Raw genomic sequence first — 72,089 nt, forward strand, 5'->3', positions numbered from 1 at the left:
TATTGTGAGAACACATAATATGGGATTAACCAATTTTTAAGTGTACAGTCAGTATTGCCAACTATATGCACATAATTGTAAAGCAGATCTCTAGAACTTACGCATCCTGCATGACTAAAATTTATATCCATTGCACGGCAACTCCCCACTTCCTCCTTTCCTCAGCCCCCTGGCAACCACCATTTGATTTTCTCATTCTTTTGAGTTTGACTACTTTAGATACATCACAAAAGTGGAATCAGGCAGTATTTGTATTTAAGTACCATTTGATCCAGTAATTCCACTTCTGGGCATTGATCCAAAAGAATTAAAAACAGGATTTCAAAAAGATATTTGCATTACCATATTTATTAATTACAGCATTATTCGCAATAGCCAAGAGGTGGAAAGAACTTAAATGCCCATTGAAGGATGAATGTATAAATGAAACGTTGTATAGACATACAATGGAGTATTATTTAGCCTCAAAGGAGAAGAAAATCCTGTCAAATGGTACAATATGGTTAACCTTGAGGATATTATGCTACCTGTGTTTTTTTTTTTTGAAAACAGCAGCAATGACAAAGATCTAGTTTTTTATTTTTCTTTTCCCCCAAAGAATGTCATTGACCTAGGTTTGAAATGACTGGTTCCAGTCCCACTTATACCCTTTTCTCCTCTGGGTAAATTACTTAAACTCTCTAAGCCTTGGTTTCTCTCTTCTTTTTTTTTTTCTTTTCAATGTTAATTTTAATTTAAATCTGTTTAACACCAATATTGTGCTACCTAATTTTTTTTTAAATAATACTTTAAGTTCTGGGGTACATGTGCAGAATATGCAGGTTTGTTACATAGGTATACACGTGCCGTGGTGGTTTGCTGCATCCATCAACCCGTCATCTACATTAGGTATTTCTTCTAATGCTACCACTCCCCTAGCCCCCAACCCCCTGAAACGCCCCGGTGTGTGATGTTCCCCTCCTGTGTCCATGTGTTCTTATTTTTCAACTCCCGCTTATGAGTGAGAAAATTCATTGTTTGGTTTTCTGTTCTTGTGTTAGTTGCTGAGAATGATGATTTCCAGCTTCATCCATGTTCCTGAAAAGGACATGAACTCATCATTTTTTTGGCTGCATAGTATTCCATGATGTATTTGTGCCACATTTTCTTTATCTGGTGGATATTTGGGTTGGTTCCAAGTCTTTGCTATTGTCAACAGTGCTGAAATAAGCATACGTGTGCATGTGTCTTTATAGTAGAATGATTTATAATCCTTTGGGTATATACCCAGTAATGAGATTGCAGAGCCAAATGGTATTTCTGATTCTAGATCCTTGAGGAATTGCCACACTGTCTTCCACAATGGTTGTACTTTTAACCTCTTTTTTCCAACACTCTTTAGGCAGGGAGCCAGAAACCTAAGCTTGTTAGAACTGTGTCTAAAGTAAGAGTAATTAGGTACATGGATCTGATCTAACAGATTCTGTGATACACATATTTGTATCTATGTTTGTGTGCTTAGAGAACTTTCTTGATTATTCCTGTTTTCAGTTTTCATTCTTTATAAGGTACATTATTACAGTCAATATAAATAATGTAACTAGAAAACAGAAAGAAACAAGAAGTGTTTGCATAAGCTGCATGGAATTCAACAGTTTGTAAGAAAGTTTATATAAAATGTGTAAATGAAATATATTGCTCAGACATCATTATGTAGTAGTTCATGATGCCCACAGCTACTAGCTGACTAACTGTCATATTTATGCCCTCAATTGGCAAGAGAGAGGTTGGGAAAATTCTGCTCACTGTTAAATTTTAAGGGTTGATAGATTTAGAAAATTCTGTCATTGTGTCATTATAGTATTATTTCATTGCATGGAAGTGTCACCCGAGGGGTTTGCAAATTATATCTGAATGGAAATTTCATTTGGTACTAAAATAACCATGTCTTAAAATATCATTTACTTCACCTTGCTCACTTTCTTCCTGATTGCAACTCTTTGCTGAAGGGAAGTATTCCTGACTTTGCTCCCTGTAAATCTTCAGAGAGCCAATTTGATAAGAACTTTTAGAAATTTCCTTCAAAATACACACCCACACAGTTCTTTTTCAAGTTTTTTAACTGACATGCTTTGTATGTCATTTAATCACCACATTCAGCATTTACACATTTTCCAGGGAATTGCACTAGAACTCAAGAATGGGCCTATCACACATCAGCTAGTTTTGATTCACTGTCTTCCTCACTGCTTCATTCTGGCAGGAATCTTAGAGGGTGAAGGTGGGTGGATGACATGTCAAAAACACTTATTTTCCCATCTGCAAGTGGTTTAGAAGCTCCTATTTAGGATTGTTGGAGGGAACACATGCGCAGCCTTCTTCCTGCCCACCCTCTCCCCACCATTGGGTCTTCAACTGATAAGCCAGGGTATTTCATGGAATTTTATGGGGTCTAAGCAAGAAATAATTACTTTTAATAAACTAAAATATGGTTGTGATTGGCATGTTGATCTAGCATTAAAAAGCCTTGTGAATTTAGCTTTTGAGACCCAAGCTGTTTCCTTACTCATACTTACAAGGTAAACATCACTATTAGGCAAATACAGTCTCCCCCACCTCTTTCTCTCTGTCTATATATACATGTAATCTAAATTTATAATATATAATATATAAAATTTATATATATTTATATTAGAGATATAAATATATATGTCTATACACACATAAGTATGGGTTTGTCATATAGTAGCCACTTAAGAAACAGTAAGAGTTATTATTACTATCATCACCATTACTTTAAAGTTTATCATCTTAGTCATTGGGTGAAAAACATTTCCTTGAGGTGATAATGATAAATCTCTCCATGAGGTGCTACTTAATCTTTGTTTCTTTTGATGAGAAATTTGTCTATTCTGACTATTTAAAAACCTAGTGACTCTTTCTGGTATTTTATAACATGTAACTAACTATGTTTTGCTGTGTTTCATATTCCATCATGCTTGTAGCAATTACCAGAAAGACACCGGACTGTCATGCTGGGTTGTCATGGATGGCCTCTTACACTGTAGTTGGAGGCATGTTGTAATGTGGAAGAGTTGCATGTGCTAATGATTTCTCACTATTCTTATGTTTTGTCACTGCTCACACATGTCCATTTCTGAAGCATTATTGATTTTATTGGAACTCTGTCTCATTATATCTTCACATTGATATGAAAATAAATCAAGGACAAATATAGTTTTATTTGACGTAAGTCAATAGTTCTTAATTGTGGATGTGTTTTCATCAGAGTTAGCAGAGGTGTTTTAAATATGCATAACTGGACTTGAATTAAAAAATCCTCAGTGGGGCCCAGGAATATTCCCGTGGTTCAATCATTTACTGAGGAGAATTCCATTGAATACATGGTTCCATAGACTTTTTTTTTCAAGAAATATTTTAATGACCATTAATGGTGTCTTTTTTTCTCTATTGTTTTTCTGTTTTCTATTTCATTGATTCTTATTTTTAGCTTTATTTTTTTCTTCTGTTTATATTTGCCTTTTAAAAAATTCTAGTTTCTTAAGGTGGCACGTTAGGCCATTGATATGTAAACTTTTTCTTTCTATATTATGTTACGCATTTATGTCCTTTCGAAGAGTTAATCCCTGTATTATTACAAAATGACCTTCCTTATCCCTTGCAAATTTCTTTGCTCTGAAATCTACTTTTTCTGATTGTAATATAGTCACTCTAGCTTTCTTTTGATCAGTGTTAGCATGATATACCTCTTTTTTAGCCTTTATTTTTAATACTTTTTATGTCTTTATATTTAAAGTGCAATTCTTGTAGGCAGCATGTAGTTAGCTCTTTTTTTTTTCACAATATACTCTGAGCATTTATTACCTATTTATTATTATTGGAGTCACAGGAATATCTCCAAAGGGTAAGAACTTTTTTTAAAAATTATTATACTTTAAGTTCTAGGGTACATGTGCACAACGTGCAGGTATGTTACATATGTATACATGTGCCATGTTGGTGTGCTGCACCCATTAACTCGTCATTTACATTAGGTATTTTTTAATCTAATCTGTCAGTATCTGCCTTTTAGTTTTGGTGTTTGGACCATTTACATTTAATGTAATTATTTGTATGGTTAAATTTAAGTATCTCATCTTGCTATTTGTTTTCTACTTATCCCATCCATGGCGGTTAATTTTATGTGTCAAATTCACTGGGCTATAGTATATCCAGATATTTGGCCAAACATTATTCTGGGTGTATGAAGGTGTTTCTGGATGAAATTAACATTTGTACCAGTAGACCGAGTAAAGCAAATTGCTCTCCTTAATGTGAATGGATTCCATCCAATCAAGTGAATGTCTGAATAGAACAAAAAAGCCCTCCTGTGGGTAGAGGAAGACTCTCTGTCTGATTGTCTTTGAGCTTGGACATCAGTCTTCTCCTGCCTTTAGATTTGCTCTTGGACTGCAACTTAAACCATTGGCTTTTCTGGGTGTCCAGCTTGCTGACTACAGATTTTGGAACTACTAAGTCTTTGTAAATGCATTAGCCATTTCCTTGTAATAAACTGATCTCTCTGTCTTTCTTGCTCACTGTATAAGTAACACACACATTATAACAATTATATAAGAATATATATATATATAAAATATATATATCAGGGTTCTCCAGAGAACCCTGACCAATACAGCATTTATTCTTTGTTCTTCATTTCTTCTTTTATGATGTCATCTTATTTCCTTTGTTGGCTTATTAGCTACAACTCTTTGTTTTGTTAATTTGGTTGTTGCTTTAGGGATTAATATATATCTTTAACTGATCACAGTCTACATAGATACTACACATATGTCATAAGAACCTTACAATATTACACTTGCATTTCTTCATTTGACTCCTTTGTGTTCTTTATGTTCACTTTAGTGAACACATATATATATGCACACACACACACTATTAATCTCATACTATATTTTTATTATTTTTGCCTGAACAATTATACTTCTGGGAGATTTAAATAATAGTTACCTATATAATTACATTTCTGTTGCTCTTTATTGCTTTGTGATTTATGTTTCCAGGTTTCTTTCCCTTTATGTTTATTTTCTTAAAAATAAATTTATTAAAAGTTTTTTAATTGACAAAACTTTTGTATATTTATTGTGTACATGACGTCATTTTGAAATATGCACACATTATGGACTGGCTAAATCTAGCTAATCAACATATGTACTACCCTCATTTTTTTTTTTGTCGTGAGAACACTTAAAATCTATTCATTAGCAATTTTCAAGAACACAAAGCATTGTTATTAAATATAGTTTCCATGATATTCAATATATATCTTGAACTTATTCCTCCTGTCTAATTGAAAGTTTAAATTTTTTGACTAACATCTGCCCAACTCCCCTGCTCCTAACCTCTGAAAACCAACATTCTACCCTCTACTTCTATGAGATCAACTGTTTTAGATTCCACATATAAGTGAGATCATTCTGTATTTTTCTTTCTACATTTGTCTTATTTCACTTAATATAATGTCCTCTAGGTTTATCCATGTTGTCTCAAATGACAGAATTTTCCTCTTTTTTAAGGCTGAAGAGTATTCCCTTGTGTATATGGACTACATTTTCTTTTTCCATTTATTCACTGATATATGTTCCCCTTTCTATGTTCCCACATAATCTTGAATTCTTCTTTGTAAAACTTGCAACTGCTTTTTTAAAATGTGTCTCTTCTGCCTGACAGAAAAATTAATTAGGATGTAGGCCATATCTTTTGCTCAACAATTGTGTTCTCAGGGCCAAGCATAGTATTGGAAGCATACTCAGAAGGTACTCAGTAAATATTTGTTGAATGAAGGAAGGAGAAGAGTTCCATGCTAGCATTGTAACCAGTAGGCAAAGTCTTGATGAAGGCTGACATTGCTGAGGTACTGTACAGTGAGACTTGATAGTGTGTCATTCCCTCATGGAAAAAAGAAAAGAGTAGGAATTGGTTACTTTTATCTCTTTTCTCTTGCTTCTAAATTCTTCAGATCGTTAGTCATGGTACTTTTTGTCTGATCTTTCAATACAACTTTTTGATATAAGATCTTTCTTAATCCTTGGGCTCCCGATTTGATAAAGAAAGATTTTCTTGTCCATTCATTTTTTCTTAATCTTCTCTGTTACTTTGATTTACCACCAGGGACACCTGGGCAGATGATTGCAAGTCAACGCTACTTCCCTGGGCCTTCGCATATAAACGTGAGTATCAGAAAAGATAAAGAATTGCCCCTTCTTTTAGATAAGGAAAGAATCATTGCAAAAAGCCATTTCAATGAATTTTTTTCCACACAGGAAGCAAAAATACTGTGCATCAACTAAACTGAAATATTGGACATGTCACTTGAGCTGCAACTAATAATATATCTAGTTGTTTTTTAACCCCCAGGATGTTAGCCTGTATCTATACTCCCTCAGTCCACAGTTTCAAAGGACTGCTCTGTGTTAGCTAGGCACAAACTTGAACTTATCTAAATCATTTTAAGCTCTACATAAGAATTACTCTGAACCTTACTGCCCCATAACAAATTATTTGATAAATAAATTAGTGCAATCTTTAAGTTTTATTATAGCTAACTATTTTGAAATTTTTACTATTTTTGCTCCTTTCTCTGCCTGGAAATTTCATATCCCAAATGTCTTTCAGGCTTGCCCTCTCACTTTCTTCATATTCTGCTCCAATGTCACTTTTATAGTGAGTCCTCCCTGGCCACTTTTAATAAAACAATGACTCTCTACCATCACCCCAGCCCCTGGCATTTTCTATTCTCTTCTTTGTGCTCTATTTTTCTCCATTATACTATGACCATTTGACTTTCTATATATTTATTTGTCCATTTGTTCATTTTCTGAGTGCCAGGTACATTGCAGGTGCTACTATGGTTTGAATGCTGAACTCCATCCTCATGTTGAAATGGAATTGCCATTGTGACAGTATTAAGAGGTGGGGCCTTAAAGAGGTGATTAGGCCATGAGAGCTCCACTCTCATGAATGGATTAATGCTATCATCGTGGAAGTGGGTTAGTTATCATGAAAGTTCGGTTCTCTCTTTTTCTCTGTCTTGCATGCTCTTGCCCTCTTTTGCCCTTCCTTACTGTGTGATACCTTCTGCCATGTAATGACACAAGAAGGTCCTTTCCAGATGTGACTCTTTGATCTTTGACTTACTCACTTCCAGAACTGTGAGCCAAATATACTTCTATTGTTCAAAAATTACTCAGTCTGTGGTATTCTGTCATAGCAACAGAAAGGGACTAAGAAAAGTGCTTGATAAGTATTGTTGAATGAATGCGTGCATTAATAAATGGTTAACTTGATATACATTTACTAACATGACTCAGTAATCATTAACATCTTGCATTGTATTTGGACATAAATGATAAGTAGTTGCAAAAAAGTACAACAATTAGTATTACTTCTAAGTAGATGAACAAAACATCATGGGAGAGAGGTTAATGGAGGAGAGGGAGGCTGAATTTAGTGAAGCAATAACTGGCTTTGAAGCCTTTATAAAGATACTTGATCCTTAACAAAGAGGTTTCCTCATTCCCTGGGTTTGGGCAGTCAGAGTAAGCACCCAGGTCTAGAGTCTGGGGCTGGTGTGACTCAGTGCAGGCAGTTTTGCACAGTTGGGTAAGATGTATTTCTCTTTTACTAACGATGAAAAATGGAGCACCTAGCTCAGCCTCTGCAAGGAAAGCTGATGTGCAAAATCAATTAGGAGAATGATAAATCCTTTCCTCTTGCAGAAGAAATAACTGAGGGCCTTGGCCTGTTTGTCCATCTTTAAAATAGGGATTTGCTGACACTACATTTGGAGACAGTTTTATTTTCTGTGAGTGGCTTATTGGTAGGTACTTTCCTTAATTGTAGTTAAATAAATTTTATGTTTGTCTTTTTACTGTTGTATCTTCAGCACCCAGCAGATTTTTTGGCTCATAGTGGATACACTGATTTCTTTCCTTTTTTTCGTTTTTTTTTTTGAGACAGAATCTTGATCTGTCACCCAGGCTGGAGTACAGTGGCAGGTGAACAGGGCTCACTGCAGACTTGACCTCCCAGGCTCAAGCAATCCTCCCCTCAGCTTCCCAAGTAACCAAGATTATAGGTGTGTGCCACCACACCAAGCTAATTTATATATATATATAATTTGGTAGAGATGAGGTTCTGCCATGTTGCCCAGGCTGGTCTTGAATTCCTGGGCTCAAGCCATCCACCTGTCTTGGCCTTCCAAAGTGCTAGGAGTACAGGCATGAGCCACCATGCCCGGCCTACTGATTTCTTTTAGGTAGATAATATAACTCTCTCAGTCATATGGCCACTACTAAATTGCATTGAAGATGCCATATCTTCCAAACTGTTAGTCTCCCTTCTCAGAATCCCAGTGCTTGGGCCCCTGCTTGGATGCAACCCTGACTTTCTATGGTCATTAGTTTTCTTTTCATATAGATTGCAAGTGCCATGAAAGCAAAAAATTTCCAGCACTTAAGATAATGTCCAGTTCAAGCTGAGGGCTCAAAAAGTTTGTTGAGAAAGGGCCATATTAATTTGAATTGACAATTGGTAACATCTATAAACTCTCTTTTCCCTTCCCACATCAAAGCTACCTTAGAGATCTCATTTCAGAACTGGATATTTCAGAAAAATATGTTTGGGATAGCCTGACAGTATTGTTGTCTAAATTTATGACAAACCTATTTTGTAGAGACTCTGCTCCATAGAGTGTACTCTGAAATGTTGTAGGAGAGAAATTGAATGTCTGAATTCTTGATATGGCTTGGATTTGTGTCCCCGCCCAAATCTTATGTTGAATTGTAATCCCCAGTGTTTTAAGAGGGTCCTGGTGGGAAGTGATTGAATCATGCGGCAGACTTCCCCCTTGCTGTTCTCATGATAGTGAGTGAGTTCTCATGAGATCTGGTTGTTTAAAAGTGTGTAGCACTTCCGCCTTTGCTCTCTCTCTCATGCTCTGCCATATGAAGATGTGCCTACTTCCCCTTTGCCTTCTGCCATGTGTGTAAATTTCCTGAGGCCTTCCCAGCCATGCTTCCTGCACAACTTTCAGAACTGTGAGTCAATTAAACTTCTTTTCTTTATAAATTACTCAGTCTCAAGTAGTTCTTTATAGCAATGTGAGAACAGACTAATACAATTCTCAAGCTGGGTTTTGTAGGGCAGATCTAGCAAGAAATTAAGGATATCAGAAATTTGTGAAGCTTGTTGAGTGACTAATGCAATAGACCTTGAGGTTCTAAGATATTAATATGTAAAGAGGGAAAGCAAATTGAAGACAAAAGGAGGTGATCAATTAAGGTACAACAGAGATTCAGGCATGAGAGCACTTGGGTGTCATGGAAGAATAGGACATTGTGGCCAGTGGGTGTGATAATTAGAATTTATTGTTTCATAGGTGGAGCAGTACAAGGTTATGCACAAGACTAGGGCATGACCATAGAAGTGAATTGTTGAAATAAAGTTCACTGGAGTTGAAAAGGTCAATGACCTCGGGGTAAAATTATTTACTTAGTAAGCAGTATAATTAATCCTGGCGCTTGGGTCTGCTAAATCCACAGTCAGAGACAAAATTTTATGGCAAGCACACATTCATACCCAGGCCTGGCTGGACGTTCGTAGAGAATCCACATGCAAATTAAGGAAGGCAATGTTCTTTGCTCTATTTCCTCCTGACTCCATTCGCTACCCCAATTATTTAAGCATCTTTTACTTTTCTTATTTAAGCATCTTTTTTTGGAGAACAATAATTTTTGACCTTTTTTAAAAAAAGAAATCACATAACTTTCAAGAAAGATAAATCTGCTCTCCAGATTGAGGCTTTTGAAAGCACATTATCTTATTTCTATTATAGTTGGAGGGTAAGTGAATGGATGGGAGAAGAGCTGAGGTATGACTTATAGTGAGACTTTAAAAAACTGTGGGATCACGTGATTTGAAAACCACAATTCTACTGTTGGTGGGATAAGATATTTAAAACTGAGATTATAATGGAAAAGATAGGAATGTTTCTTGTGAGGGCTGTTCTGAAATAAACTTATGTTTTAGGAGGCTTTCCTAAAGTGATTGTGTTTATTGACACATTACATTTTTTCTCTAACATAAATATAACGTCTCCTCTTTTCTCCATGAAAAACATTATTTGAAGAAATGCTATGTGTTGGTTAAAGTCTTGTTCATTGATATAGTCAACAAATATATAATGAAATAGTACTAGGAGCTAAGTAGCATGACCTTGTGCAAGCTAACTTAACCTCTCTAAATCTAATAAAAGTGTGTATTCATTTCTGCTTGACAGTCAACTTCACCTGATCACTAGTTTTCTTTATGGCTGCAAACATTCATAACACAAAGAAATAATACATGTTTGAGATGATGGATATGCTAATTACCCTGATCTGATCTCTCCACATTATATGTATTGAAACATCACTATACCCCATGAAATGTACAATTATTAGGCGTCAGTTAAAAAACTGGCAATAATAACAGTAACTTTCTTCACAGTATTATTTTTGTGAAGCTAAAATGAAACAATGCATGTAAAACGCTAAGCACAGTGCCAGTGACAAGGATTCAGGGTCATTCACTGCTAGAAATGACAGCGTGTGGCTTTGACTTAATGCCAAAGAACAAAAACTGCATTTTCAATCCTGACAAACCTTTAGGGTCGTAAACCAGGCTAGGACAAGTGTTAACTTTTATGTTTAAAAAATGATGTGTGAGTTTTCCTTTTTCTATTTTAGTTGTATTTCTTAAGCAGTTATATATTAAGGTAAGTAAAGATAGTATGTCTTGATTAAAAAATAGCCTAAGACCAGAAATAAATAATAAAGGCTTTAGGATTTAATTATAAATTATTTAATGATTAACCTGAGACTTTTAAATCTGAAAAGAAAAAAAATCAAGCATATGGTATCTTAAAGTACAGTCAGCAGACAACATTATTCTTGTTTCTGATCAATATAAGGGCCAAATAGCTGCTGGTGGTTTTTTAATCACCGATAAGTGAAGCTTCCAAAAATTGCATCTCTCCTCATAATTCAATAAGATGAGATTGCTTTTTCCAAACATATGATTGGTCCTTTTGCCAAAGGGGTGGAGAGAGCAGGGAAGTCTAGAAAATGAATACCTTTCACTTATAATGTTCAAAATCAGCTGAAGCACAAAGTAACTAGAGTATTGCTCTGGAAGGAACCAATAGGAAGAAGTCGCAAGACCTGAGCAAACCCAGCCAGAAGCCCAGGGAAAGAAACTTCCCCTGGCAGGCTCTTAAATCGGTGAGTTTTAACAAGGGGCTAAACCAACTAAGAAACAAGAATTTCTAAGATTTCCTGTCTGGAAAATAGGACTTTGAATTGAATGGTCAATTACAAGGAATTATGAGGATAGCCTATGCATGATACACGAGGCAAAGAAACAATAACTCTTAATTCATTTTCAGGGATTTTTTTTCCTTTCTTTTTCTTTGCGGCTGTGAGAACTAGGAGCATGTTAAAGCTGTTCTGTCTGAGCCTTTATTCTGAAAACCACTGTAATTAATGAAGTTAATTGGATTTTTTTTCCTACTGTTGGGTTTAGGCCCAATCTGTCAACTAACGCATATAAAAGACATCTCAGAAGCAGAGTTTCACATCAGGAATAAAATAAAGAATGCACCCAGCAGTAAAATAGTGAGAATCTGTAAAATTGCAATTTCTGATCTTTTCTGAAGCAATCTGAGTTTCTTTGCCCACTTTGTTTAGCCACTTTGCTCCTCACAGTTTTTTTTGTAAACTTGTATATTTCCTTTTGATGAGGAATAAACAGATCCTATTGTTGAAAATTCTGCATGTTTCATGTTGATTATTATTATTACTGAGGGCAACTTAATAATTATAAATCATCGCTAACATGATCTGTATGGATATAGGAGCTCAGAGCTGGAGTATTTGAATTTGAGATGTAAATTAGGGGATTTATTGCCCTTTTCTCAAACATTACTATTATTATTGTCCAAGTTTCTTTTTATACTCTTGAGGGCTGAGGAGGAAATAAATTGCCTACAATAAATACAATGTCCAAAGATGCTTCCAACTTGAGAAGGATTTGCAGATCTGTTATTCCTTGGTGATGCTGTGGGGAATTCTGTGGTTCCGGTTTCATTTCTGGGGTTTATGGTTTCCCGCATGTTCCTAGGCCAGTGTTTAGATCAGGTGGCCCCTTTCATTATCAGCAGAGGGTTGGGTTACTTGATTGCTTTGCTAAGAAGGACTTTTGGATGTAGGCAATGTCCCCTGGGAGATAAATAGAAGAATGGACACCATGCCAGGAGGTGGGCAACCTTGTCTAGTACTTGAGTAGGAAGCGCCTCTTATTCTGAGAAAGAGAAATACTGAGGCCCGGAAATTACAATAGTAATTGTTATATAAAAATTTACACCTCATCCCTTTTGCTTGAGAGACTTGGGTTGGAGAGAGTGTGGGCATAAACTAATTTGAAACTTACTATTCAGAAGCTGGATAAAATAGTAGTCATTACATGACAGTTGACACTTTAAATATTATCAATCTAAGAAAATATTAGAGCAGGTCTGTCTATTTCTCATAATTCTCCTATTACCTTAGATTTGTCGATTGGTTTCAAGCTGAACCGGTTAGGAATAAATTGGCATGGAGGTTGTTATTTTCAACAGACAACTCTGCCCGCTCTTTACAAGGCTTACAAAATATTGAATTGAATTGATTGCTCTTTTGCTGGCTTGGTTCTGTAGAGAAAAAATTCTTGCCTTCCTACTTCCCTTCCTTTCTCCTGCCCTTCTTTTCCATCTTTTCTGCCATATTTTTAGTTAAGTGTGTTGAAAAAAATACTACTCTTTTATTTTCTTCTCTAGCATCATATTGAACCATGGCAGAAAAAGCCCGAAAAGTGTATGTGCATTTCTGTTTGACAGAAAACCTCAGCTAATTACTAGTTTTCTTTGTGGCTGTGAACATTTCCCCCTGTAGAGAAGGCAAGGATCTCATTAGCACTAGCTAATAGGTAAAGGTTGCCCCTCTGGAGACCTGGATTGGGGTATTTGAGACCCCAATCTATTGATTTTATTTCTTGATTGCTACTTTGCATGTCAAGGTGCTTTCAGGTTTTTCTTTTCATGTATAAAAGAAAAACACTATATTCTTATATAATAGATGTAAAAATAATCCAAATCTTTTCACTGGAATACAGAATTGATCTATGACATATCACTATTGGTATCATTATGGCTTATTGCATGTTAAGCACATATAGATGCTGACACAGAAAAAAATAATTATGAAGAGCACAGCTTAAATTTATTGAATTTATAGAACACTTCATGAGCAAGAAGAGACACAATTACTAGGAAGAAAATCCTTAAGGTGTGACCTCTGGCTGACACACATCCAAGGCAGTTCTGGCACATGCTTAGAGCACAGATGTGAGCTGCTTACCTATGTGGGGAGACTTCAGGGCTGTGAGTAGGTCTTTCGCAGAAAAACCTTCAATTTCAGCTTCTGTAAGGCATCTCATTAATGGCAAATTTCCAAGGGAAGTAATTTATAGACTGAGTAGGCGCCTGCACATAATCCGTGGTAAATAAATATATGAATGAATAAATGGATGGGTGTAGCAATTTCACTAATGTTATAATTTATAACAAATTCTTTATTAAAAATATAGACAATATTGCAAAATTAGTATGCCATTTTTAAACAATTAAAAAAGTGCCTATATTACCAAGTATCCTCACTCTCCAAATAAAAAGTAAAGAAAGAATTACCCCTAACATCATTATACATCATAACCATGCTAACACTATACATAATAAAAATATATTTTAACACTTTGGCATATATATTTGTAGGTATCTTTCTCTATAGTTTTCTCTCGCTTAAAAATGCTTCATAACTCTTTGATAATTAGTGTTTTTCCATAAAATGTATTATAAATGTCATACCATGTCAACAAGATTTATCAATTCCATTTTTTTAGAGAAGATTTTGATAGGAAAGGAAAGGGGAGATGCTTGAAACCACTGTGGTGCTCAAATGGGGAGGTCAAATCCGAAGGTCGATAGAGACAGGAGAGAGGCTAGCATGCAGAAGGAGTAACAGAGGAAAACTGACTGGTCTCCAGTGTGGTCGTCCCTGGACGACTGGGAAAACTTGCTGGTCTTCATTGTGGTTGTCCCTGCACACAATCATGGCCCATGCCAGCTGGCTCGCTGGGGTTGAGTGAAAGAAGCTTAGTCCTGAATTGTTGGTCCCTTATCATAAGACACCAGCCTAGGGGCTGGCACAAATTTCTGAAGTTGGTATAAAAATGAATCTGACCACAAATCCTTTTTCCTGTAGGCTTATTGTGGGTAATCCTTTTGAACAGTAGTGGAAATGGGCAATCACCCACTTGTTAAAGACCTGTGTAAACCAGCTAAAGGATTTCTGAATTTTTAATAAACTGTGTTTCCTTACTTACATTTTATCAGGCTTAACACTGAGCACATTTTACCTCGAGATATTGAATATTATCTGCTTACCTTTCTTGGACATCTTCTCTCTAGTTCGTGGGTGTTTCTTTGTTAACTTCCTGGATATTTCCTGGCCTTCGATGTTTGTTTCCAACTTACTCCTCTGCACCATCTTACACCTATTTTGAAGTCTGCTGGCTTCTACTAGGTTTCAAGTAACTAATTTCAGAAACTACTTTATGTTGAAGTTTTCATGGATTCCGGTAGATTCAAATTTCATGTTCTCAGATAGTATATCCCTGGAAAGAAATTTCGTGGTGATGATGCTTCAGGCAAAAAATGGCAAAAGTTTCAGAAGCCAGAGCAGGCCAGTGGAGAAGACCATTTTGGGCAGGTCACTTTCACTTTGCATAAGTGGCTCTCCACACTGCCCATGCTTTTTGGTATTTCCTGCATTAAACCAGGGAAAATTTAGCAGGTCAAGGGGAAATTTATTGCCAAATATTTTTTGAAGATAATTTTAATACTAGATAGAGTCTAACAGAGTTGGACTCTGTTTCTTGATACGAACTTGTGTTTATTTCCTGTTAGGAGGGGAACCTGTGCTATTCTCTTTTCCGTATTTGCTTATACCTATTTGTAAGTCCATTCAATTTGGACATGAGGACTTCTGGCTACATCTAAAGATGTTCTTTAATTTTTCATTGTGGAATAATACAGGATTTTAAAAGGTTAATTCTAGTAACTCAAAAGATATTTAAAACTTTTATGGGTGATGAAGAGTGGAGATGTTTTCAGCTTTTTCTGTAATAAGCTGTTATGAGAACAGTCTTAGGAAGCTTTATTCATGGTCCAAAAGACCGTTGATTAGCAGATGTTAGAGCAGTGGAGTATATTTTATGGCTTAAAGGATTATGCTAACATGAATAATCACATACAACTTACTCCAAGAAGTTTCATTTATATCTTTCACAGAATCATAAATTCAGCAGAAATTTTGACAAGTCATTTAGTTTCTCCTCCACTTTTAAACAGGATACTTTCCTCCAACCCCCATATGTTGTTTCCCAAGCAATAGTGCCATGAAATATTGTGCAAGAAAGGCAAGCTTCCATGGTTACAAAATTCGACAAACTGATCCTCTTGGAAATAATATCATAGACCCTGGAAGTTGTACCCAGACTACAGTACCTAAAGAATAGCTACAATACAAAATACAACAATAACAATATACAAAAAATAAAAAATAAGTACATAAGAGATTCAGATATGCAGCTGATTGGGAACCATTGGTTTGATCATAGGATGCCATCCCAGGGAACTGGGGGATGTGGTGTTGAGGGCCCTGACCACCTGGGAAGGTAGATAGGACAGCATCTATCTACTATGGGTGGTAGGCAATCTTCAAATACAGGAGGTAAAAGAGGGAAGGAATGGACAAATGACTATTTTATTTACACAATGAGGTAATTCAGGCACATTCAATACTGAAAAAGAAACTCTCTAAAACATATCTCTGAACAAATACAGTCATGACTATGTGTTGCATTTATTATTTCAAGTAGTACAGTTAGTGTTCTGCAAAAATATTTATGATGGTTGCATTGCTATAGTGTGTTTTTAGCAAAAAGTATAATTCTGTATCAATGATGAAATAGCGCCTCAACAAAATAATGATAATGATCCCATACTATGCACTGGTACCTCTAATTTCTTTATGAACTGAAAGTTATTTTACTCATGTGTAGGTAAACCAGAGGGAGAATTAAGTAAATTAAGTGGATTAATTTCTCCTAGGAGTATTTTAGTAGTGATTGAAGGAGCCAGTTTTATATTCTGAAGGATGTAGGCTTTGGATAAAAGCTTGAAGGTCAAGTGGAATTTGGATAGACTGAGAAGAAATGGAACACAAATTACATATGGGGAAAATATGTGTAAAGTGTGAAGTTGAAAAATGAGTTTGTAATGTATAAAGAAGAGTGGAAAAAAAAAGAATTCCCAAATAACCATGTATTTAGGATTCTCTGCCTCTTTCTCGCAGTGTTCCTTAGGAAGAGTTGTGTCTAAGTTGTGTCTTTGAAAAGAACTAGAAACTCTCAAACACTGTATTTCCAAACTTAAACAATAGCATTAATTTTGATCAGTGTCAGAAAAAAAATAAGTCCACATATGATATGTCAAAAGCAACTCTTCTGCCAGGCAGGCAAGGCTCTACAGGACAAGATCCCATTTTACCAAGCCAAGATGGCTACCACTTCTCTCCATGATGAACTCTGTTCCCATGGAACCACTCTTTTTCCATCCCTTATACACTTTATGTTCATTTTTTCCTCCAAATCTTGGCTCATGTCATTTTCTTACTGAAAATATTCTCTACTGTTTTCGTTGTTTATTAAAGCCCCTTGGGGGCTCAAGTGAAGTTTTATGTTATCATTTTCATTATTAACATATCGAGTCTTAGGCTGTGCAAGGCCTGGGTACTTCTCGATATAGAAGGACAATTCTTGATATTACACACACAATCTAGTTAATTCCTCAGAAAATAGTATTATTTCCTTGCTTTAAAAATTATTGTCTAGGCCAGGTTCAGTGGCTCACACTTGTAATCCCAGGACTTTGGGAGGCTAAAGTGGGAGGAGCCCTTGAGCCCAGGACAGGAGTTTGAGATCAGCCTGGGCACCATAGAGAGATACTGTCTCTACAAATAATAATAATAATAATAATAATAAAATTAGCTAGGTGTTGTGGCGTGCGCTATGATCCCAGCTAGTCGGGAGGCTAAGTTGGGAGGATCACCTGAGCCTAGGAGGTCGAGGATGTAGTGAGCACTGATCACATCGCTGCACTCCAGCCTGGGCAACAGAGTGAGACCCTATCTCAAAAAAAATTGTCTAAAACCGAGTAAAGCAGCATTTTATTGTTTTATATTCTTGTATTATTATTATATTTTCTGACCATTAGTTGCATCTTTTCTCTGTCCAGAAAATGATAGATACCCTCCCTAAGTCTAGATAACATGGTAAAACCTCTGTTGTCCTATCTCATAATGCTGGGTTTATAGTAGATGTTCAGTGAATACTTGAGTTAACACACAAGCATCCATTGATTCAGCATGGGACCCTGAGGAAATCTCTTATACAATAGCTATATCTTGATGGATAGGCAAGTTTGGGAAAAGTAAGCATCTCAGCATATAATAAATAAACAGGACCCCCCATTCATAATATGCTTTCGAGTCCAATATCCTATTGCTCCTACAACAAGCATGAGTGACGGGTAAGAAGGAGACGGCCCATTTTACAGATGAAGTGGTTGCAGTTCAGAAAGTTTAAATGATTTGCTCAAGATCAGAGGGTGGGTATCACAGCTGGACTCCAACCCTCATCTTATGATGCTGAAGCTAAGGTGGAGGACAGGACTGGACAGCCAGTTGGGCGGGGGCAATCTTTGGGGAGGAGAGAGTTTACCAGAACAAGAGGCAGTCAAAGGGGAATCAGGAGTTTGAAAGGTAAAGATAAACTTTCACTTGGGGTAGGTCTTGGGATGTGGTGCATCTGGCAGCCAAAGATTTCTCCTACAGCTTTCTAACCATCTCAGGGAGAAGGATTTGGAATGAACATTAGCACCTGACTGTCCTCAAACTGTGTGTAGGAGACTGTAGTTTCAGCCAACTGGCCACTGAAAGGGTCACTAGCCTTCCTCTGTAAGCTGTAAGTTGGCAGTTAGAAAGGGGTTAAATTCATGTCTTTTGCGAAGGTGAATTACACGGTTAGATATGTGCCGATCACCCTGTCACCGCCTGTGGGGCACACAGCTCTGTGTTCCACTTGCTGTCTCATATAATGCCCGAAATTGTTGCCTAGAGAGCTGAACAGTGACATCTGTTGGTTCGATTTGAAATAGGCAAGTTCAAAAGAGAAACAGCCACATTAGTATTTCTTCCCCTTTCAAAACAAATAGGAACAATCATGCCAAAGGAATGACCCTTCCAAAGGAAGTTTTAACATCAGCAGCATACTTTATCTGAAGAACAACACACGACTCCAAGTTTCAGGATGAGGGATATCATGTGACTTTTATTTTTGCAGAAAGCCCATCAAAGACTCTGTGTAAACCTTTTAAAACTCCAATTCAAAAGAAACAGTACTAAGACCTGTGTATCTGAGAAATTCCTCAATGCTCAAGATTTCATCCAGAAGCATAAATGAGCAAATAGAAAGTATGGATTTGGGGCAGTGGTGAGAAATAATGAAATTGCTTTCTGCTCTAGGAAACTTGAGAAACAAATCTTCCTGTGGATGTGCCTGTGAGTTACAACCCAGCTTGAATCCTTTCTAAATAGCTCCAAATTTCAAGATCACTTTGACAATCACCTAGGTCTTAGCTTCAATTAATTAAGTGTCCATGTTCCTTTGTACTGAATGCTCTATTTCTTTCCTTACAAAACTCTAAACCTCATTGAATGTACAATGGAAATGATTTTCTGGGAAATCTGGATAATCAAAAAATACTATATTCTGACAAGTTATATATATACATATGTAAATTTTTTATATATTATATATAATTTATATATATAAATTATATATATAGTGTGTGTGTGTGTGTATGTGTGCACACTCCATACAATATCATTTCCTGCTCAGACCTTTACAAAAATTGCTAAGAAACAGTAAATTGCACAGTTTGGCCTTCAACCTTTTAATCACCCCAAGGAGAAAAGAAGTGGCTCAAAGAGTAGCATGAGAAAACAGAGGAGAAAATGAAGGCTTGGATAATCTGCCAACCGAATAACTGAGTAATGACATAATTGGATCATTGGAAAAAATGTTAAAATTTTTACCAGTTATTAATTAGAGAATCATGCATGACCCTGGGAACTTGCTTTTTGTTTTAAAACAGGAGCCACGATTATGAAATGGTTCAAGCTGGCTTATTCAGGTCTGCTGAGATCTCTACTGGTTTGCTTTTCAGATCCCTCGTGGTTCGAGAACAGAATGGCGTTAAATCACACTGCCCTGCCTCAGGACGAGCGCCTGCCCCATTACCTTCGAGATGGGGATCCTTTTGCTTCCAAACTTTCTTGGGAAGCGGATTTAGTGGCTGGCTTTTACCTAACAATAATTGGTAAGCTTCCTTAATTCTTCTGTGCAAAGGCTGCATTTAGAAAATTCATGGGCTGATATGTTAATTTTGTGAAAGGATTCTGATACTTAAGTGGATAGTTTAGTGGAGGCGAAGAGTGGGGAAAGGCAGAAGATGGAATGGCATTATGGCATTCAATAAATGTTTCTTAGAAATGACTCTTTATTATCATTATTATTAGGAATAAAATTCCATTGATAATCCAAGAACTCTTACAGCAAAATTATTTATCCATTTCATTTTGGTTACTTTGGGAGTAGATTTACTTTCTGAATACCAAAATTAATGATAATGATATTTTATTTAAACAGAGTGCTTTTTAAATAATGTTTTTGACATAATCATAAGATTTTAGGTTGAGAATGGGCTTTAAAAATAATCTAGGTCAGTCTCCTGTTCTCACAACTGTGCAAAACTCAATTGTACTATTGTGCTATAGTACTATAGTAATGGCAGAAACACTGAGTTTACTTCACCTAAAAGTAAAGTTGCACCAACATAGCTAAGCCATTTTGGTGAGAGTTGAAAAATGTGTTGGTGATAAATGGAAGAAAGTCCGGGGTCAAAAGATTTTTGTGCATAATTGACCAAAGGGTGCACCTGCTTCTAGACTGCATGATCTCATTCATTCAGTAGCCACATGTGGCTTTTCCAAATTGAAAGTTGCTGTAGTGTAAATACTCACCAGATACTGAAGGCTCAGTACAACAAAAAGTGGTATAAAATATCTCATTAATAATTTGTAAAAATTAAATACATGTTGAACATACAACATTTTAGGTATGTTAAGCTAAATAAAATATATTATTAAAATTAATGTACTGTAAATTTTAAATTTATAAATTAAATTTTTACTTTGTAAATTTTTACTTTGTTTAATGTGGCTACCAGAAAATTTTAGAATCCATATGTGGCTCGCATTTCTGGCTTACATTACATTTATATTGGATAGCACTAATCTAGACAGTTAGGATTTAATTTAACCACCTATTTAAATTTAAGAAACGAAACCATACTTTTCTTAAATTTAAAATTGTTGTTTTAAATTTGGGTGACCAGTGTGAAGGTGGGTTATGTCTTTAGGTTTGTTTGCCTTTAATTTTTTCAGATGTTGGGTCAAACTTGCTCTCTCTCTCTTTTCTCTTTGTTTCTATCTTTCTCTTCCACCCTTCTTCCCTTCCTCCCTTTCTCTCTTTTTCTCCCTCTCTCATCTATTTATTACTGGCTAAGAATTTCATTTAACCTCCTGAAAGTAGCAAAACTCATTAGAAAATACTTGATATCCCGCTATGGTCAGTACTTGAGGCAAAAGGAACTCATGTGATTCAACCAAATTCTGCTGTAAAGTGATTCCCTGGGTCTTTGTCTTTATTGTTGTTAGTGTTTTACTAGTTTAAATTCTGTTTCTTATAAATGAGTCCCCATCTCTTTTCAACATAAATATATATTGAGCGCCCACTCTTTGCCACTGTTTTAAGTTGCTGGGAATAGAGCAGAGAATAAAATGGGCAAACATTCTGCTGGAACAGAGACTGTCTTATCTCTGTAAAATCCACATTGCATTTTTATTAAACTTAAGTACTTTCAATTAACAGAAAAGGCAGAAAAATAAGCAACTTGATCAATTGAATTTAGCATAGCTCCATCACTTTCAAGGAATGAATTAAAAAGTAACATCAATAACCTGACAAATCTCTCCAGACAACACAAAATAGAGAGGCCTATCAGTCCATTCCCAATCTTAAGCAGGGAGGATTGCAGGAGGATTGCAGGGAGCATTGCAACCAGGGTGAGGAAATCAGGAGAATTTTCCACCTGATACACATGGAGTTGGAAGGAAAGTCCACAATCATATTCCAGTGGGTTTGCTGAGATGGAGCCAGAAAAACAGGTTCAAAAAGAGTCCCTGGACAGGGGGAGCTTCAGGAGGATCAGGGCACTGGGAGGTGGAGCCAATGGTATGTTAGAGAACAGTCACGCAGGGTGAGGAGAGGGGTCGACTGGAGGGGTTTGGACTCACCCTAGATCCACTTCTTGGACTTGGCCGTGTGTCTGGTTTTCACTCTCCTAGAATAGGCTAGTGTAGATGTTGCAAGATTCCTTTTTTTTTTTGGACATAGAGACTCACTCTGTCACCCAGGTTGGAGTGCAGTGGTGCGATCTTGGCTCACTGCAACCTCCATCTCCCAAGTTCAAGCAATTCTCGTGCCTCAACCTCCTGAGTAGCTGGGGCTACAGGTGTGCACCACCATGCTTGGCTAATTTTTGTGTTTTTTAGTAGAGATGGGGTTTCGCCATGTTGGCCAGGCTGGTATTGAACTCCTGGCCTCAAGTGATTTGCTCACCTCAGCCTCCCAAAGTGTTGGGATTACAGGCGTGAGCCACCGCGCCTGGCCAAGATGTGTGTGTCCAGATTGCTTTTAAGGAGCCAAAGTGGAATAAACATTCTTGGTGGGCTTTGTTAAATACTAGAAGTCTTAAGAGACAATGGAAAGATAACAATATAAATCTGAGTTTGAAATACAGGAGACATAAATTACAAACCCATTTTCTACCTTCCACACTTTTACTATTATTGTAAATACTAAGTTTATTAACAGTTAATATATATGATATTTTTGTATCCATAAATGATATAGGATTTGATAATCTAAAAGTGTCCCCACTTTGGTCTTTATCTTCTTAATCTGGTTGTCTTTTCAGTAATATTAAGAATAAATTTGCTTTTTCCTGACACTCATCTATAACATATATATACTGCTTGTTAGAATAATTTACATGCAATGAATAGAGAGGTGACTATTTTTTGATAATGCTTTGGGCACTGGGTGAAACCTTATGAAGCAGGGTCAGTAAAGAAAATTTAAGGAAGGAAAAGTAAGAAAACAAATATTTTCAAAAGAGATGTAGACAGATGAAAGGTGTTTCAATGAGCCTTGTGTATCAAACGAAAATGGATACTTGTTTTTACTCTTTTTGGATACAAAGTAGGTGGCATTAAGTTTATACTTTTTCAAGCCACGTTTTCACATTTTGCTTTCCTAGCCGGTTTCCTTGAGTGAGACCTGTTTCATTTTAGTTGGTTTGCTCTGGAACTCCGTAATCTCTTTTATTTTTCTCTTCTTCTGCTTTATGAAAGCTAAAGAGGTTTTAATGGACCATTAAGCAGCACTGACTCCAGGGAGTCAGAATTTCCTAAGAGCACAATGCAGTTAGTTCCTGGTGGTTTCATACCATCAGCTGAATCACACATTTCTTTCTTTGCCCCCAAAATGAATTGTGGTGGAGAAGTAGAAATTAAAATAGAAAACTCTGGGTTTCTCCTGTTAATACTCTCCTTATTCCTTACTACTAAAGGCAGCTGTACCAGATTCTCATTTATACACAGCTACACTATGAAGCAAGAATTCCTGAAGAAATCTACTCTACATGTTAAGCTATGGAAGTAGGTGTATTCTTTTCTTAAATAAAGTCAGTAGGGATTGGGTCTTTTTGGATTTAAACTGGGTTTGTAAGAACTTTCGAACAGTTTCATTGTAATGCCAAAGGCAACTAGTCATTAATAAAAGGATATGAAAAAGTGGGAACACACTTATGGCATTGTTGGTAGGTTCGGTGGGTTGAGGGTCACTTTCTCTCCCCTTGGTGGGAGGGACAGTGCCCAGGTTCTCGATTGTCACCCACTTACCCTTGATATCTAGTCCAGTAGCAGCTGAAGGCTGTCCTATCTGCCAGACACTCAGTGTCCATGTCTCCCAAAGAGGCGGAAGTCCTGGGGCGTCTCTGGGAGATGTCCATTTTCTTGAAGGGAGTTATGCCAGTCATACCTGGCCTCTGCCTCTCCTGAACACTGGTGCTCCCTTAGGAGTTGACAGTGATACTGAAGACACCTTCTTTGGTTGGCTTCATCTTCAGAATTTATCAAGAGCTAAGGGTTTAACCCTACTGATCAGAGGGAGGGAGTTCTATAAAGCCAATAATCTATAAAAATGGCTGAGGAAAGTACTCCACCCTGGGGGCCAGGACAAGAACTGACCATTGGGATTCCCACACTTTCCTGAGCCTCGCGGGGAAGTTAGCGATGCCTTTTTCTGGGTAAGTTCAGTCTTATAATCCCTGACTCCTGCCCCATTGGCCTGTCACTCACAACTCATGCTTTTTATTTCATCTTCTTAATTTAGATTTTTTTATTTAGAGTCCTCTCACTACCCTCTAAATCTATGGTGTCCATTTTTGAAGTTGAGAAGTGTTTCATATCTGAGTGAACTCGAAATCTTAGTTTTAACGATTGGAATTTTTATTTTTCCTCGTAGGGATTCTGTCCACATTTGGAAATGGATATGTCCTTTACATGTCTTCTAGACGAAAGAAGAAGCTGAGACCCGCTGAAATAATGACTATCAATTTAGCAGTCTGTGATCTGGGGATTTCAGGTAACACAACCATGCTGTGTTTTCTTTGTGGGTTTAAACTACTCCCCATTCTAAAGTACTCACTGTCTCAAATGTCACCCCCTGACATCTCTTCCCTTCACATCTCCTTCCACTCTTCGCTTCACAAATCACCTTTCAGAGTTTTGTGGTAAGTCAATGGGGTGCTGTCCGGCTGACAAGATTATTCATTTAATATTTATTGAGTCTTTTCTGTGTGTCAGGCATGTTAGATGCTGAAGGCACAATTTGAAATAATATGTGATACCTCAGATGTCTCAAAGTGTAGTGGGCTAAATGATTCAGAAATCAGAAATCAGGAGGCAAATCCCAGGTCAGTATTTTAAGCTTCTTTACACCTCTTCAACCCTTATGGAAGTCTGATTAAAATAAACATCAACAAAGGAATCTCGAAGGGTAAATGACAGTTGAAGACAGTTGAAGGCAGTTGAGAGGTGAATGTAGGAAGAGGAAAGAGGTGCCCTGCTGATGATATATGTAATCATGACTTAGTGACATATCACAAGCATAGGAAGCTTCTGGTTCAGTGGTCCTCAAATGCAACTCACAAAATATCATCTGGGGAAGTTCTGAATTAAGTGGTTGACAGTGTTACGTGGGCATCAGGATATTTAAAATGAGAATCTACAGGTATGTTAATGTGTGGCCAAAATTGAGAACCACTGGCTTCTTTTTCACTTCTCTAATAACATGGCAAGGAGTTGGAAAAAAATTTCTCCTTCACTATAATTCAATTTAAAAAATAGGAACCATTTTAAATAAATCATTCTTCACTTTCTTCTATACAACTTCAGAGTTGCTTAGATGGACTCTAATCTGTCTTTGAATCCCAACATCTGCTATTTAGCTTATGGTTTTAGGTCATTAGAGTAGGGTAATTTGTTTGAACAGTACACAGCAGCTCCTCTTACCATTAGAAACTTGTTAGTAGTTTCCCATCAAAAGCCTCCTTTAAAAAATGTTTTGTGTCTGGGCACAGTGGCTTGCACCTGTAATCCCAAAGCTTTGGGAGGCTGAGATGGGTATAAAGTTTGAGGCCAAGAGTTCAAGATCAGCCTGGGCAATGTAGTGGGACTTCATCTCTACAAAACAAATTTATCCTTGAAGTCTGGGTATTGGGTAAAACTAAACAAAACAAATAAAAAACAGCTGGGCACTTGATCAAGTTCAGGAGTTCAAGGTTGCAGTGAGCTATGGTACTACCACTGCACTCCAGCCTGGGTGAAAAAGCGAGACCTTAATTAAAAAAAAAAAAGTTTTCCGATATTTGTTTCTCTCTTCATAAGTGGATTTTTCTGCCGATCTCTAAAAACAAGGCTCAATAATAATCCTCCGCATTCTGACTCTTTAGCACACAGCAGATGTGTGCTTACTCAGAGTTTGGATAGTCTTGGTTATCTGGGAAGGCTTTATTCAGTATGGACCTGCATAAACATTGTGAACGCTTATGGTGAATGCACATGCACATTAAGAAGAGCATGACATGCCTGGTTTTGTGAAAATAAACAGGACGAACCCCAGGGGATTTGTGAGGCTGCAAAATGGCTGCCATTTTTACCTGTTGCCACTCGATGGCGGTGTCGCAACAGGAACGGTAGCTTTCCCGGCCAGCTCGCCTCGCGGGCCCCTAAGGTGCTCTACCTGGTATTGAGCGTAACATGCCTGAATGAAACATGTCATTCCAGCTACATCCTTCATCGGTGAATAATAGCAGGCTCATTGCTGAACTAGACTAGGCTTGAATAAAAATGTCCTTAATTGGCCTGGTGCGTTGAAATATGCTCTCAGCCAAGCAAGTCGGCTCTAGAATGGTGCAAACCACCTCATTACTCTGCTTATGTCTTCAGAGTAATTCACCAGAAACCACTTTCTTTCATACAACAGCTTTCACTAACCCAGATCATTTTTTTCAACTTTGGAGCATCTATAGTACTTTTTCCCTTCCAATAAACGTTAAAACTTTGCCTGCTTTATTTTTTTCTGGCTCAGCTATATTCCATTATAAGCACCTCCTGGAGGCCAGATGTATGGCATCTATGCAACTAATACTTGTTGACTAAATATCAAGGGCTCCCAGTCGTGTGTATTATATACATGTGTTATATTAGGATAACCTCTTAGGATAAAGTCGTGTTATATTAGGATAACCTGGGGGGCGGGGGCGGTGGTGGTGGTAAAAATACGTATAATGCCTGAACTCACTCCAGATAAATAACAATATTGGGAGGTTTGTGGGGAGGGATGGAACCCTGGATGTTGATATTTCAAAGCAAAGCAAAACAATCCGTCCAGCGATTCTAACGTGCAGCCGGGTTCTGGAAACATTCTACTAAGTGGAAGAGAGAGAGACATTCTAGATGACACCCGAAAGTTTAATCCAGAGCTCTACTGAAGAAGGAAGCCTGAAATCGCTTTTGCTAATCAGGATCCCAGGCACAACAGATGTAATCTTACTCCATTTTGTCACTTTCACTTGTCTTTTTGCTGCCTTTAGCATCCACCTGGCTGACACCCACCTCAAGCCTTTTAGTTTGCTGTTTCCTCTGCCTCTAATCCTTTCCCTCCAGAAGTTTATTTGACTTCTTTCCCACTGATTTAGGTATCTACCTAAATGTCACATCTCAGAGAAGTCTTCCTTAATGTCTTTATGTAAAACAACAGTTTCCGTCTACCTGCTTTCTCTGCTTTATTTTCCTTCATTGTACTAATCACTACCTATCTTTCTGTCATACCACATCTTATATTACAAATTTAGGTGTTTTTTTTTTGTCTGCTTTACCTGTTAGAAAATAAACTTGTCAGTCTTGATCTCCACTTTGTCCTCTAGCACCTTGCTCTGTGTTTCTTACATACCAGGCATTGAAAAATTTGTTGTTGAATGGAAAAAAAACCCACAAACCTAAATAGTTATTTTACACTCCATTTCCTTGTGGACTCATTGGAATTACGAGGCTGTCATATGAGGGCACCTAGTCTAGCAAGCTGAAAGATGGCACTAACCATCTAGACAACTAGAGGAGACGTGTGTCTAGATTGCAGAAGGCATTCAGTAAATATGTGTTGATTCACCGAACTAACAGGAACTCCTGAATACTTTTGTATACCATAGAGGAACACACCTGGGAGGGCTGGGAGCTAGCACCTGCAGGCTGTGAATGTCAGTTACTTAGCTTTCCTAAAACATTAAGGTTAGGGAACCTTCTTTTGTGATGTAGATCAGTTAGAGGTTTGAAGAGCTTCCTCAGTACTTTTTTTTTTTGTGGGGGGTGTGGTGAGGACTGAATAGGGAGGGCTACAGGTTATGAGGTAAAAGTAGAAGAATGCTTTCTAGAAAGTGAAAAAAAAAAATTCTAATGGAGGTTCAAGGAATAAATAGTTTAAATCCCAGAAATCTGGATCTGGTTGTAAACAGCTTGGACCTCACATTTACTGAAATAGCTATACCGTATTTGAATAAGACATAACTTAACAGAAGAAGAAAAAAAGAAACAACTGAAACAGAAGGAAATGTGGAAATCTGGTTCTAACCTTAACAAAAAGGATTTTAAAATAAAATTCCTAAACAATTTTTTTAAAACAGTGAATTTTTTTCTTTGAAAAAGAGCATGACTTAGAAGCTGAATATATAAAACAGGTGAAAAAAATTATCTTTCCTGATTGACAGGTGGAGCATGGAATCTTGGTTGCTTAATATTTCTTTCCCTAAAAGACCTACCTGCTTCCCCTTCAGGGGACACTCTCTCTCTCTTTCTCTCTCTCTGTATCTCTCTCTCATAGAGGAGCTCCATGAATCCTCTCTGGTCTAGGCATGAACACATGAAAATTGCTGGGCTATATAATTATCCTCCCTCCTTCATCTCCCCCATCCTATTGCTTCCCTGTGAATACTCAACTTTCTGGGGTTTCTTAAGGACTTTTTATTCATTGATAGTAACAAGGAAATAGTAAAAGACTAAATATGTTCTATTTTTTAAATAAATAAAAGGACAAATTCACATTTCAGAGAAAGTTGTCTACATCATTCTTTAAAATGTGTTTGAAACTCGCACTTTCTTTCTCCAGGGCTCTTTATAATCTTTATTCTCCAGAGTGCTATTAAACCTCCTCCTTTTCTATATTCACAGTAGCTAGTTCACTGCTTCTCTAATTAAGGCTTTCTCTGATATATAACCTCTCTCTTTCCCCTCCCAAACCCTTTCATAGACACTTAACTCCTAAAGTACAAGGTTATCTTGCGGTGTTAGAAACCATATTCCTCCTAGAAGGATGCAGCTTCCAAAAGAAAGAAAAAAACCAAATTCCCCTTTTCATTATAAGGAATCTCATGCCTTATACAGGTTCTAAAAGGCCCCACTTGGAGGAGGATGAGGTGGAAGGAAATCACTGTTTTGCATATTATTTTTGTCTTTTTCCTCTTTTTCTTCATTTTCTCTTTCTCCATCTCTTCTTTCCTCTATTCATTGAGACAATTTTCTGGAAGTTTTATTATTAAGAAAAGTTGCATTGGTCCCAGGAATGTAAGTACGTTTCAAAAACAAATCTATTAATAACCAGCATTAACTGATTCAATGAGAAAAAATGTTATGATCACCTCAGTAGATGCCGAAAAAGCATTTAATAAAGCTTAACATCTATTTCTGGTAAAAAAAAAAAAATCTTAACAGACTAGTGTGAGAAAGAACTTCTCTAGAATAGAAAAGTTGTGCTTGAAGAGGGTATTTTTCTCTCAGAGATTTTATTCATTTCCCCTTTCTCTAAGCCTTCTAATGAAAGACTGCAACAAAATGTTAAAAGTGACCAGATCGTTGTCACTGGCTACTAGTATCATGTCTGTAATTCCTGAAGCCAGGTCTCTTTGAGACAGTTTTTTCAAAAGTAACAATTACTTTAAAGTTTTCCTTCTATATCCTTTCACTGTCTTTGGCTATTGGGATGACTGAAAATCCTCTCTGGGTAGCTTCAAACTGAGTTTATTCATAGATAACTGCTGGACTTTTATTAATCTAGGAAATCTGTGTAATCAAGGGTGTGTGTGTGCGTTCACATGTGTCCCCGTGCTTTAGGGGAGGAGGTTCAGGTGAGTTGAGGTAGGTGGGGAAATAGTAACCAGAGGAACCTCTGTTGACAAGTCACTTGGTGCTCTAGTTGTAGGCAAGCCGTTCACCATCATCTCTTGCTTTTGTCACCGCTGGGTGTTTGGCTGGATCGGCTGCCGCTGGTATGGATGGGCTGGATTTTTCTTTGGCTGTGGAAGCCTTATCACCATGACTGCTGTCAGCCTGGATCGATATTTGAAAATCTGCTATTTATCTTATGGTAAGTTGGCAGGTTTCTCATTCCCTGACAGTTAAAGCTAGGTGGATTGAGTGTTAGAACTGTACATATTTTACGCAGGTAATAAACAAAGATTATGAATAACCTCAGAGATCAAGAATATTTCTATTTATAGCCTATCATCTTGTTCTGACATGTTTAAGGATTTTAACCTATGTCAAAGTAGATTTCTTTTAATACATATTTTATAGTAATGTCTGGTGTTTGGTTATAATGCTTTAAAAAATATCATTTTCTTGTATAGTGTGTAAGCTTCCATCATGTTTCCCATGCAAACAAAAGAAATAAAGTGCATCGAAAGGGTGTTAAGTCCAAGATGTTTAGCTCATTCCCCACCTAGGAAGTGTAATTATAAGAAAAGCTGTTTAAGATTCTCCCTTAGGACTCACGCTCCCTGTGATTTCAGAGATAAGGAATTCCAAAAAGTTCACCTCCAAGTTAGAGTCATGTAGCTGTTTCTGCATGAAAGGACACACATGTAGAAATATCACTCAACATATTTTTTTTGTGGTGTTGGTTGGTAGAAAGATGAGTGATTACAAGAATTGGTGAATCAGCAGAAAATAAGTTTCCAGGGCCTAAATATATGTTTTTTAATGATTAGACCCTTCTACAGGTTAAAAATAATTTCTACTACATTTGTTTGTTGGAGCTCTCGGAATTTATCAAACCTGAAAGAATTGCATTTGGGTCTTTAAGTTTAATATTGAGAACCAGGCACAACCAAGGAACAGTACTGACTTGCTCTGGATAAAGTTGCTTTGATTGTCAATCTGTCAATTAGAGTGGTTGTGATGGACGACAGACTGTGGTGTCAGAGCAGGGCCTGGAGACTGAGGTGGGAAAAATCAAGTTGACCTGACACTGTCAATGTGGTAGAATTTCCCTTTGTATTGTTATAGTTTACATCCCCAAACTCCAAAGAATCCATGCTTGGGTGGGTGGGAGGCGGGGGCTTGTGAGCCATTCTCTTCATCATCCAGCACTACGTTTTTTTTTTTTTTTAAAGTTTACATCTCCTTTTTTAAACACTTAAAACTTCCAATAGAAATAGCTTGAATCAAAATTTCCAGTAAGATATAAAATATACAACTATACATATTCTGTGTGACGTCAACATCTAATTCTTTCTATAGACTTATTTTTGTTCATACCAAAGAGATTTTAAATTTAACTATAGATTTTATAGATAAGAAGGCAAAAAAGTTAAACTTCCTGAGAGTGTTTGAGGAATACTAAACCCTGATACCTCTGTTTTTAAATATTTTCTTGAGTTTAGGCTTTGTCAGTTAAAGAGATGATGCCGCCCACTGCCAGGATCATTGCAGGTCATAACTCCATATGTGGGAACTGTGTATATTTTCCAGCTTCTTCTAAGGTTGAACCTCAGTAGTGTGGTTTCATCATTTAATCTGATGCACTATTAAACCCTCCACACAGCGTCCCAGAATGTTGGAATTAGAAGGTCGCTTGGGGACGTGTAGACTTTTCTCCCATGTAACGTGGTAAACTGTTTTAAGGCATCCCTGAGAGATGACCACTTGGCCTCTTCTTGAATAATTCCAGTGACCAGTGACGGGGAGCTTACTACTGCACAAGGCAGCCCATTCTCTGATTGGTCTGCTCTCATTGTTACAATGTTATTCCTTATATTAAGACAAAACTGCCTCCCAGTAACCTCCACCCATTGGTCCTAGTTCTGACTTCTGGAGCAACACAGAACCAATCTACTAATCTACTCCCTCCTGTACTTGACAGCCTTTCACCATACTGGAATGTAAGTATAAAACACCTCACAAGTAACCCTAACCATAAATGCTTATACGTATGCCTATGCACATTCCCATGAATATATGTGATTACCTGTGCCAATGTTTTATAAGTTTTAGTGGAGAAACAAGAGCTGACTTATATTGTGGCTACATGATTGCCACCCCTATCTGGTTGGGCATGAAATTTGCATTTCATGACACAAAATGCCATGTATTTGAAAAAAATGGAGACAATAGAGTATAGAAACAATCTGTTATATTTCTTATTAGCGCTAAATGAGATACACTTACACAGGAGTAAAACATTCATGTTAATATAGCACTTTCTAGTTTGCAAAGCAGGCCCCTTACATTATTTTATTTAACCCATATGCAATATAGTCTTGCATGCACAAGGTCAGTCAAAGACTAGACATAGAAGAATTAGGCCTGACCGACTTTCCAAACCTCACATTGCACTAAGCAGAGGCAGGCCCTGAGGCTATATTGAAGTAATCATTTAGCTTTTGTTGAATATATTTTGATATTTCTTCTCTGCTAACACAAAACCAAGGCAGTAAAGAGTCACTTTCCTGGACCTCTTCGTTCGAGGTGATGAGTGAGGTGTGAAGGTAATTTCCTGTGGAGGCTGCTGCACTAAATCAGGCCGACCTGTCTTTGGTGGTTGTGTTGAATTCTGAAAATGATCACTAGTGCTTTACAGCTTTTCTTAGATGACTGCACTATTTCCTCCGCTTGGAATTCTCTTTTGGTTAACAGAAACTAGTGCTGAAAAACGGAGCTCATTTTTTGTCTTCCTGAAAATATCTTCACAGAATTACTTTGCAGAACATGATGCAACCTACCTAGATTCTCTGCCTCTCCCGCTGTGGCTGTGTGAGCGCGATTGTTGTGTGAATGACGTTTGAAGATTCCAAACCTGCTCCACAAATTACTAAACACAGTCAAGGACTTTAATCTCAAACCATAGTGTCATGATCACGAGCCACCAAGCCCCTTCCACAAGTTCTTAGGAAGCCAGATAAGACTAGCAACACAAAAGCTGTTAGCAGGAAGGGCGTTTTAAAGACGCAAGCCATGTTTTGTGCTTCCTCACCTCCCAGAAGGATTTTCCCTGGATGATCCACTAACACACCCTTTCCGAGATGTTTTCTCAAGGGCCTCCATTGTCTTCAGCATCCTCTCATCTCTTTCCTGTCCCTTTTCCCAGCTGTTGTCACTTCTCCCTCCCAAAGCTCCCAGATGCCTAGAGAAAACCTTCCAATTGTGTTCTCCTGGAGAAAGGCCCAAGCTCTGGAACTTTTTTCCGTTTACTCCACTCTCCCTCAGGCTTCAGTTATCTGCCCAGGTCTCCCAGAAATCAATGGAATAAATCTTTGGAGGTGGAATTTGACATATCGAGGGGAGGTATCTGGGTGTAGGGCAGATTACATCCGGGTAATGCTTTTCTTCCGCCTCCAGGGGTTTGGCTGAAAAGAAAGCACGCCTACATCTGCCTGGCAGCCATCTGGGCCTATGCTTCCTTCTGGACCACCATGCCCTTGGTAGGTCTGGGGGACTACGTACCTGAGCCCTTCGGAACCTCGTGCACCCTGGACTGGTGGCTGGCCCAGGCCTCGGTAGGGGGCCAGGTTTTCATCCTGAACATCCTCTTCTTCTGCCTCTTGCTCCCAACGGCTGTGATCGTGTTCTCCTACGTAAAGATCATTGCCAAGGTTAAGTCCTCTTCCAAAGAAGTAGCTCATTTCGACAGTCGGATCCATAGCAGCCATGTGCTGGAAATGAAACTGACAAAGGTAAGTGCACTAATATTCTACACATGTGTTTTCTGACTACTTACAACTTCATAGGGTACAAAGGATAGGGAACGATGGAGACTGAGAGAACTTAGAATCTCTATTCTTTACGTAATTCTGAACTTCGTTGATGATTGGCTAAGCCTTTCTTTGTGGTCTCTCTCTCCTCTTTCTGTCTCTGTTCCCCCACTTCTCTCTTCTCTCTCTCTCTCTCACACACACACACATTTTTAATATCTACCAAATTTGTATAACCCATCAATTTGGGGGCTTATCTGCTCTGCTGAATAGGGTACTATTGATTCACATTCATTATTTCAGTAATAAGAATAACTTTTATGAATCATACAATGCCTCACAGTATTTTCTGTGTTGCATGGACTTTGGGACATCATTAGGGACATTCTACCACTTGAATTATTTATAGAGTAAGAGTTTACCATGTGTGCTTTCCTATGGGAAGCTTGTGTTACGAACACGAGCAGTTTCTGCAGGCTTGAGTACCTTGGTAAACGGTAGTTTCAGAGGTGACAGTTCTTTAGGTATTGTGGAGTAAGGAAAAGAACAAGACTAGAGTTTAATCCCATCCCCAGTACCTGCCAAGTCTGTGACCTAGAACTAGACACTTAGCTTTCTTGAATCCCTATTTCCTCACTTGCATAACAGGAATAGTGATATCTGTCTCATTGGGTTACGGTGGGAATTCAAAGAGATAAAGTATATTATTCTGTCATCTGGTGCATAGAAGGTGTTAGAGCAACCATGGTTTCTCCTTTTTCCTTATGCCTGTTAGGAATTACTGGTAAAGTCTAAAGCAGTGGTCTTCACATGTTCATGAATTTTTGCCCCTGTACTGAAAAAATATTTTCCAACACATGCCCTCAATATAAATGACATACAGGTAATACCATCAAGCTTTGTATTAAATATTAGCACCCCCTAATTTAACCCCCCAATTTTTGTCTTCTATTTTAAAGATAAAAATAAAGGTAGATTGAAGTTATAATTATTTCTTCCTGTATCCCAATCAATCACGTTGATTGGTATCCTACCCTCGAGTATTCTCATGTTCACTTTGGAGACCACTAGTCTCAGGGACCCAGAGAAACACAGTTCCCCCCAGATAAGAGATGGCTTTTTAGTAAGTCAGAGACTTGGTTCTGGTAATATGCCTCTCTCCAAATTGCAGAATTTTTGGAGTTATACAAAGATCTCTTGGTTGCATATTGTATTAGTCTGCTGTCACACTGCTAATGAAGATGTACCCAAGATGGGATAATTTATAAAGGAAAGAGATTTAATTGACTCACAATTCCACATGGCTGAGGAGGCCTAGCAATCATGGCAGAAGGCAAATGAAGAGCAAAGTCATGTCTTATATGGTGGCAGGCAAGAGAGCATGTGCAGGGGAACTCCCTTTTATAGAACCATCAGATCTTGTGAGACTTATTCACTATCATGAGAACAGCATGGGAAAGTCCTGCCCCCATGATTCGATTACCTGTCACTGGGTCCCTGCCATGACACATGAGCATTATGGGAGCTACAATTCAAGATGAGATCTGGGTGGGGGGACAGCCAAACCATATCACATACTGTGAGCTAGATTCCTGATGGCTCCAGTTGACTGTTATGCTCAAACTGTACATGCCAAGTAGAGGAAGCTTTGAGGGATATTTTCATCACTCTAAATCTATACTGATAGCTTAATAATAGAACAGTTCTTGGACAAAAATGCAGACTCAGGAAGCATGAACTTCTTCTGTCTTATAACTGGCTATAAAGTAGGAAAATATTTTCATAAAATGAAGCATTATGAGTTAGGTTCTTCATTTCTAGTTCTCCCTTTAGCTCTTACCTGCATCTTTCAAAAAAGAAATTTAAATAAATCAATCCTAGTTAAAGTTGAATTATATTTAATCCAAATCCTACTTTGTACCAGGTACTATTTTAGAAACTGGGCAAATGTACCAATGATGAAAAATTTGCTTTTCAATAGTTTATGGAAGTGTGCCCAGGAAATGATGTGCAGACATTCATCACACTGGTATGTGACGTCGAAGTTTACTTTGCATACAGTTGCTGCAATGTCTCAAAATGTGCTTTCTTCTTGCCATCCCCCTCACCTCTCTGTTTTCCATCCCTTGTTATGTCATTGGCCTTGACACTTTGTTGGCCTTGCTCAATAAATCTGGGTCCTGATTGCCATGAGGCTCTTCTTCAGTTTCTCCCAGTTTGTTACCCATCATCTTCTCTCCTGTCAGTTGAACTGCTCAACTTGACCCCCTCACATTCTAGCATCTTGTCCTCTTGTGTATTCTTGAGGAGTGAGAAGCTTGTCTAGTCAATGCTTCTGGAACTCATTATACATATGAGGTATAGCTCAGCATATACCATTTAATTTGATTTGTTATTATTCTGCTTGACTTGGACTGGGTAGATCAAATAGGCTCGCCCTAAACCAGGTTAAATGAAATGTTAAACAAAGTGTAGGAATACATATGTGTAATTTTGTTATGTATATTCTTTTAATTTATATACTAAATGATATTATAGCACATAATATGTAATATTATATTAAGAACATGTCTATATTTTATTTGTTTATATAAACCTGTATTAAAATAACCTAAATACAAACATCTCTAATTATTAATATTTGTGCAGAAAATTTAAGCCAAAATTCAACCCATATTGAAAAATGAACCTAGTCAATGTTTAGACCAGTCAGTGCTTCTAGAACTTATTATACATATGAGTCAATGCTTTTGAAGGTCATTATACATATGAGGTATAGCTCAGCACATATACCATTTAATTTGATTTGTTGTATTATTCCGCTTGACTTGGACTGGGTAGATCCAATAGTTAGGCTCACTCTAGACCAGATTAACCAAAGAAATGTTAAATGAAGTGTAGGAATACATATATATATAATTTTGTTATATATATGTATATTCTTTTAATTTATATACTTAATGACACCACATAATATGTAATATTATATTAATATGTCTATATTTCATTTATTTATATAAACCTATATTAAAATAACATAAACACAAGTGTTTCTAATTATTAATATTTGTTCAGAAAATGTAAGACAAAATTTAACTGATACTGAGAAACAAACATAACTACTGTGACATCTTCAGTACTAAATTGAAACTATTTTTAACTACTACTCAATTTTGACCTTGATTTTTCTACTGAGTAAAAATAAGTAGAAACCGCCTTATACTGGGCCCTTCCGCAGCCTTAGAAACCTTTTTGCTCATTTAGCTACTGCTCAGGATTGTCAAATTGCTTGCTCTCTTGGTGCTTCTGATTTTCAGAACAGCCTGGTCTAAAAGCTGATTACTTAAAGTTTACCTTCCGGGATTCTGAGATCAAAATCACTTAGTTTTCTGTGTACTTTAATTATTTCTAGCTGGGTTATGACTAGGGCCAGTATTCTACCGGTCTGATCTCGTGAAGCTAAAAGTTGGCATTCTGTCTGCAAACCTTTCTCTACTTTGTAGCTTTTTTCTGATTAATTTTAAAAAATGATGGTTTTGCTAGACTTTTGTAGCAGCCTGAAATTTCACAGGCGATAAACAGAGGTGTGATGTATATATATGTGTGTGTGTATATATATATATATATATATACATACACACACACGATATACATGATATACATATACATATGATTATATTTCTATGACTCAGCATAATCTCATTTCTATGCTTGCATTTGACCTTGTAAAACTGATTTCTTATTGGACAGTCAAGATAAATTCAGTGAAATCAGTAATTTCTCTCTTCTTCCCAGGATTACCTAAAAGTTTCAGGAAGGTTTTCACAATGCCAGTGCTAATGGGTTGGGGACTCTTGGTCTGGGTGTTGTCATTCACTGACCCTGGCATTGCTGAGATATTTAGGGTTCCTTGTGGTCTTAGTTATAGTTTTCATGGGTCACTTTGCATCTTTGTTGTTCCAACTATAAGGCATCTTTAGGCTCATCAGCACCGTAAGCTACTTCCCCACCCTTCCGCTGCAACCCTTCCGGTGCATCTTGGGTCTTGGCTGGGGCCCTGGGAAGTGAGGCACATGTTTTCTGCTTTCACATCCCTGAGAGTTCTGTTGTTCTTCCACCCTGACCCTGGGCCTTTGGTGTTCAGCTCAGTGGGGTAGGTTCAGGACACCTTCTCAGGGTAGGTTACCAACTCCTCTGATGTCCCCACTTGCCTTCAGGGTGTAGGTCCTGTACCTATTTGGGAGTGGGAAAACTGGCTCTTATTTCCATGTACATCCTCTAAATTTCTCACACAGTAATCTTAATGCCCTGAGTCCTTTAAGCCTCTGATTGTGGATATTCAAATTCACTTTTTTTCCCCACACTCAAAACCCTTTTTCTCAATTATTTTCTCTCCTGGGAGTTTCAAATTTCTGTTTTAAAACTTAGAAGCTGGGAAATGAAGGTTTTACTTCTTTAGGTACTTTTGCTTCTAAAAATCTTCACACAATGCAGTGAATACTCTTGCTGCTGATTAAATAAGGGGAATGGTAGAGTCACTGCCTGAGGGGTCCTTCCTGCCTGCTGCACAAAGAAAGACCATGGCATTGCAATAAAGAGTTTAATAGCCATGAGGCCAGCCATGCCAGATGGGAAATGGAGTTAGTACCCAAATCAATTTCATCCAAAGTTTGTAAGTGAGGGGTATCTCAAAGGCTGTTTGGGTGAAGGGGTGGGGATTGCTATGCAATGCGTGCTTGCTACTGACTGGTTGGGTTGGGAATGAAATCATAGGGGGTGGAAGCTCTCCTCTTGAGCTGAGTCTGCCCAGGTGGGGCCACAGGAGCCTTGGGGTCCAGGTGGAGCTATGAGTGTCAGACATGCAAAAAACTTGAAAAGATATCTCAAAAGGCCAATCTTAGGTTCTACAATACTGATGTTATTTGCAGGAGTAATTGGGGAAGTTGCATATCTTGTAACCTCCAGAATAATGGCTGACAATCATTTAGGTCTGCACCTTAGCAGAACTCAGTGTCCTCTCATTCCCCCAGTTTGACAGCTTCCCATTAGCTTTTCAAAAGTGCTTGAATTTGGGGAAAGGCCTATTATCATTTAAACTTGAGCCTAAATGTCTCTCAAAGTCAGCCTGGCACCCAATCCCAGGAATAATTAAAGGAAGGTCAAGATGGGGGTGTTAGAACAGCTCAGTTCACTGTTGTAATTTTTCTTACTGATACAATTTTTGCAAAGGCAGTTTCAGTACAATGACAGGAAGACAATCCCAGAAGCATGAATTAGTTTTTCTAAATATTATTATGCCATACATGTTGGTGCTTCATAGTAATTCATTTAACACACATCAGTCATTTACAATGTTCCAGGTCTACAGTTATGATACAGATCCCCTGGGCACCTGAATTTCTCTTAGTGTCCCTTATTTATACCAGAAAGCCCTCCTGATTCTCCCTGGTTAAAGTCCACCTGCTATGTATGAGCCATCAGAGCACTTGGCACGTTATCTTTAGTGACACTGGTCATATTTTACTGAATCACATGTTTATAGCTCTCTTTTGTAAGACAGTAAGTGAGGCAAAGGAAAATGCCGTGGGTCCTGTTTGCCACTGGACCCTACCGTGTGGCACCTGCTAGCTGTTTAATCAAGATTGCTTGAATAAATACATAATTGAATGAACTAAGTTAATCTAATTACCTTGATGAATGTTAAGAGGTCCCTTGAACTCTGGCTCTAGTGCCTCTGTTTCTTTTATACCTGACAGGGCATTTTGCTTCACTTTGCTCTTTTACATTGACTGTGAAATCTTTCTAAAACTCTTAAACATAAAGCTCCATTTCCCTTAAATGACTCCTCCCTTTTATAGCTCATCAAATGTTATTTATCATTGAAGGATCAGATTCAGAAGACCCCCTGTGTGGACTCTAATGGCAGTTCATGGGAAAGTTGAACTGTATTGCTTTAAAAAACCCCCAAAACCAATTAATTAATTACATCCCTCTGTTCTTAGCTTAAATGTCACTTCCCAGAGAAGCATTTCCAAAAATTGAATTCAGATCCTCCTCCTATTACAATGTTTCATTGCAGCCTTTACATTATCTTCTTGGAACATGTCACAATTTTTAATTAATTTATGATTTCATACCTATTTTGGGGATTATTTGTTCATTTCCCTTTTTTTCTTTGTTACCACTACTTGATGAGAACTGAGCGGGTAACAACCATGTTTTTTTTTCTCTCTGTGTCCCCAGAACCTAATACAATGATTCATACATGGTAAGTGCTTAATATATATTTGTTGAAGGAAGGAAGGATTACTTCAGAGCAATTTAATCATGAAAAAGTTTTAAACTAGGGGTCAGTCCCAATTTTGCCACTAGCTCCTTGAGAGGTGTTACATAGTCAATGTGTGTTTTTTATTTTGCCTGCCAGAGGCTGAAAGTCTTCTGTATCTGAGGAATTTCCAACGTTTTGTGCCCTGCTTAGAGTGAGAGGAGAAGCATTGTGCCTCTTAATTTAAAAGATGCTGAAAAGAACAGCCACTCATTTCCCAGAATTCCCCTACAGCTATGGACTTGGGCACCAGCCCTCAATGTGTCCCAGAAACTAATGATATGGCATCTAGGGGCAGGGAATTCTTTCCTGAGGCCATGGCTACAGCAGCAGGAGTTTCTGCATCAGAACCAGTTCTCAGTCACAGTTTTGGGTAGCATTTCTCTCTGCTTGATCTCAATGTAAACTGCAGCTTCCCAGTGTTACTTTGTGTTAACCAGTATCCTTTAAATAAGTGTGTTTTCTATCTCACTCACCCATAGTCAACTTCTGTTGCTTGTAACTCAGCATCTTGATGAATTCACCTAAAGCAAACCATTTAATCCTGCTGGGCCTTAGTTTTCTCATCTGTGAAAGTGGAGGAAGAGAATGAAATGATATCTCAGTTACCTTCTAAACTCTGCGTGTCTATGAAAATGACTAGATTTGTTCAATTGTTTAAAGGTCTCTGGCAATGGCTATTGTTACTAGAACCACATGGCTTTCCAACCTGAGTATTTGTTCCTCTCCAAGCCGCACATCCCCACTTCAAGGGCTTTGGGCCATCTATAACTAACAGTGAAGTATCTCCTGTTTTGTTGAACCAGATACTTGTAAGTTATTTTCTGTTCTTTAAGCCAGCCACTGCCTAGTCAGGAAATATTGTATTCAGTTTTGGACCAAAACCCCAAAACACAGATGCATAGAGTGACATGACCTAATTTACTGCCTCTCTTTTCAGTTGCAGCTTTTGCTTGTTTATAGAGTAGCGGTATTTTAAGATTCGAGAAAATTGCAATTGGGAAGTGTGAAATTCTTGTTTTTCTTTACTTGTTTTTTTTTTGAAGGATGAATTCGTGTTTATTGTTTAGATCACAATGAGGGTTAACAGATGGAAAGTACACCAAAGATGTCAGAAATTTTTTCTTTACAAGTTTATGGAGGAAGGTTTAGGATAGTTGACCTTAATTATCATTCTGTGGATAAAATAGAAGGAAGGAAGAAATTCCAACTAGACACACTCAAAGCTATCAAATTACTTAATTTCTTAAAAGGTAATGTGAAAGCTAAGTAAGTGTCACCACTCTTATTTGTATGTGTGTGTGAAGGAACCAAAGAAGGTAGGTCACAGTTGTCAAGTTCCCTCCCTTCCTGCTTGCCACTGGTAGAATCACTCAATGACAGATGGCTCTATATGTGGAAGGTAGTAGTCTCATAACTGGAATTACTGTCTTTTAATATTATTTTCTTACTGGCTGGAATCAAATCTAGCTAGACCCAAGCTAGAAAAACAAAATCTTGTCACCCACATGCTCTTGTCAATTGTGCTGTCTCCTGAAAGAGGCAGAACGTGCATTCTTCCTGTTCCCTAATGCATAGAGGTGATCTCTCCTGGGAACATTTTCTCACCCTAGCCCCTGGAATATCTTTGTTATCCCCAGTCTAATTGGTTCTGTAATGTGATTCAATCTTGTTATTGATGGGGAACTTATTTCATCTCTTTGGCCCTCTTTTTCAACCTTACTTTCACATCAATTCTGTATCTTCTAATCTATTTTATTATTCAAGGTAGCATGCAGGTTCAAACGTTAGGTGAAGTCTTATTTGCATCTGGGCAAAGGAGCCTGGAGAGAGGAGCTCTTCACCCCCTCTGAAATAGTTGTTCCTAGAAAATCAGCGATTCTGCCCCACTCACACTGCTCAGTCGAGCTGAACCATGACTGGTATCATGAAGTTACTCAGAGTATCTCCATGCCAATGACTTTTCTCACTATTCCACACTGCCTCAGCACATTGAAAGGAGGGAAACTCCTTCTTAGAAACATTACCTGCTGGAATGCTTCAGATGTATTAGACCCAGAGGCATAGCCTTGCAGGATTTACTTTCAACCATATTATTTGATTATTGCCTTAATTGGTTAATTAATTGGAATTGTGCAATTATGGACAACACTGCTTTTGTGACACAATGCCAGCTTGAACTGGCACTGGAAACTGGCTATATCCCTTGGTCCTCTGTAGCATGATGTACTTAAAATGAACTGGGTTGCAGATGTGTGATTCTTTTGTAGAAGCTAAACACGTACCCTGTGAATTTCCACCCACAAAAATTGTCTAATTTAGGATTTGAAGTCTTACTGCTTTTTCAGTGACCCAAAAAGGCAGTGATAAAAGTGAAGTAATTAAAAAAAAAATAAACAACTTAGAAAAAGTTGATGGGTACAGGAGCCTGTGTTAGAACTGGCTTAAGGATATCTGGAATAGAGATTTTAGAAAATAAAGATTAAGACACACTTAGAATTGAGGAAAGTCAAAAACAGACTGATGAAAAGATTAAATATATTCCAAGCTGAGTAGAAAGTGCTGACAAAAACGGAGTGTAACATGAAAGTTTTGAAAACTTTCGTGGCCTATATCTTAAAATAGTTTTTACATTTAAATGTTTAATATTTTGTGGAGTATATTTTAAAATGGAAAGGTTATAGAAAGTGAATGTGCCTTATATTAACTTTGTATTCACTTCAGAAACATAAATAACATTGTGTAGTACTTTTTAGATCTAGTCTTTTATCCCTCTTTCTGCTTTAAACTCAATTTCTAAGTCTGTCAATTTAAAGTATTTAGATTTATTCTAATCCCAGAAAAACCACAGTGATTCATTTGCTATGTGTTTGTAAAACTGAAGTATATTTAATTCTTCTATGTCCTTTTAAGAAGGATAACATAATGCAAATGTTTTAAGTCTTTCCTGTTCCCCAATTGCACACTCCTCTAAAAGTAGAAAACACGTAAAATGTAGAAAATATTATGGACTAAGTGCTAATCTATTTTTTGTCAATGACTTTGGCAGCAACACAAAAAACAGCTTTTGGGATACTGTGAACTCATCATATGACTCACCAAAGAAGCAAAGATGGAGCTATGTTAAGTCCCTAGACATCTGCTAAAGCAAGCTTTATTTCTATAGTTAGTGTTTATTTGGGGATTTAGAAAAAGAAGGCCCTCACTGTGAGCCTTGAGGCATCCATTCCATTTACAAGCAAAAGTCACACAGACATAACCAAATAAAAATTTCTCCTGGGTAAGCTTCGTAGAAAGATAGGAAAGCAAGTCCAACGGGAGAGCTGTGTGTGCACATTGGGACTTGACAGTTTAACTGCTAAGCATAGGTGAGAGTTTTGGCCAAGGACCGAAAGCAAGGTTGCAGGTCATGCAGGAGATCTGGGCTCACTTGATTGATTTCCTGGGGATTAAGATTCTCTATTTGTAAAATGGAAAAAAATTGATATTATTAATTGTGTGTGTGTGTGTGTGCTGCAGGTAATGTTCAGAGATGAGTTCTGAAATTCTTGGGTGGAATTTTAGAACCTGAGACTTTAGGTTAGACTTTAGATTTTCCATGTTTCATTCTTATACACACCACAGAGGCGGGTTCCTAGGGCAAACACACCCCATAGACAGGCTGTTCCACAGGTCAAGTAGACCGAAGGCTGTGGACCATTTCCTGCCTACCGCTAAAGTGTACTGAAATGCACGGGCACACATGTGTCCTTGTTATGGGAAAAACACATCCAATTAACTGTCTAAAACAAAAAAGGCATTCGCAAATAGTGTTGCTTTAATTATTACTAATAAAACATTGTATGTCTCACTCCTTATCATTGATTCTCTGGAACTTGTCATGACCCTGATGTTGGGAATTGTTATTTTGCTTCTTAAAGTTGGGGACGGGAGTAAAAGGAAGTGATACCTGGCATAGCTCCATCCTTACTCAGAGATTATAGGAAAGTCCAATTTTCCTGGAACTCCTCTATAAAATCCCCAAGGTGGGTCTGATCGAGATCTTTTGAGTCATGCGCTGCTCTCTATTCCTATTATTGTAGCCAGGAATGTGTAGTCCTCTGCTTGGTCAGACTTGGGTCATGTGATGCCCATGATGTCAACTTCATAAAGCAGCCTAGCAGATTGAGGGGTGCTGGTGATGCTAAGGTAGAAGAGATACACTGGGAAGGTGGAAACAAAGGCAAACAAACGAACAAACAAACAACCCCCCCCAAAAAACAAATAGGTGTGTTACTACGCAGAAGACAGATTTGAATACAGTTTTCAAATTTATTTTACAGAAGGAATATCCTAGTAGATAACATTGTGTAAGGATACTTTGAAGTTAGTGTACGCTTTCTCAATTAGGGCCTGAAATAGCACAAGTTTTAAATAAAAACCAAAGTTTTGATTACATTTGTCAGTCTCAATACTCTAATTTCTTATTTCTTCTTTAGACTCTTGCCTAACCAAACGTGCTAAGAGTAGAAATTGTACATGGGCAGGGATGTGTCTGCTTTGTTTATTGCTTTATCCTTCACACAAAACATGTGGAAGATGCTCAGTAATACTTGTTGATTGAATAAATAAACAATGATCTTTCTACCTTCTATTTTTTTCTACGCCATTTTACTCTACAGGCTAATCCTCCTAAGCAGAGCTCTCATCATATTTCCTGCTCAAAAACCTACTAGTGTCTCAAAGAATATAGAATTAAGTGCAAGCTCAATAATGCCATACAAAACCCTGAATCTTTCTTTCCTGCCTCATTTCCCTTTGTTGCTTTCTCCTACCACAGTGAATTGCTCACTGGTTCCTATATAGACCTCTCACATTCCTGTCTATGCCTTTACTTTGTTTCACCACTATTTCTTTATTTCTACTTGCCAAGGTGCACGTCCTCTTTGAAACTCTCCTCAATAGGCCAGGCGCGATGGCTCATGCCTGTAATCCCAGCACTTTGGGAAGCCGAGGTGGGTGGATCATCTAAGGTCGGGAGTTCGAGACCAGCCTGGCCAACATGGTGAAACCCTGTCTCTACAAAAATACAAAAATTAGCCAGGCATGGTGGTGTGCACCTGTAATCCCAGCTACTTGGGAGGCTGAGGCAGGAGAATCGCTTGAACCTGGCAGGCAGAGGTTGCAGTGAACCAAGATTGCGCCACTGCATTCCAGCCTGGGCAACAAGAGCGAAACTTCATCTCATAAAAGAAACGCCCCAATTTGCCCCATAGGATGTATATGTGTCCTCCTCTGAGCTGCCACTTAAATAATATTCAGCCTTGTACTGTAGTTATTTGTATTCTAGAGGGATACAACTCAGGCTCTAGGTTTTACTGGTATTCCCCACAGCACTAGGCATAGGGTCTTACACAAAGCACCTGCTAAAAAGAGTTTGTTGAATTGAAGTGAGATGATGCATAGGGGTCAGGCAGGTAGTTACACAGCACTAATTAGGACTACATTATTAAAGGGACTGAATTGCAGATGGCAAGAGACTTCTGAGGGTATTTAAAACCCTATCGCTAATTATTCTTTGGTCTGAAAATAAAGAGGCCCCGAAGGTGATTATAATTTTGTGAGAGTGAAAAGTGTTTTCTGAAAAAGCCTTGTTCCATACAACTATGCCACTTTGGCTGAATCTCAATGACTTATTTTACATTATGTACCTAGTGAATTTCCACTACCTGAATCTCACACCTGACAAAAATTTGAGTTAAAAGAAATAACATTTAATAGAAATTTCTGAAAATGCAAATTAGAATTTCAAACTAGGGCAGAATTTCTCTTTCCTGAGGCGAATATGGATGATTTAAAATTTCATCAAGGTGAATATATTTTCCATCGAGTTTTTAAGTGAATGTGGGTTGAGAAGTCCAGAAATATTATGATTTCCTGCTCCATGGAGGCATAATCTGACAGCTATTTGAGGGTTATATTTTGGGTCTTTGGGTACATTCACATTCTAGAGTGGAGAATAGATAAGATGTGGTAAATGGGATAAAAAATTGTAATCACTTCTTTTGGCTGAACTTCTCAGAAGTCCATATGAAATGATTCCTATGTACAAAGTAAATGAAAACAATGACAGACTTTCTTGGCTGTGAGAGGTGACCTGATCCTTCTCCATACCCATCGTTTCAGACTCATGTCCTTTATCAGTCATCTTGGTTCTTTTCTCTGTTGCTTTCCCTCATCAGGTAGCGATGTTGATTTGTGCTGGATTCCTGATTGCCTGGATTCCTTATGCAGTGGTGTCTGTGTGGTCAGCTTTTGGAAGGCCAGACTCCATTCCCATACAGCTCTCTGTGGTGCCAACCCTACTTGCAAAATCTGCAGCGATGTACAATCCCATCATTTACCAAGTTATTGACTACAAATTTGCCTGTTGCCAAACTGGTGGTTTGAAAGAAACCAAGAAGAAGTCTCTGGAAGGCTTCAGGTAAAACTTCAGAAGCTGGAAATGAATTACACTCTCTCTGTTTCAAAATCCGGCAGGGTTCAAGGTACTCAGATGTACTGTCTTCTTAGGGTTAAAGCTCATCGCCTAGGAGTAGTGTGGGAAGGACTTTATTTTCTGCTTATCAAAATTCCTGAAATCAAGTAATCAGCTATGTAGAGGTTGTATGACATGGATAGATAGTGAGAAGTGATTCTTTTTTGATCCTGGAGCAACTAAGATACAGAGATGTGTCCATTTGAGCAACAACCACTATTTATCCATGGCTCGTACATTGCATATCTGGGACCAAATCCATTTTATTCCAAGAGTACTGTTTCACATGGCTTTGATCTCACAATAGAATGATTCTCTTGTTTGGCACATCACTACCACTAGCTAAGGGCATAAAAGTTGGGCGGGCAGAGGAAGGAAGGGGAGAACGGAGATGACATTTCTGCTCTGTGCCAGATTTCTTTTATTTTATTTCACAAGAGCCTTGGGTTATTCTTTTTCTTTGTCAGAAGAAGAAATTGAGGTTCAAGTAAGGTTAAAGTTAAGTAAGCTGCCCATGTTTAAACAACCAGAAAGTAGCAGAGGAGAAATTCAAATTCAAGTCTACTGGGTTTCAAAATGTATCCTCCTTGGTTGATACTGTTTGTGCTACACAATGAAAAGAGTTTGGGAATCCAGTACCATTTTTCCTAAAGACCCAAAAGGCTCAGAGTGAGTAAAGACTTGGGGGTTATTGGTGGCCTTCTGTGTCCACTCAGGGTCAGTATTAGCAGTAAAAAGTGGAAGAGGCACCTGAATTCATGGTCTGAGGTGAGGGGTGTTGAGATGGCCCCTGGTCTCAGGGCTTTTTGTTCTTATTTACTTGATTTTCTAGATATTTGTTAATACTTCTTCCCTTGAATAAGTAAGGAACAGTAGACAAAAAAGTAGAACTAGCTATGAGAAGATGTGGGTTTTGTCTTGTTCTTTCATTGTGCCTGAGCAAGTGACACATATTTTGGACTTTAGGTTCCTCACCACGGGTCAAATGAAAAGATGACAAAAAGGCACAAATAAAAGGTGGTATTATCATTATTGCTGTGGTACAGGGGAAGACACACACAATTTGAAGATAGAAGACCAGTATTTAATGTTCGGTTGTTTACAATATGTTTACAATAGCTCGTATCTTTGAACAAATTAACTACATAGAGTCTAGAATTGGAATAAACAGTAACAATAACCATCTCCTGAAGTTGTAAGAATTAAGCAAAATTGATGTGTGAAAAGATCTAAGGGACAATTGTTAGTAGCGCTTTCATATTTTTTGGTGGTTACTGCCTTTGCCGTTGAATTGAACAGTTAAATCCAAATGCTAAAACGCATCTCTTTCTGAAGTAATAACACTATGTCCTCACTGGCTGTTGATATTTTGTTATAAATGCAGATAGAGAGAATAATTTTAATAGAGCAGTTGTGGGAGAAAGTAACGGCGCACTTCTTCATCTGAAGGAGATGGGAGTTTGACAGGAATGACTGTAAGCAAATTTCACGTACCTCGTAATTTTGCCTCAGACTGCCTCTGTGTTCTGTACATTCACTCACAACTGTGAGCAGCCCATAAATATTCAATACTCAACAATGGGAAGAGGGAAATTTATGTGGGAGAAAGTGACTTAGGGCCACAGACCCTTGGGAAAATCAGTCAGGCAAGAGACAGCTCGGTTTACTGGTTCCTATTAGCCGTTTATACGAAATATAGCAATTGCTCTGCTGGAGGAGGACAGGGCTATTTCTTTTCTCTAGAGGGTCAGCTTTCAGGGGAAAAAGCAGGCGGTAGAGCTGAAGCAGTGAGGAGCCCTTAGGTGCTAGAGGTTGAAGCCTCTTTGTGGAAGGAATGCCGAAGAGATATTGAGTCGTAGATTTTAGAAGGGGCTGCTTCAGAGAAGAGCAGACGGGTGGATGGTAGCCACCAGAGGTTTCTTTTTATCTTTACAAAGAAGCCAAAAAGAAACCTCATTTCTCTTTGTTGTTATTAAGAAGCTATGCAAGTGAGTAATGTGCAGGTCTGCAGAGCAAGGTTAAGTGATGTGAAGCTAGTTTAGAATTATTGCACAAACCAGAACAAGTGAATTAAACTGGATTAATCAATATCCTTATTCTTTTCTTTTCTGAGCCCTGAAATGTTTTTGCTTATAAGGGGACACCCTCTTGGGAAATATTTTGAAATCAAATAATAAAGCTAATGTATTGAATATGGGATTGTGGAAATAAATTTTGGGTAATTTTAACAGTCTATTACAAGTTAAACTCGTTTTTTCCTCCTGAATTGAATCCCCTGAGATTTTGGTAGAAGTTGGTGAACCAAAGGAAACAAATGTGGCCAAGAGCTCTTTCTGGAATGTTATTCTTTCCTACACCTGGGTATCCAGATGTAGTCTCCCATATTTTGTAAACAGCACTGCTCCACCCTGGCTGTGTAATGGAGACACCTGGGTAATTTTGAAAAATGACTGCTGCCTGAGCCCCATCTGTAGAGATTTGGCTTTGTCTGGATTGGTCCTGAGCTTCTGTTGTTTAATTGTTTACCTCTCCCAGATGACTCTCTTGTACATTGTTGAAAGCTAATGAACCAGAGGCTGAGAAAGGAAGACAATGGCAGTACAGCTCATGGAGTCATAGGCCTTTGCCTATACAGAGACCAGTGAGGCCACCTATGGGCAGTGACAGGGAAAAGAGGCTGCAGATGCTAGGCCTATCTCAAATGGAGAAGAAATGTTCAAAAGGCACTGGGGGTTCAAACATTTGATTGGGGGTATGCAGTGAAGGATGGAGTCATTTGCATTCCTGGTACTGAGTGAAGATAACAAGGGAGAACAAAGCTGCAAACTCTGGCATTGCTATCATAATCAAACCTCCCCTGACCACCTTGGCTTGCAATGCTGTCTTCATAAAGAACATTCCTTCAGTAGGTGAATCACAAGGCCTACATATATAGTGCAGGTAGGTGTGCAATTAATTTTGTTCTAGAAAACAGGAAACTCATGATGGCATACGAAATGTGCTGTAAATGAGTGGCTTGTTTTTGGAAAACTCTGCCCAAATAATTCCTTGACTTTGAATATTTCAAATTGAATTATTATTTTCTGTCTGTTGCTAATTCAAGATTTGTGCACATTATCCTCATAGTAGTCAAGTTTGACATATACATATGTATTTATGTGTGTGTATATGTAGGTATTAAATTGCATTTTTCTTCTCCTATATCTAGGCTGCACACCGTAACCACAGTCAGGAAGTCTTCTGCTGTGCTGGAAATTCATGAAGAGGTATGAAGATGGATACAGCATCACTATGGACACACGTATTCACTTATTTGCCTCTTCACTGCTGTAAACATTTGATTGTGGCCACACTTTTGTCTTTATATTATATTTTTATATTTTGTACAGTTTTCCTCAAGCCAGGGGTTGCTGGGAAATTCCAATGGCTAAATGGAAACTAGATTACAGGATACTAATTTAAGGAATATTATCAGGATGAGCGTCCCTGGAACTTTCTTTTCTTGTACTTTAGAACCTATTGTCATGCCAAACAGAATTGAGTGTGAGATAGTGAGAAAAATGTTGAGAAGTTTTATATTAGGGGGTTATTTAATTTTATTACATCATTGTCATTATTGTTTCTTAATGTCGGGTTAGGGAGGCAGTTTTTGGGGCTCATTCAGGTGGACAATCACGTATGTTGGGCCATGGCTCTTTGGTAGGTACTTTGGTTCTCACAGCCATTTTTCATGCTGGGGGAGGTTCATACTCTGATGGCAGTGATTCCACAAAGGAGTCCTCTGGGGAAATCAGTTTTGCCTTAAATCACTCAATGGAAAACTCTCCTGTATCTCCAAATTTGAAGACAACAGTAATTTCCGCTGATGATAAGTTTACCCGCGTGGATTTTCTCATTAAGTTCTACTTACTAAAACAGTGGATGTAACAGGGCATTATGAGTTGTAATTGCTTAAGAAGTGAATTTAGTGAAGATAGCTATTCGTAAGTGTTGTTTCTTCTCTTTGTTAGCTTGTTATTTCTTTTGTTCATCCTTTTTTTAAACAAACACCTTTTGAGGCAGACAGGTAAAGAGATGTAGATATGAATGAGATGGAGTGATTTCAAAGACAGATTCCTGCCCTTTAAAAGCTTCTGAAAGGAGAAGGCACGTAGATACTATGTCCAAATAGGTTTTCAACTCATTGTCTATTATCTTTTCTCCTAATCTGATAAGCAGGGCCATCTACATTGCAGTTCTTTTAATTCAATGACTAGACAGGTGTTCTCTATGCTTCTCTATTCCATCTACCTCCCCTTCTGCTATGAACTTAAGCCTTGCCCATCAATTGTGATTCTGTCTTTCTGGTAACTGCCAGCAAGAACAGCGAATAGGGGAAGAGGGTGGCCCCTCTCACACCATTGATAATCTCTCCACTCCTTCCACTTGAAGGTTTGTAGAGAATCATACCCTCCTCCAAGGCTCAACCTCAGTACATGGAACCTTCAGTTCCTTTGTCTTTGTTCTTTGTGAGTCAGGGGTGTGGGATGAGGAATGACTTGATGTGTGTCATTGGTTTAAGATAAATGCCAAACAGATGTTGGAAAACATGCTCTATGATTAAAACAACAACAACAACAACAAAAAGCAACAACTCTGCTTGGGGCTTATGCCTGCATATCAAAGTCTGGAGAAAAGAAGAGGCAGAATTGTCATTAGAATAGAGAGGCAAGGAACTTTTTACCAGACTTGTACATTATAGAGGTGTGAGAGCATGTGGCACGTCAGATAGAGGTGGACACAGCTGTAAAGCACAGTCAGGTTTGCACCCCTCCTCTGCGCCCTTTGGCAAGTTTGAAACATGAGGATAATAACAATAGTATCACAGGGTCATTGTGAGACTTATGAAATAATATCCACATAAGTCACTTAGCAATATGCCGGTGATAGAGAAGCACCCCTGGGTACCAACAACTGCTCTTATTATTATTAAGGCGAGTGGTGGTGGTCAGAAGTGGAGCTGAGAGTGGTAGTCTGGCAGGAGCCAAATCAGACTCCAAAGGCTTTGTTGTTTATGCTGTTATATGGATTTTACCATGACGGTGATAGGGAGACCATTCATGATTTTAGGCTGGGGAAGAAAGACCAGTCTGGTGGCAGTGTGGAAGGTGGATTGTCTGCATGAGAGTGGGGAATCAAGATTAGAGGTTGGCAGACCAGTTAAGAGGCTTTATAACAAAATTACAACTTATGAGGACCTGAATTAAAAAATGGCATTAAAAATGAAGATGAAAATTTAGGTTTAAAATATTTTAAAAAGTGACAAAAAAGTGGTAATTGATTACATGGATGAAGAAGAGTTGAGGATAACTTGGGGCCATCTGCTTAGGAAATAATGTAGATAACGGTGTCTACCGAGGGGAAAAATACAGGAAAGTGAATGGGATGGGGGAGAGAGTGAATTATATTTAGAATAAGTTGAACGCGGAGCATTTGCAACATAGGTAAAGATATTCAAAACAGGTAGTTAAAAATAATCTAAAGTCATACTGAATGATATATAGATTATATCATTATATCATTATAATGATATAATTATAGATTATTGAGTTGCAGAGTGAAGCAGGTAGGACAAAAATGCTAAAAGAGAAATTGCTGGTTTTAAATGACCTGAAGAAAGTGAAGTGAAGGAGGTTTTTTTTTTCCTTCTTCTTCTTTTGTGTGGGGGGATGATTGTGGAAGTGGATGACGGATGGCGGTGGAGGTAAGAAAAGGAGAAAAGAACACTCAGGTTGGTGTAGATTTGTCTAGAAGGTGGAATTTAACATTAACATTGTACAAACGTCCCTGAAGACAGATAGTTTAACTGTTTAAAAATAGACTCATTTAACTGTTTAACTAGACTATGGTCTTTAACATGGCTTTATAAATGCATGTATAAGAAAAATTAGCATAGTGAAAAGGAAAAAAAGAGTTTAAATTGTTGGAGCTTTGGAGGAGATCCTAGAGTTAATATCTGTTATCAATTTGAAAAATATGATTTAAGTCCTCCATGCTTTGGTTCTACATTGTTTTGGGTAATAATCTGAGAGCTGGGAGGCACCAGAATTGATAGAGATGTGGTCCTCGGGGTAGAATGGAGGAAGAAAAAACAAGGAGTCATTGAAGTTTGGCTCATGTACACCAGACTGTCAGTGGATAACTTCCTGAGTGGGTTTTGCTTCCCCAGTGGCTTCCAATGATTTGAGAAAACTCTATACAGACCTCAAACACATCTACAAATTCAATTTTAGCTTAGAAAAGATATATTGCATTTTATGTCTGGGAGGGTTATGAGAAAGACTGCAAAATCTTTGAGCTTGTAGCTATGCCTGTTCTCCTTTGGGTTCTCATAACTGGCCCAGTGCCTGATGCATAAAGGACACTTGGAAAGTTAATGGTTGAAATCAAACAAGTAATGACTTGGGGGAGATATGGAAACATGAGCTAGAGTATTAAACCAGGAATGTAAAATCCTAGATCCCTGGACTTTCATTTAAACATGGCCTATCTTGTTAACAAATAAATGAATAAATAAATTTGTAAAATGGAAATTGAGAGTAGAAATGCCCTACTAACTTGAAAAGTTGGATTTCAAGAATTATCATAACATCTAGATATACTTTAAGTTTTTTTAAGTAGAATGAAGCAATAAGAATATATTTCACAGTAAAATCCAAGTTTTTGACTTTTAGAAATGTAATTTCAGGTTTGCACCCCTGAAAGAATCAAGCATTATGCTTATTTAGAACTGAAATGGTAACTACAAAAATCTATCTCATTTAATTTCCCACCACTGCCTTTAATGACCTTTAGCAACCTGAGCCACAAATGTACGAATAATAATGCTTCTCCATTAAGTTAGTGCAAATGAGGGAGAAAAGACAAAGGAAAGGAGAGGGAAATAGGAAGAGTCAGAGCTAGCTGATGAGTAGGCTGTTGCAGGGATCAATGATGCTGGCATAATGAAATGTCTTAAAGACTGCCAAAACATCAGAGAACATTATATATAGAATGAAGATATATGTCATTAAAGTAAAAAGGTTAGCAGAGATAGCATCAGTCTTTGATTCAATAACTAATTTTATAGAGAGGGAGCCAGACCTCATTGTCCAGGAGGTCAAAGGGTTGACCATTCTGTTAAAATGGGGCAAAAGGCAAGAAATATAAGACCCACAGGGAATTTGCTAAGAAAACACATTTAAGGGCATGCCCTCAGTCAGTACAGACTTTGCTCAAAACCTCATGCTATTAGTGGATGCCATATTGCAAAAATTCCTGGTCACCACTGTGACCCTCTATGATTTTTAAATGATTTAACCTTCAGCATATTTGTTCACCAGGTTATGGGACTACATGGGATATATTCTAAAAATACTTTAAGAAATTTGAATCAAACCATTATCATTGAAACTGCTTTTCTCAATTACTTTGAACCCTCTTTCCTTAGCCTGACAAATACGCCCTCACATGCACCACGAGGTCTGAAATAGACAGGCAACTATTACTTAAAACATATGTGAGAGAAAAAAATGCTTTCAGATATACACGTGCTTTGTTGGTTTTGTTTTATTTTGGTTTTAACATTGGCCACATCTACATAGGCAAATACTGCATTCACTCATTCAGCTTTGCATTCAGGCAATTTTAAGCACCTGCCATATACACTGTCCTGAATGTTTGGAAGATACAAAAGATGGGGAGGATGTGTTTTTAGTTCCTTAGGGATTTGAGGGCTTTGGCAAAGTTCTGACCTTTCTGTATATTGTAAATACTTTAATTGTAATAGTTTTTAGATGAAGACCTATAGGTTTACTTTGATGAGAGAAACTGCAAAATATCAGGAGAGGTCCTGGGAATTGATTTGCATATGTCTCTGTTCCCCTGATGAGGAGAGAAATATGGGGCTTTTGCAAGGTCTTCTAGAGCAGAATTCAATCATTGCCAGGCCAATGTTCTCCTGTTATCTTTGGGTGTTTGAATGTTTGGTTTGAGAAAAAGAAAATTTCTTGAGTCAGTTTTCTTCCTCAGGATATAGCAAAATGGAGCTGGCCAGGTGATTTGGGGCAGTGTGGATTACAACATTTTCTTCCAAACAATACCTAGAGCATTGGAGACACAGCATAGAAGTTCAGAGTACAGTTTCAGAATTAGCAGACTTGATCTCAAACTCAGGTGCCGTCATTTACCAGCTGTGAAGGCAAATTACTTGATCTCTCAGTGTCGCTGGTTGTCCTCATTGTGGAATAGGGACAGTCTCATCTCATTAGGATTTGTTGTGATTCATGTATCATCTGTAAGATTCTCAGGACAGTTCTGGCCCATTGAAAACATAAATTAAAAGGAAACTATTGTTATCATCACTATTAGAGGAAATAGGTGATTATTCCAAGCGGGTTTTGTAGTGATAGGTGTGAATCTTGTTCTTGAGGAGGTAGGAGGACATTTCTTAATATGTCTGGTCACCATAGATCTGGGAGATGTTCAAGCTGTTTGAGAAAGTGAGAAACACACTAAGATTCTGTGGAAATAGCAACTGGTAGCTCTGCCACAGGAAACTTGTAGTGTGAGGAACTGACGCTATGAGAGATATTTGCCCTTTTGAGCCATGATTGGAGGTGGCATGAGACCAAGGAGAATAGAGATTTACTCCACTCCGGTGGGAGTCATCATGGGGACATACTGGAGATGGGGAAGGGGGTCAGAGCACATTGCCTATTTAGCTTTCATGAAAGGGTTGAGATATTCAGCCTTCCACTAGACAGTTTGCTGAGATGGGAACACAACTTCTTACTGTAGATTTTTTCTGGAATACAGGCAGAAACAGAAATTCTCATTGAGGTTCATGCCAGTTACAGAAATTTTCAGTTATCAAGACCTCTAGTTCTGACTTTAAATACATAAAAGTGTATTTAAAGTAGAAAATATTCAATTTTGGAGGCTTATCTAGGAGTTTAAACTCGTTAATGTCTGTATATGATGTTGTTGCATATAGGGTGGTTTAAATCCTTGTTACCCAAAATGTAGTCTGCAGACCCAGAGCTTGGGTATCTCCTGAGAGCTGGTTAGAAAAAAAGAACTTCAGCCCCATGCCTGACCTACTACTTAATCAGAATCTGTAATTTAACAAGATGACTTTCCTGCCCATTGAATTTGATTAAGTCAATGATTCTGTTAAGACTAATGTGTTTTTAAGTCTTTTCCCATTGGATGTGGTCACAATCAGAGGTGTCCTGAGAAATAGTACCCTAATCAATGGGCAGCTGTGTAAGAGCAAGGACTTGGAGTCTTGAAAGTATCCCTGGATACTGGGGATCTGTGAGCGGGACACTCTCTAAGGTATGTTTCACCCTCAGGACAAAGGGAGATTATGGCATCAGCTATCTTGTGGGGAGAATTCTGAGATGACAGCCTCCAGTGAAACACTAGGGACAAAGGCCCATTCACCTCTTCAAGAAACCAGGGGAGGGGAAAATGAAGCTGTTGGGTGAGTCAGCATTTCTTCGCATACAGCTATATTAGGATTGACTACTTAGAGCTAATTTGTTCAGAAAGAAGGGTATTTTCCTTAATACCAAGAGTTACACTTATCTAAGTATTTTCTACTTTGAAAGTGGTATTCACTTCCAATAGCTGCCCGATCCACATATATACACACCCAAATGAATAAAATGAACAAAATATAATTAGTTAGAGGGGGAAAAAAAGCACCTAATCCATTTGAAAAATGAGCTAAATTTGTCAGCAAGCATGCGGGATTTATTCAAACTGCTCAGAATAGATCTGAATCTACACATTTTGACATTCCATCTATGTAGAAACAAAGCCATGTGTGAGACCAGGCTGATAAAATGACTTAAATGATTGGAAGTCAAGAAGAATAATAGCATTGAAGCAGCAAGTTACTCACGACATTTCCAGAAAGTGGAGAATCAGGCACTCTTCTCCAAATATACGACTGGGCCTGAACATTGTACAAACACATCCAAGCTAGTGTTTTGCAGAAACTCACTGCCAGTGGGGATTTGGCAGGGCATTCATCCATAGGATAATCTCGATCTGTAGTTGAGCCTGCGTATGGGGCACAGATGAGGCTCTTAGCTCAGGATGGTGATCAAACCACGCACTCCACAGAGATGACATCTCTCCAAAGCATGGGAAGGTGTTCCAAGGTGAGAGATGACCCTACCCACCTATTTTGAGCTATTTTCGGTATTGTTAGATGAGATACCTCGGCAGGCATGGAAAATCAGCAGTCAGGTCAGCTGGGAGCTGGGAAATTATGTAGACTTCACTGTAAGAAATGACTGGCTCAAAGGTGTTCATGACAAGGGTTAGAGCAACTGGAGTGTATTGAGGCTGAGCAAATATGGTGGAAGGGAGAGGGAGAGTGGAGGCAATGTGAGTGTCTGAGACCATCAATAAGCAAGAGAATTTCCTGTGTTATTCTGGGTTGCAGCAGCTGCTGCTGGTCCAAGCCCTGCAAATGAAGACAGACATTTATAAGATCTAATAAGCTGAGGACTGTGTGGGCAGAGGAGAGCAACAACTTCTAGACAAACCCTGCCAAAAAAATATGCTTGCAAAAGTTCGTACAAAAAGGAGGCAGGTGTGGCTTCTTTAAATTTGTTTTTCAAAAAAATTTATTTTTAGCTCCTGGAGCAAATATCAGAAGTGGTTAAGTAACTGTACTTGTAATTTAGCAGCGCAATAAGAATCACAAGAATATGTGGCTGTTGAACTCACCCCAGGACACCCTAAATTTACTGGGTAGTGGCATCAATGCCATGACTTGCTGGTCAGAAATCTCTAAGTAATTCTGAAAATTAGGAATATATATATAAAATATATTACTGTATAAGTAGAAATATATATATATATAAAACAGTATAAGTAAAAATGTGATACTAGAGAGGAGAAAGGGAGTAATTTATTCCACATTCAGTAGTTTAGTGCCTCGGTTTCGTTCAGTGTTCTCAGAATTTAATTTAAATTAATACAATTATTAACAGTTCATCATTCAATATAAATTATTTTCAAATGAACAAAACCATTCACATCAGTCAGGCTGCTGCTGATGTTATTGGCGTGTTTCCCATTATAGTGTCTTACAGGTTTTTCAAATTAAGTTCTGCACTTCAGAATGGTTGAAATTATAGGGGAAGCGATATTCCAGAAAATACGCTGCTGGTTTTATTTCTAATGCAAACATAAATGAGGAATGGGAGGAAATCTTCTGAGGTAGTGAGTCTTAGATGTCAGCTCATTCTGTATTCATTGCAATTAATACAAATAGGCAAAATGTGTTCTCATTACAGTGAGAATATGATTAAAGTTTGTATAAAAGGTTGAAACTTGAGTTATTTGCTGGGAAGCAAATTCCTCCAAGCAAAATAATAAAAGCTACAATATTATTAAGTTTAACATATGCCAAGGATTGGTTTTATGTAAAAGTCAGTGTACTACAGCCCTCTGGCCAAATCTGGCCCACTGCCTGTTTTTGTAAATAAAGTTTTAATGGAACACAACCATGCCCACTTGTTTACATATTGTCTATAGCTGCTTCTCCTTTTGAATAGAGAGACAGAGAGAGAGAGAGAGAGAGAGACTGTCAGTTTTGCAAAACCTAAAATAGGAACTTTCTGGCCCTTTATGGAAAAACTTTGCTGAAGTCTGCTCTACTTTTTTACTTGTTTTAACAGCCTTAGGGGTTATTCTTTGTCCCCTATTAGGAAACTGAGGCACAGAGAATTTATAGAGCCTGCTCAAAATCACACAGCCTGTCAATGGAAGAGCTGGAATTCCAGCTTTCTCAGACTGCCTCTAAAGCCTGTGACTCTTAGTACTTTGCTATATGGTTGACCGATTTATTCTGTATGTAGATTTCTTCTTTCATTTCGCTTGATTTAAAATCCCACTCTAGGTCTCTTACAATAATTCTATTTCCTTGCTTGATTTACACTTGAGATGAGAAATTAGAGCTGATTTCTATTCCTTTTAAAGGAGTCGGGAGGTCCTAGACCAGGTGCATCAAATCCTAACTTGGTTTATCGGATAAGGGAACCAGTTGTATGGGGGTGTGATAGCATCTGAGGATAAATTCCAATAGACATTATTTATTGAGTGTTTCCTATATAGGAAGCTAGGCAAAAAATAAGGCATGCTCCTTATATGAAAATAGGTCATGGTGTGGTGGAAAAACAAATAAGAAAGTACAGTTGACTCTTGAACAATGTAGGGGTTAAGGGCACTGATCAGCCATGTAGTTGAAAACCTGCCTATAACTTTGGACTCTCCCAAAACTTAACTATTAATGGCCTACTGTTGACCGGAAGCCTTACCAACAACAGAAACAGTCGATAAACACATATTTTGTATGTTATATGTATTATATACTGTATTCTTATTATAAAGTAAGCTAGAGAAAACATTAAGAAAATCATAGGAAAGAGAAAATATATTTACGGTTCATTAAGTGGAAGTGGATCATCATAAAGCTTTTATCCTTATTGTCTTCACGTTGAGTAGGATGAGGAGGTAGAGGAGGAGCTGGTCTTGCTGCATCAGGGGTGGCAGAGGCAGAAGTGATGGAGGAAGTGGAAGGGGAGGCAGGTGAGGCAGGCGCACTTGGTGTAACTTTTGTTTCTTTAAAAATTCACATATATAAGTGAATCTGTGCAATTCAAACCTGTGTTGTTCAAGGGTCAACTGTAGATAGTCTCACTACCTTGTGGGGAGTGCTGTGATAGAAACTGCACAGGGAGGGCTCTCCTAAGCCACATGGGTGTGGGAGGGGATGGAACCCAAAGACATTGCTGGAAGAGGCAATCCCCCATGGAAGTTGGTCAGAAAAAAATTCTAGGAGGGTCTTCAAAACCAGAGAGAGCTTTGTGAGGAAGGGCACACTGAATGTCTTGGCACAGTATTATTCTGGAGGCTCTGAGAAGTTGGGCAAGAGACGGAAAGGATTCAATTCACTAAGGTCTTTGAACATTTATGTCATCATGGTCAATAATTTTCACTGTTTCCAGTTGACTGTGGGAAAAATATGTGAGCAATTTTAGTATATGTAAATTGTTTTAAGATTTTTATTTTAAATCCTATAGTTTCAGGCCAATGTTGTCCTTGTTCTCATCAAAATGCAGCATTTGAAGTACCTATATTAGAGTTTCATGGGATGCTTGGTTAAAATGCAAATCATTGGGCCCCACTCACACCTCATACATCCGACTGTCTGTGGAAGAGTGGCTACAAATCTGCATTTAAGAAATGCAGGTGAGGCCAGGCATGGTGGCTCATACCTGTAATCCCAGCACTTTGGGAGGCCAAGGTGGGCAGATCAAGTGGTCAGGAGGTCAAGAGCAGCCTGGCCAATATGGCAAAACCCCTCCCTACTAAAAATATAAAAATTAGCTGGGCGCGGTGGCACGTGCCTATAGTCCCACCTACTTGGGAGGCTGAGGCAGGAGAATCGCTTGAACCCAGAAGGTGAAGGTTGCAGCAAGCTGAGATGGCACCGCTGCCCTCCAGCCTGGGTGACAGTGAGACTCTGTCTCAAAAAAAAAAAAAAAAAAAGCAGGTGATTTTTATTCCAGGTGACTCTTATACACTCCACAGTTTGAGAAGCATTGAAGGATAGTTTTAAGAAGAAATCGGGGGAAAATACATCCATATGAGGGCTGTTAAGGGTCTGAATGCTGGCACCTGGGCTGCAGAGAGAGGGTAATTAGATTTTGGAAGTAGTTTGGAAATAAACATGGACAAGAGTTTGTTATTCATTGAATGTGGATGGTGGCTAGCAGGAAGAAAGGAAATGCCTTTCCTTATTGAAAAAAATATGACTTAGGCTATTGACATGAGATAGAGAATATTTTCCTCACACCCAAGACTGTACTCTTCCTATCTTTTGTCCTAGATTAATTCAGATTCTTGCTCAATAAATTTCCCAATTTTTACGCTGAAATGAAACATGACACCACCAACTAAATGGGTGCCCAGTTTAGTTCCATAGAAACTCAAAGGCACATCCAGAGTAGTTGGTTGGAATTTGTATTTCTTGAGATGAAGAGGCTGGTATGTAACAGGGTGTATTTGAAATTGTCTTGCCAAATGAGAGTGCTGTGGAGCCTGGCAAGAAGGGCAGTGTAGTTCCATGATGGAGTCTGTTCTGTAGGCAGATTGGCCATGAGAGCTAATAAAAATTTGTTCATGAATTAACATCATTACAGTTTTTTTATACTGTGAAAACATGTTATTTGGTTGATTGTTTTTATCCTCCCACACTTCTGTTGTTCAAGTCCTCCAAACGACATCTTCAGTCTTCACAACTCCACAAGCTAATCTGTTCTAGATAATCCAAAAGTGGGATAAGACTTTCCTCTCCTGTTTTCAAAGGACACACCTTTGAGGATACAGTTTGCCTTGGTTGCTCTGAGTAACACAAGAAAATAGCATAAAATCCTGCTGTGATCTCAGCAAAGCCCCAAGCCACATACTTGTTGAAAAGAACATAGCTAAGAGAGTCATCAGAACTGAATTCTGACTCTGGTTAGTTATGTGGCTGTGGCCCAGTATGTGATTGCATATTGATGTTGAATGAGACACAAATTTAACCCTCAAGGAGCTTATACTTAAACAGAAAAGGCAGAGTCAGGGATTGGAGAGATAGTTTGGCTTCAAGGAGGAAGCACTATTTAAGCAAAATCTTAAAGAACAGATTAAGTTTTCAGGCATAGAAGGAGGTGGAGGGACATAACCAGAAGCCCCAGCTGAGTCATACCTGGAAGACAGACAAAAGTTTACATCAGATGGATTGAAGGGTATGTAGAGAAGATACGTACCTGGCAGGGAGACGCCACAAATCCTAAGATTGTTTTCCCATGGCAAGCCTTATCTATTTCAGGACAGATGTACTGATCCCTGAGATACCTTCAAATATGGGAAACTCTACTGCACAATTTGTGGTAGTGCGGGACTGTGTTCACGCTCTCTTCTGGCAAAAAAAAAAAAATCTTAAAAAATGAAAAGGAAGGGTATATGGGAGAAAATTAGGCAGTACAGGTGAGTAGGGAGAAGATCCTGCAAGGGCTTACAGGTTAGTCTTTGGAGTTTGCATTTCATTCTAGGCAATGCTTAGGAGTAGAAGACCAGGATATGTATTGGGAGACTTTGGAGATTCTATAGGTAAGAAAGGAGCCTGAACTAGAATTGTGGCCTTTAGAACATCCAGGAAGGGAACAGGGCAGGATGCACCTGCAACGCGGACTCTGTGGGTTCTGGGAGAAGCCATCTCAGTGGCAATGTCCATCGCAATCCTGGTTCTTTTGGTGTGTGTGTGTGTGGTATGTTTAGGCTCTGAATTTAGTTTTGGACTTTCTCCACTTACTGGCTGTGTGCCTCACCCTAAAACTCAATTTTTTCTTCTCTACAGTGGGAATAACAAATGTTCTGGTTGTGAAGAGTGCATCTGAAGTGCTTACACAGCGTCTGGCATATGCAGAGAAATTAGCTTACAAATGTTATTTTTCTGACTTCTCGCCTCCACTCCACTTACCCTGTCAGGAAAAAATAATTCACAAGGAATATCAAAACAATGATGCACCCTAGGAGTATCCAAGTATCTTAACTGAGTTATCTCATTCTAGTATAGTGGCAGAGTTATAACTAAAGAGTGCTAGAAACCCACGCTTTAAACATCCTGCAGTGCACACCTCGGTCTCATCAGTAAGGACTTCACTTTCTTCTGAACTGGGGCTTGTGAAAGCTGGCCTGAAAAGCCTGATTCAAGGAGATCAGGCTGTGTCTCTGACTGGAGCAGCTACACTCCCCATCTGTAATTTGATTTGTTCTATTGCAGATGATGTACTGGGCAGAGGTGAGTGTGGATTGGTGAAAACCTGTTTTTATGACTGGCAAAGCAGTGCAGGGGGGTCTTTCACTGATAAGAAGCATCATCAGTAGGGTTTGTCCCTGATGCCTTTACAACAGCATCTGAGCACCTCTCAAGTTTTTCCAGGCCAGCTCCAGTTTCAGTGAGGAGAGTGTGGGCTTTTTATTCCCCAAATATTCTTACTACAGTTAATGTGTAGGTTACTGCCCCAGCCCAACTGCAGGTTCCCAGATGTGAGTTCCATGTAGGCAGAAACTGTCCAGTTCTTGAAATTGAATTACTTCCTTGTGTATGTGTTTTTTTTCCTACTTAAAGCTCCTTGGGATGCTTCCTCTCAAAAGTCTTTGAAGAATAAGAGGTTAAGCTAAGACAACCTGAATCAATTTTTTTTTTTGAAAACGTGATTGAAATTATCCCCATAATTCAATAAAATAGCTTTTTCCCTTCTTTCTTTTTACTTTGTTGGAAACTATGCAACAGAAACAAAGTAAGAAGACTCTACCTTAATTTTAAAGGTAACTCTTACATAAAGAAGAAAGTCATTATGCCAGGCCAGGGGGGAGAGTGGAAAGGGGAAATTTAGAGAATAGAAACAAACTTAAGCATCTTGTAAATTTTGAGTGAATTGTAAACACATAATGAATGAATGAGAAGGGCCAGCCAGGAGTCTGTGAAATGGTCCAGTTGGGAAATGCCTAATGCATAAACACAAATCTTGGTGACAGGTAGGTTAGTTATCTGTGAACTTTCTAAAGATTAAATAAACAATAATAGGATTTTGTTAATGTGCCAAAGTGAGTTTAAACCATGAAAGACACGATGCAAATATGCAAGTACCTTTAATTGGGCATAATAAAAAGTAGTGAGGTATGGTTAAAATAATAACATTTAGAACAAGAGAGAAGTTAGGGAGAATTTTTGTCTAAAAAGCCAAAAAGTGATAGTTGATTGGTGATTTTGTTGTTATCAGGAGAGAGAATTTTCTTAATGTAATAAGTTAGGTACTTTGGCAAGTGAAATGGGTTCTAGGCCAATTGCAAGTCCTTAGGATTCCCTGGCAGCTAGAAACCTTGGCACTCCCAAAAGACAGCTTCAGTTAAAATGACAGATGAACACGAGTCTTCAAGTCAAAACTACTGTTGTACCACGTCCGTTGAATGTTTGGTGATTCAAGTCTCTGTTATTCAGGAACTGATTCTGTTTTTCCTCCTGTCAAAACCTTGGTTGATTTTGACTGTAGTAGCACATCTGGCAGAAAAAAATTAAGTTAAAAATATAATTTCTATTCCCCTATTTTTTTCTGTAAAAGGCTTTATGGGGAAGAAGGGAAGAAGGTTGACATGAGTAGAGATGATACTTGCCTCTGGATGACCCAGTTGGGTTCTCCTTTGACTGCCATTCACCACAGTTGACCTCATTAGGCTCCGAAGTATGAGAAGAGCTTCATTGCCAAGTTAGTGAAAGAAGCAGATGATTTACTTTTGCTTGAGTGGGTCTGTAGACCTCGGGAGATTAGCCATTTCTCTTAGAGTTTGGTGTATGTATTAAGATACAGCATGTATGTAGGTATATATAATACATATATGTGTGTATACATATATATATATTTCTGGTTTGTTTAATATCTTTTAAAAATTTTTAATGGAATTTTTTGAACATGTACAAAAGAGAAAGAATCCTATGATGAACTCCCATGTATCCATCATCCAGCCTCAATAGTGATCAACCCATAGCATATTGTGGTTCATGTTGACACTCATCCACCTCTTTCCTTCCCCATCTCTCCCCATTATTTTGAGACAAATGAGATCCTGGGATTTCATGAAAATATTATGAATATCTTATTTGTGAGAACAAGATTTCCCGAAGCATGATCCCCAGAAACCTAGTCCTGCAAAACTACTGCAAAAATAAAGCGTTCTAATCTCCAAACGTTTTAGGCAAGTGTTAGATATCATCTCTCTTTTTTGAAGAATTGTCCCATACGGGAATACATTAATGGTTCTTCACCTAAGAACTAATTTAAAGCAGTATCTTCCAAACTTAATTGAGTCTGGAATTCTTTATTTCCAGGAGAGTCTATTTACATTGTGAGGAAGAAATGTTAAGAGACAGTATTTACCACATTTGCCAGGCACTCACTATGTGTCAGGTTTTCTGTTAAATGCTTTTTATGGGCATTACTTCATTTAATCCTTATAAGAATCCTATGAGGTGAGATTGACAGATGAACATATTACCCCATTTTCAGATGAAGAAATTGAAGCTCAGAAATAGAAAATAACTTGGTAAAGGTCATAGCAGGCGCAAGATTTTCTCCCAGGTCTGAATGACTCTTGAACCTGAGTTCCCAACCCTCATGCTATGCAGTTGGAGAAGGGGTATTAACAATATCTGATGACATGAGCATCCTCTGGTGGCTTTAATGTATTCCACTTTTTGATTTGAAAGGCACTGGGAAGTTTATCTAAGACAATAGAGGAGAGAATAATCTAAAAGTTACAAAAGTTGTTTTGTACCTTCTATCATCTAAAAGGTACAAAACAATTTTTTTTCTATGGAAGTAGAAAATATTATTAATCAATAATGTTGTACTCCTATTTTCTTATGCTGACAAGGGAAACAAAAATACAACAGAACATACATGATCAGAGTCATTAGGCTAAGAACTTTGTTTAGTAATATTTTCTATTTCCATAGAAAAATTGTTTTGTGCTTTGTAGATTATTTTCACCTCTATTGGCTTAAACTTCCCAATGCCTTTCAAAAAAATTAGGTTAAGCATTTTTTTTTTTATTTATTTAGCAAATAAGACACAGAAAAGATATATATCTTGCCAGAGGTTTGAAGTTCATTACAGAGCTGGAATCAGAATGTCGATATTTATGTCCAGGGCAATTTTTTTTAGCTGCACCATGAATATTGCATTGACAAATAGGATATTCCCCCAACTCCTGGCTTGTTCTGGTTGGTGTAAACTGGGGAACCAAAGAACTGGGAGGGAAGGGAGACTGCCTTAATCCAGAGTTACTTGATAGTGGAGAGTCCATTAGTGTTAATACTGTTTTCAGGATTTTTCAGAGGCAAGGTCTACTGCTTATCTTAGCATTTATATCATGTTTTGTATATTTTCTGGTAGGAAAGGAAAATCTAAAGATTTAGTTTTCTTAGGACAAACTGTGAACTACCATCATAGTCCATTGCTTCTTTACACGTGGAAAACCCTGCCAGTGCTCATTGTGATATGCAGTCATCCCCAGGCTGTTTTGGAAGCTCCAGTTCATGGCCCAACAGTGATGGGAGGGGCTCTGTGGAACCACTCAGGGATTCCTCAGTGGAGGTATCCATGATATAGCTGGGAAGAGGACCAAATGGTGAGGTGGAAGAGTGGCTCTTTACCATCTATCTCACGTTCCTTGTCAAGGTCAATGTATTATTTTCTAGATGACATGTTTGGTATATTATTCCCTGAGTAAAAAAAAAATATGCAAAAATTAAAATACAGATGCAATTATTTTCAAAGATATTATGGGAAGAAGGATAGTTGTGTAATAGCTACAGAGAATTAAGCACCAGCATTATTAGAGCATTAGCAAGGCAAACTAAACACCTCTGATTAACTGGGCATTTATTCTGGCTGAGACAAACTTGCATGGAGATAGGGAACATTTGGATGTACAGCTGCAAATAATGAGTGTTATCACTTCGTTAAAGTAGGTCAAGGTAAGCAAATGTGATAGATTTTTTTCCACATGGTATAATTACCAAAGGCAGTTCAGTAGGTTTTAGACCTGGACCATAAAATTATATAATAAGCAGTCATTCATTGTAGGTGATTAAAAATAAATGTCTCCAGACAGATTAAAAGAGGAGAGACACAGAGTAAAGCACCATGATCCCACTGTTTATTATATCCACTCTCGTAATTAAGGAAGGTGTAAATTTAAAACGTATTATTAAATATGTGGAGGCACCATGATATAGCAAAAAGAGAGCTGGTCCTGGAATCAGACCACCAGGGTTAAGGAATCACTTTTTATACCTTTGACAACATGGCCTCAGGAAAACAATTTGATCTCTTTGAGCTTTGGTTTGCTTATTTGAAAATGGAAATTAACAATAAATTCTTAAAATATTTTCTAGTGGTCAAATAATATATGAATCTGCAAAGTTCTAGGCAAATGACTATTAATGATAATGGTTAAAAAAATACAAGCTATAAAGCCAGAGCAGAAAGGCAGCACCAAGTAACAACAGAGCTTCTGCAGGAGTTGACATATCTAGGTGTGCAAGCACAAGACCTGCTCTTCTGAAACAGTCTTACTGATGAGAGGAAGATCAACCAGTCCTAGAGCAGTGAGCCAGGGCAAAACAAAAGAGTCAATTGCAACCTAAGTATCAACCTAAGAGATGTACTAAATATTGACTTTGGGATCCATGACACTAGGAAGAAGGAAAGGTGAATTTTTTTTTTCTTCATCTGGCCACCTGGTTCCTTGTTCCAAGTATGCATATTAGTAGTCAGTGGTCATTATGATATAAGAGTTAAATTTTTTTTTTCTGGCTGATTTAATTAGGTTGAGATAATCCAGAGTGAAAAATGCTCATTCTGTGCTTCCAGGGAACTCCTGCTAACACCAAAATTTGAAATCAGTTAATGTCCAAAGCACTCATGTGCCATAGGAAGGTCAGTCAGCCTATCCATGTTTCATTCCTGGAGGTGTTGAGACTCAAAGAGCCCCCTGCCATCCAAAGACATCCCAGGTAGCACAGAAAGTAATAGAGCTGCAGTAGACTTCATGGTTCAGGGCTTTTCCACCTGCTTTATCTACTGGAGGTTAATTGGATGTTTTGCAGAATACCCCAAGCATGGTTGTTACTCCACACAAATAATATCATTAAGGAAAAAGGAGGCTTTAGAGTATAGCATGGATAGGAAGAAGTGTCTGGAATTTGCTTATTTGAGGGTAACTCTCCAAGGGATTTGTGGAGATCTGGTAAAAGTCCGTAATTAATTGCTCAATAGGAAGATATGGTATATATTATTTCCAAAGTGAAAAAGATGCCTGACTGCAAGTCTCAGGGCCACATGAAGTTAGCAGTGAAAGAATGCAGCATATAGTTTGTTGGAGAGGTGGAGAGGATAAATCAGTGAAAGGTGAGTTAAGTTAGGGTGGAAAGGAAGGGGTGGGAAGTCTTTCTGGCTTTAGAATAGGCTCTGGCAGTTCTGTTGTCAGTAACTGTCAGCATACTATTCAGGGAAAATTTGACAATCTCCATTGCTAAATCCCCAAAAGTAACAGTTTAATTTATTTTTCAGAACAAGCCTCATATAGATTGCAAATATTTTGAGTGGCAAGTTGATTTATTAGGGGAAAAATTTTCCCTATATAATTAAGTTTGCCTCTTATGTTATAATGTTAAAATGAGAGAAAATGTAGACATATTTTAGTTCACCCTAAAGAGACTAGAGGTACTGCAAAATACTAAGAAGACTTCTAAAAAGTTCTTATTTGATTTTTGCAAATCAAAATAGTGATACTATCTAATGGAAACAATTAGAACAATATTGCACAAAGACATATAAAGGCAAACATAATCAATGACCTTCCCTCCAATATAATATTAGTGTTCACAGCATGACATGAGTCTTTCCACATAACTCCTTATTTACATATATGAAAAAAAATTTTAAACAGGCAAACGCTTAGACAAAAACAGAGAATCTCAAAGTGCTTGAGATTTTTCAGCAGAATCAGAGAAAACCAAAACTATTCTCTTTGGCTTCAATCTTAATATAGAAAAATCTAGGCTAAAGCATTGGGGCTAGAGTGAGGTAGAGGTCAAAAAAGAGCACCAAGAGAAGTATACCTGAAGCATTTATTTCTAGAAAATTAGTCTTGTGCAGAATACTAGATGCTAGGCCATGGGACTTCTTCTCTCAACCTTCTTTCATTTTGCTTATAGAGAGAGGTACATGGTGACATGTCAAACAGCGACTCTTGTATCCTTAGGGAAGCTCTAATCATCAAAGTGTATTCAATATATGTCTTGGTGAGCATGTGGTTGTATGGTACAAAGTTTAGGAAATCAAGCTAAAGAGATATGGCCCTAACTTCCAGGGCATAGAAAGAGAAATCAAGGACCCAGAGGCAGATGAACAAGGAAAATAAGTAGCAGAATGAATCACGGACTTAATATATTTGCAATGTGTCTGGTTTGTGTTCTGTGGAACGATGAGGGAGGAACCTCTGGAGCACGTGCACATTTGGACAAGATGAGCCTGGAGAGGAATAGCTGTCTCACTTCCAGACATGCTGCTACCTCTGCCTAGTGAATATAACACAGGGAAGGGCTGAAATGAAAGATAATTTTCACATGCGGAGATGAAACTGCAGTCTAAATCCACTGAGGTATAATCCCACTATGCCCAGGGTTACTTATTTAAAAAATATTTTTGGGGTTTTGACAGGTAGTGTGCTATCCGAAGTATAAAATAACAAATACCATGATAGCTACATTGTATATTTGACCACTCCACGGAAGAATTTGGATAAAAAACCTTTTCTCATTCTTTTATCTTCCCTCCCTCCCTTCCTTCCTTCCTTCCTTCCTTCCTTCCTTCCTTCCTTCCTTCCTTCCTTCTTCCCTCCTTCCCTCCCTCTCACTCTTTCCTTCTCACCTTCTCTCTTTCTCTTTCTTCTTTTTCTTTCTTTCTTTCTTTCTTTCTTTCTTTCTTTCTTTCTTTTCTTTCTTTCCTTCTTTCTCCTTCCTTCCTTCCTTCCTTCCTTCCTTCCTTCCTTCCTTCCTTCCTTCCTCCTTCCCTCCCTCTCACTCTCTCCTCCTCACCTTCTCTCTCTCTCTTTCTTTCTTTCTCTTTCTCTCCTTCCGCCCTTCCTTCTTTCTCTTTCTTTTTTCTTCATTCATCCATTCATCTATTTATATAGCATATATATGTATATCTTTATGTACACTTGTGTATGCATAGATACAATACGAAACAAATTTAAAACACATGTGGTGAGTTATTGCATTATTTTTGGAGTTCCCTCAAATGGGAAAATTTGGTATTTCTTTCTCTTGTGATAATCAGTTTTATTTACGGAAAGGTCAGAAGTAAACTGCTTTTATCATTTGCTAGTGGGGTACATTACAGTGAGCAATTCTAGTTACAAGTGCATCAGGGTTTGGCTACTACTCCTGGAACTCTTTCCTTCCCATTGGGCTTCCATCTCTAAGATCTAACTAAAGTTCCCTAAAGCAAGCATTCAACTTGCTGCTTGGTAAAATATCGAACAACCCCCATGCCCACCCCAGTATTCCTAAATAAATAGTGTAAATAAGTAGATGAATCTGGCCTCCGAGAATATGGTTCAGAGATTATAGAGTATCTATATTGTTCTGCTCTCTATGAATAGGTATAAAAACCTGTTGAATAGATGCTAAAAATCAGTGGATATGTTGCACCTCAAAAATGTTGTTCTTTTAAAGAGGGCAGGAACAAATCTGCTAGTCCCTATAATCTGGATGCAGACAGTCATAGTAATGATGATGACTGTGGTAAGAAATATGAACCTATATTCTGAGGCCAAGAAACCTCTTACCTGTTCACCAGGGCTTCAGAAATGAATGGCAAACTCCAATATATTTTTTGAAATGCAGAAAAGAATTTAGAGTATTATTTGTATTTGGCTTTTAAACTTGAGAAAATACACGGCCAATGCCAACTGAAGTGTTATCGAAGTTTAATCATGAGTATGTAACATATATCAGCTACTCCCTCTTCAATCTTCACAGGTTTTTGTAAAATAGTGACCCAAGATGGAAAGGATATTCTAAGCAATGGGAAGGCAAAGAATCGCTTAAGCTTTTCATTCATTGTGATAGCAACTGAACTTCTTGATGTATTTATTGTCATAAAAATGTCCTTGAAACCACCAATTATTTCTTCCTGTAGATGGTTAGAACTTTTAATATTGTCTGGGAAACTTGTAGAAGCATAATTTGTCAAGTCAACCTGCATACAGCATTTGTAAGTACTCTCTATGAGAACACTCAGAAAATGTTACAGTTTCTGACTCATTCTCTCTAGCCCAGTTGTGTGTTAAACTGAAGGACACACTTGACTATTGCACTAGGAAAAAATGGGTTAGGTTCTTTTTATCTCTGTCAGTTTCCCTTTATCCACACATTTAAAATAATTTCTCTCTTTTCTTTTTAAGTCACAGCTGTGTTATTCAAGTGCACTTTTTTTTTTCAATAAAGAAAATATACTGCATTGGCATTCTGAGTCATTCTGGTTTTGTTGGTATTGCTTATTTTAAATTTAAAGATTCAGCAACACAGTGGGTAATAAATGAGAGGCTTTGACAGAACTAAAATAAGGGTGCCTTACGTTAAAGGGATCAGCTAAATTACACAATTCAGTAATTCTCCATTTGCCCATAACTTTGATTTGTGTGGACTTTTCTAAAACCACAAGGTTTAGGTAAAAATGCTCAGTAGTTGGGAATATTTCTAAACATTTGGCAGCACTGGGAGCTATCCAAGAAACTCAGGATATCTCTGTGAAGCATGTTACTTATTTCCTTGTCTAAGCAAAAGGAAATATCTGAAGTTCACCCTCTAAAAACTGGAATAACCAATAAATATTCTATTGTTATCTTTATGCCTTCATCTTAGCAGGTAACATTTTCTAGTTAGAAGAGCTGGTTTTCCCCACTGGCTGTAAGTATTTAAGGCAATCTGTGCATATTGCAACAAAGGCCCCAGAAATTTAGAGGGACACACTGTCTTATAAACCCAGCACCATAGCAAACATCTCAATCCCATATTATGGCCAGCTGGGAAAGAAACAAAACAGAAAACATGGAAGAGAGTTACTCATGAGAGTATGAGTGTCTCTTCACTCTCAAGAGGTGAAAACATTGGAAACCTTTTAACATATTGCTACTGACAGGTAGCACTATTTCACAAAGCCATGTAAAACAAAGGCTCTGCTATGCTCTACCAATACCACCAATTAATCAAATGAAAAACACCAAGTCAACCCCTAATCTGAGTTGCTTCAAGATTTATTGCTAGAGGTGCTTCCCAGCACTTTGGAGGGCCAAGGCCAGAGGATCGCTTGAACCCAGGTATTCAAGACCAGCCTGGGCAACATAGCAAGACCTCATCTCTACAGAAAAAAAAAAAAGAAGTTTATTGCTTACTTGCATCACAATCCAATACCAATGGGCAGAGGGACTCTGTGCACACAGTCCTACAGGGTCAGGCTCCTTCCATTTTGTGACATCTTCATCTTCTGCATGCAGTCTCCAAGATTGCTACAAAAGGGGGAAGTGACAATGGAGACTTAAACGGTGAGATTTTGTAAGTCATGCCAGAATGTTTTATCTGTCACTTCCACCTACTCTCCATTAGCCAAAACTGCCATATGTCCCAGCCCAACTATAACAAGGTATGGAAAAATGAGTCTTCCTGTGTGGCCAAGTGGAAAATGAGATGGTTTTGTTGAACACATGACACAGTGGTTGTTGTTTTGTTTATTTTATTTGTTGGCACCAGTGAAAATATTAACCTTAATACTAGTTCAAGACTTTTTAAGTCGTTGTTAAAATATAATGAGGGGGATAAATAATATCTGTTATTTATTAAGTTCTTAGTACATGCTGGAAATGCAACAATACTTATTTAATCCAGTCTTTACTGACCCTATGTGTATGAAGTAGATACTATTGTTATCACTCATTTTATAGATGAAAAAAATGAGATTTAATTAAGAACTTGTTTTGTAATTGACAGAGCTGGGTTTCTATCCAGCCATTTGCTGTCAGAGCCTGGATTGTACTCACTGAGCCATATTGTTTCACCAAACACTGAGTCCCATATGTATTTGTTTGGGTTCACTCTTGGTCTTGATTCAGAACCAAGTGCTCTACCCTTCCATGCCTGATCTTCATGATCTACAAAAGAGGGATAAAGATACCTCCTACTCCCTTGGCATTTCAAACCAACTGGGGTAATCACTGTGAAGTACATTAAATTCCGTCCAATACAGGCTGCACAATATCCTTATGGTTTAAATGTGATTTACTTTTTGAATAGGTAATAGATTCACATGATTGAGATTTCCCAAAGGTACATCAGGATCTAGAGTGAAAAGTTTCCTAACCGCTTCTGTCCCTTCTCCACTCATTTTCCCAGCACAAAGCCAATCCATATTACTAGATTGATTTGTATAATTCATTTACATAATTTGTTTACCCTTTGGTAAATAGACTAAATTTCTAAAACAATTCTTGCTTTTTTTTTG

At 38.0% G+C, this 72,089-nt stretch overlaps 1 protein-coding gene and 1 non-coding gene across 2 annotated transcripts; both read left to right on the plus strand.

Annotated features, from left to right (window-relative positions):
• Positions 1 to 19,506: 19,506 nt before the first annotated feature.
• On the plus strand, positions 19,507 to 49,338 carry OPN5 (opsin 5). Its single transcript, XM_016955653.2, has 6 exons — positions 19,507 to 19,636; positions 23,968 to 24,087; positions 29,257 to 29,421; positions 32,673 to 33,007; positions 45,572 to 45,813; positions 49,076 to 49,338. Exons 1-6 carry the CDS (start codon positions 19,507 to 19,509, stop codon positions 49,137 to 49,139), a joined length of 1,056 nt encoding a protein of 351 aa, XP_016811142.1. The 3' UTR covers positions 49,140 to 49,338.
• Positions 49,339 to 60,717: 11,379 nt separating this feature from the next.
• LOC112209715 (U1 spliceosomal RNA) lies at positions 60,718 to 60,878 on the plus strand. Its single transcript, XR_002944526.1, has one exon. It is a non-coding gene; the product is annotated as a U1 spliceosomal RNA (small nuclear RNA).
• The last annotated feature ends 11,211 nt before the right edge of the window (positions 60,879 to 72,089 follow it).

The sequence above is a fragment of the Pan troglodytes genome, chromosome 5 (assembly GCF_028858775.2).
Source record: "Pan troglodytes isolate AG18354 chromosome 5, NHGRI_mPanTro3-v2.0_pri, whole genome shotgun sequence".
In the NCBI taxonomy this organism is placed as follows: domain Eukaryota; kingdom Metazoa; phylum Chordata; class Mammalia; order Primates; family Hominidae; genus Pan; species Pan troglodytes.

Excerpts from the sequence above, each read along its gene's own strand:
- OPN5 (XM_016955653.2), top strand. The coding sequence starts at position 19,507 with ATGGCGTTAAATCACACTGCCCTGCCTCAGGACGAGCGCCTGCCCCAT. Across the intron at positions 33,008-45,571 it reads TGGAAATGAAACTGACAAAG|GTAGCGATGTTGATTTGTGC; the intron begins GTAAGTGCACTA and ends TTCCCTCATCAG. Across the intron at positions 45,814-49,075 it reads AAGTCTCTGGAAGGCTTCAG|GCTGCACACCGTAACCACAG; the intron begins GTAAAACTTCAG and ends TCCTATATCTAG.